General features: G+C 41.5%; 3 protein-coding genes and 1 long non-coding RNA gene across 7 annotated transcripts; 2 read left to right on the top strand and 2 right to left on the bottom strand.

Moving 5' to 3' along the window:
* Positions 1–7,428: 7,428 nt before the first annotated feature.
* On the bottom strand, positions 7,429–10,691 carry LOC110978919 (uncharacterized). The gene is made up of 3 exons (XM_022234256.2): positions 10,538–10,691; positions 9,583–9,984; positions 7,429–9,243 (listed from the first exon to the last, which is right to left on the bottom strand). Exons 2-3 carry the CDS (start codon positions 9,968–9,970, stop codon positions 8,645–8,647), a joined length of 987 nt encoding a protein of 328 aa, XP_022089948.2. The 5' UTR covers positions 9,971–9,984; positions 10,538–10,691; the 3' UTR covers positions 7,429–8,644.
* A 232-nt stretch (positions 10,692–10,923) lies between these two features.
* Positions 10,924–37,813, top strand: LOC110978866 (uncharacterized). 4 transcript variants are annotated; one of them, XM_022234181.2, is made up of 38 exons: positions 10,924–11,135; positions 11,738–11,964; positions 12,403–12,533; positions 13,131–13,257; positions 13,611–13,736; positions 14,165–14,260; positions 19,899–20,035; positions 20,428–20,632; positions 21,036–21,147; positions 21,358–21,512; positions 22,596–22,873; positions 23,213–23,363; positions 23,626–23,760; positions 24,199–24,359; positions 24,476–24,797; positions 24,922–25,032; positions 25,162–25,359; positions 25,619–25,791; positions 26,250–26,463; positions 26,952–27,152; positions 27,615–27,795; positions 27,887–28,020; positions 28,371–28,655; positions 28,780–28,904; positions 29,282–29,420; positions 30,078–30,263; positions 30,417–30,532; positions 30,804–30,981; positions 31,188–31,453; positions 31,546–31,668; positions 31,822–31,999; positions 32,395–32,670; positions 33,067–33,226; positions 33,781–33,944; positions 34,456–34,623; positions 34,732–35,002; positions 35,507–35,706; positions 36,032–37,813. In XM_022234181.2, exons 2-37 carry the CDS (start codon positions 11,824–11,826, stop codon positions 35,701–35,703), a joined length of 6,321 nt encoding a protein of 2,106 aa, XP_022089873.2. In that variant the 5' UTR covers positions 10,924–11,135; positions 11,738–11,823; the 3' UTR covers positions 35,704–35,706; positions 36,032–37,813. The 4 variants fall into 4 exon arrangements, with proteins under 4 accessions (XP_022089873.2, XP_022089871.2, XP_022089869.2 ...); XM_022234179.2 differs by having other exon boundaries at positions 35,507–35,719; XM_022234177.2 differs by having other exon boundaries at positions 35,507–37,813.
* Positions 37,814–41,340: 3,527 nt separating this feature from the next.
* LOC110978885 (uncharacterized) lies at positions 41,341–44,130 on the bottom strand. The gene is made up of 5 exons (XR_015427895.1): positions 43,967–44,130; positions 43,438–43,721; positions 42,945–43,040; positions 42,685–42,736; positions 41,341–42,240 (listed from the first exon to the last, which is right to left on the bottom strand). It is a non-coding gene; the product is annotated as an uncharacterized LOC110978885 (long non-coding RNA).
* A 14,416-nt stretch (positions 44,131–58,546) lies between these two features.
* Positions 58,547–62,642, top strand: LOC147796716 (uncharacterized). Its single transcript, XM_087146687.1, has 6 exons — positions 58,547–59,042; positions 59,362–59,407; positions 59,751–60,044; positions 60,257–60,382; positions 60,952–61,139; positions 61,607–62,642. Exons 1-6 carry the CDS (start codon positions 58,665–58,667, stop codon positions 61,769–61,771), a joined length of 1,197 nt encoding a protein of 398 aa, XP_087002813.1. The 5' UTR covers positions 58,547–58,664; the 3' UTR covers positions 61,772–62,642.
* The last annotated feature ends 1,375 nt before the right edge of the window (positions 62,643–64,017 follow it).

The following is a 64,017-nucleotide window of genomic DNA, read 5'->3' as shown; positions in this document are numbered from 1 at the left end:
ATGCCTTTCCTGACACCAGTCAAGACCTTCTAACACCCAATGGAGACTTCAACACTGGCCTGAATTCAAGCCCAGAGGCCTTCATGGTGCAGCAAGAGTTTGAAAACATGAGTGTAAGTACCAGTGTCATTTTGTCTTGACAACCTGAAACTTTTTTAATGCAAGGATAATTCCACAGGGAGTGCCCCTCGTCTTTTTAAGGAATACAAGCTCGAGATAGCTTGGGGGCACCACGTGAGAATACTTACCTATGCACATGTGGATTCTCACCCAGAAACATCCAGTCCAGCATGGAATGCACAATCGACATTTTTGGTCAAGTTACATTAGCACTACGTGGACTCCACTCTTGTTTATTTTCATAAGTACCAGCACCTTTCTGGTCAAAGAGGAATTAGATATGCATGCACTTCCTTGGTGTGAGCGTTGTACCACCACAGTAATGGCTTCAAATTCTGAATCGTAGCTTTGTTGGAGATATCTCCTTCATGCATTGGTGAAGTTCTGAAATGAATCGTTGAATGCAACATTGCAGGCAGTATGCCACTCCCCAAATGTAAAGTTCACCAGTTCTTTTCAGAGGACCAATGGACGAAACAGATAATTCCTACACGATGTTATGGCAAGATTACCCCAACTACCACACAAAACATGCAAAATTCACAGTGGACACTGTTTGTTCCTTCTGTGGATGTGCCAAGACTCATGAAAAGAAACACTCTGTCGTGGTAAATCCACTGTCCCTGTGGAACCTCTCATACATGCATGAAGGTAAATGAGTTGCTCTCTGTGACATTTGGCTGTGTGAGACAGCAAACCTGTCAAGCTTAAATGCCATGCACCACCAAGAGGTTGCAGTGGAGAGGTCTTTTTTGCAGTGCATTGTGGGATAGTGTCAAAAGTTCCTTGTGTCCGATGCGCTGCACAGGATGCAATTGAATTGTGCTACTGTTTTTTGTCTGGGGTAAAGATTTGGAAGTGTATGATGTATGGGCTAAATAACATAAAATGGTGGAGTTTGGTGAGGAACGGAAAATCCCGATCAATCACTTATTTCCTTGATGACATTAGCTCAAATGCAAATCACGGCAAGTAGGCCATTTTTTGAGGTGGGGTGGTGTCCGTAAACTTGAAAAAGGGCCGGTCCATAGCAACCTCTTGGTGGCGCACTGTTATTGTGAATTGCCTGTATCGTGGGACTGACCAGCGTGGCACCTCTTGTTTACCTGCAGGGGAACTATCCAGACCCTTCACTGGCCTTCCAACAACAGGCAACCCAACCTGCAGCAGCTGCAACAACAGCAGCGCCAGCAGCAACAACAGCAGCGACAACTGCTGCAGCGGCAACAGCAGCGACAACTGCTGCAGCGACAACAGCAGCGACAATTGCTGCAGCGACAACAACAGCGACAATTGCTGCAGCGACAACAACAGCGACAATTGCTGCAGCGACAACAACAGCAACAATTGCTGCAGCGGCAACAGCAGTATCAACTGTTGCAGCAACAGCAGCCGCTGAACTACGTGCCAGACTGCCTCGACGTGACAACCACCCCAGAGCAGCTGTACCTGAACGGTGTGCCCTGATCAAAATATCTTTAGGACATTTGTTTTTTAATCCCCTCTTTCGGATGCAATAAAAAAGACTGACAAACCTGAACCACTTAAAAAGTGATATGCAGCTCTCACCAAGCCTCTTTGTATATGGCCCGGAGAATCCTTGGGACTCCTTGAGTGTTTGAAGGATTGAGGGGTGGATTTTTAAATCAAACTCTCTGAACCTTGCTCACACTCAAGCTGGTTAAGCCTGGAGTGAGACATTCAGTGCTATAAAAAATGGTTACGGACCTGTGGTTTCAGTTTAAAGAGCAGAGAGAATGAGAAATGAAGGATTTGGAATTTGAATCAATTTGTAATTTTCGAATTGTTTGTTGGATGCTTTCGAGTGGGTGAAAGGCATACAAAAAGTGGAGTGAGTTTTTCCCTCTTTTCCCTGATCCCTCCTGTCACTGAAACTTTAGAATTGACTCTCTGTTTGTAAACTGGAAGAGATCCGTTCTTGTCCTATCATCAGCGTGGCTCCATCAAATACGGAACGATCCATGTTCTCACACCAGAGAATGGGGCTTGCTTGTTCTATTTGATGAGAAAGTATGTGAAATTTTCTTGCAGTGGGCCCCGTCATAAACCCATCAAATTCAAGATGGAACTAAAATTTGATTATATTCAGCCCTTTAAATAAACTGATCACCTGCCTTGGTTTCCTAGGTTCAATTTTACAGTGCCCTTTGCTCTTTTTTTGGGGGGGGGTTGTATTAATTCCCTTGGGGAAAATTTCTGCCGAGGAACCTCTCTTTTGTCCGGGCAGAAATTAGAATGGTCAGAAATTTAAATTTCATCGGGCTTGGGACATATTTGTTCTGTTGTTAAGACCAAATTCTCCTGTAGGTGTTAACCGTGACAGTATTATACACAGAAATATTTTTGGTGTCCAATATTCGAAAATGCGATGAGGAAAGAAAGAAAAAAGAAAGGACATTGTCAAAACGTACGCTTTGCGATTTGACCATTATCAAGTGTTTCAAGCTTCAGCGTTATACCAGACCATCGCTGTTCACGGCAGCCAAAGGTTTCATAGATTATTTCTGCAAAAAAGTTTGAATGAGGCCATCCACTGGTGACTATGATAAAGGCTTTAAAAAATGCGAGAACTGTGAAGTGGATTATTGAAATGAAAATATAAATATATCAGACTTTTTTGAAAGCCCCATCCCTTAAAGTGGACGGGCTATAATTTTGATGCATTTGTATCATAAATTTATTTTCGTGTACAATTTAAGAATTGTACCCCTAAAAATATTATAAATGATGTTAGCAGCTGCACACAGAAAAATCTGTGGGTTTTAACTACATTGTGAATTAAAAAGGAAAAATTAAGTTATGAACTAATCTTGTTTATAGGTCAGGAGACATCTTATATTTGAACAGGATGCAAGTTTTAAAGTGTAGGTCTTGTCTCTTCTTTTAAAACTTCTCATTTTATGCACTGGCTGGTAAGGGAAAATTGTTTCTTCCAATTTCGTGACAGCATTGGCTCCAGAAATTTTTATGTGCTCCTCTTGTTTCGATTTCTGATATGGATTTTAAAAAGGTCCCCTTTTTTTGAAGTTTTAAGACGGAGTCTTTCAAATCAATTTTGACTTTTTTTTCCCAGACGTTGTTGCTCTATAAGTAATTATGCTGGGTCTGCTTGATTGGATCCTAGAGGGCACACTTCATGCGTCGCAACTTTGACCCAGACGTTGCCTCGGTGTATTTTTATTGCATGTATTAATGGAGGTTTCATTTTTCCCTTTAGATATTTTACTGTACATACTTCCAAGTAAGTAAACAAGTTTTGAGTATTAACATAAATATGTAGAACATTGTTGAATGCCATTTCCGCCCAATCATTGCTTACGTTGCATGACATGATAAAAGTAAACGGTTCTCAATTTAATGTACATATTGATTGTAATTAACACATTAAACATGATTAACCAAGATTGTTCTGTTTTTTGTACATTGTGTTTATTAATGGGAAAAGTTTTAAGTTACTTAAAACTATTTCCCGATTTATCGGCCGAGTTAAATTTTCAAGAAGAAGAGTTCTTGCATGTCTCCATGTACCTAGCTACCTTGTTATTTTCCAACATAATATTGGACTATTCAATGAGATTTACAGGCTACGTTTTATCACAAGTGTATCAAAATATTGCAACCCATTTTGACGTTCAATTTTTCTATTATGCAGTTTGACAACTTCATTGTCTTTTTCAGCGAAGATGTAAAGCATCAGATGTAAAAGAAGAATCTTGATGGGTTGAAATAATGGTTTCCAATCCAATTTTGACGGAAAATAGGAAAGTAGTTCCGAAAGAATTTACAGGGACAACTTATCTGTAGAAACAATGTGTGCGCCTTGATTTGAATCTCATTAAATTGTGTATTTTTTTTAAATTACCTCATAACTGGTAAAATGGCCGACAAGTTTTGAAACAATTCTTCCCATTCACCCTGAAGATCGAACTGGAAAGATATCTTTTTTTTCTTTAAAATTGCCGTTCGTTGCTCAGTCGGTTTTTTTGTTTAAAGTGTGGATCATATTTGTTTGCATTGTTGTTGCTCATGGATTACAATTCATCATCGTTGGTGCTTTTTCGTCACACTTAAATTTGTTTCACTCGACCAACTTCTTCTTCGTATATTTTTAATTTTGTTTCGCTTGTGCCTGTTACTCTGTCCAAAATCGCGCCAACGCTTGCATCAAATATATGGGCATGTACTGTGACGGAATTTTTGAAAGCTTAGTTCTCACAATGCATGCGTGTGCCCACTTCGCACGCAAATGGAAGTTTGCGCCCTGGTCACCGGTGGAACAAAATTCTCCCCGGAGAGAAATTAACCCTAACACTCCTCAGTCCTCCAACAGGTGAAGGATTGAGGAGGGTTAGGGTTAATGATTGCCTCAGGACAGGGCGATGGACGCAGGCAAAATTGTTGGTGTTTACTAATACCGTTTCAGTGTTTTCTTTATTACGTACAAAGTCTCGTTTTCTGCGAGATTCCTTTGTCTCCTGTGTGTTCTCATGTTTGTGTACCAGATACATTTTTGTATGTAAGCCGTTGCACTTTGCTTTCAAAAAAGAGAGGAGAAAAAGAGTGGATTTTGATATCTTTAGATTTTGTTCAGCGATGGCAGCATATTTTCGTAAGGGGGTGTAAAAGTATGTCCACTATATCGACGAATGTCAGAGATCCACAGAGGCAGTTAAGCATGAGCATTTCCCTCTTTCCAGTCCTTTCCCTGCTACTGTCGTCTGCTTTTTAATTTTCTTTCGATTCCATGACCGATAATCTCATTGGCTGCCTTGACAAAATCAGCGTTAGCGTGCAGCGCATGCGTCCCTCGCGCGCAACGTCGTTGGCTCTTAAACAGCACTGTTTAACATGCCGTGCTTCTCATTGGTTTGTAGTTGTCGACACCAACCAATCAACATCGACATTTGTAACTACGTGTGTGGTCTGCGCGCTCTCATTTTGTTTGTAGTCACCTAGCTTTACACGCTGAAAGTTGGTTGTCACTTATTTTAAGGTAATATCTGAACTCAAATCACGGTTTTGGAGTGTATTTGGACTTCATTTCACAAACGCATTGAGTAATCTTGTCCTTACTGTACATTTAGTTTGGAAATTAATGTTATATTGAATGACGTCTGAAAAGATATTAACAAGAGTGTATTATAATTGTATTAATAAAAAAAATCTTGAAATGATTCATTTGAAGTTGGGCTTAATGTATTTTCATACAACAGTCTCCGACTTTGATGCAGAAGTTCTATTTATTAAGCTTTTACAAAGTGTTCGTCAACAAAGCAGCGACACCACCACAATCGGAAACCAGCAATTTTCGGAGAGCCCTTGGTAACCAATGCTACGTAAATTGTAGACTGGTTTCCATTCATCCCAATATATTGGGGCCAGTAGCTTGTGTCGTTCAATCTTGGACAGATGTCGTTGGAACATGCTTCCCCTCGCCCCCTGTCAATGTTGTTTCTCATTGGGTAAGCTGGGTCGAACTTTGGTCCGATAAATGACCGCAACATTGAATGGGGGAGAGGGGGATTTTTTCAACGTGCTTCCCACAAGGTGTTCCAACCATTTTGTTATTTTTATTTTTATTACGATTTATTCATGCCAGAAATAAAAACATACCCCCAGCGAGACAGGCATAGGGGAGACAAGCAAGGAGACTCACTATGGCCAGAAGGACCTGTCACCCCGCGTCTCACTGGGAATTAAAAATAAATAAGATATTCTTTAAAAATATTAAGCTAATTTGAAATAAAATGAAAGATATAAAGAAATATATTGAAAAAAGAAATTAAAATATTCAAGGATTGTAGTAATTTCCGGAGAGCCCTTGATAACCGTAACTACGTAAATTGTAGAGTGGTTTCCATCCATCCAAATATATTGGGGCCAGAAACTTGTGTCGTTCCGAAAGTACACGCTCAATTTCAAAAGGGGTGCACGAATGCAATTTCTAAGTAGCGCCCTCAACTGTCTCCACTACTCGCTGTGTTGAGCTTTTATAAATAAAAATATTGACTGCTTTTTACTACTGTATACCAAGAGATTACTTCCAGAACTCGTAGTCACTAACTCCTCCAGGGCAAGCAGATTCAGTTTTTTTGGTACTTGCCGCGCAGGTGCGCGTTTATAATGGCGCGTTTGACGCGGAGCACGCTGAGTACGCGTAACGAATTTATTCTTACAGGTTGCACTACACCAAATACGCGCCCATAGAAAACTGTGCAAAATTGGACCGAAATAGCGCCGTCTGTTGACTCTCGGGATCGTAAAACGGTTGGCCTCCGTTTTTTCACTGGAGGTTCAAGATTATGTCCAGAAGATCATTTTTTTTGGGTTTAAATTTCATGAGAATTAGCCACGAAACTTTTTAAAATTCGCCTTTCAGGGAAGATACCCCAAAAATAGCAGTAAAACTAAGCGTTCATTTCTGAATGTAGCCGCCCTCCTTTTTCCAAATAAGGCCCGCAATTTGGGGCTTTTTGTGAAAGAAAAAATCTGAACTGCAAACTATATATCAGTCCCAAATTCATTATTTATAGAAATAGTTCTATGATCCTTGCTGATTATGGCATGTCTTATCGTAAAAATCCCCCTGGGATCACAAAATATTAATGAGCGCGCGCAGAAATACAACGATTTGGTGGAATGCACTCTTATTATGGTCTCTGTGTACACGCAGAACGCGTGACTTTGTCAGAAAGGCGGACGCGCCACCATTCGCAGGCTCCTCGCAGAAGTTGCACTTTAACTTCCGGTTCCCCATAAATGGTAACCCTATGCGCAATGAACGTGTAGAGTAGGCGTGGTTTAAACTGAAGTGACGTCACACTTACGAACCGGATGCAGTTAGTACCAAAAACACGCCCTCTTTTGTTCCGCTGGGAGCGGATAGACAACCAAAATTAGAAGCCATTACTTCGGGCCCATCCTGTTCGCTCGCAGGCGGTGCGCGCGCGTGCAATTCCTCCTTGACCAATAGGCAGTAGTCAATTGCTGAAGTGCCTCCGCGCGCGCACTCAGGTTGAAACAGCTGCGTCAGCGCAGATGGCCCCTTAGAATGGCGTCTCGTCAGATTTGTCTAATGCGCACCGCGGCCGTTAAAATACCGTGCGTACTCTTCCATACTAACCTGTGCACCCATGTCATTTGAACGCAGACCCTTCCTCCCTGTCGAAAAGTTCGTCAGAATAAACTTGGTATTGCAAAGCGATAACTATTAGGCCTACGATCGGAAAAAAAATCCGTTACAAAATACTCTTGACTAAACAATCAAGTAAACGAACCATCAGCAAATTCCTGACAAATACCTGCATCATTTTTATTCCACAGAAGTTACGTTCAGGCAAATCACACACATAAAAACCGATACAACTCCGATATTAACATTATGCCTCATTAATTTATTTGTGCGAGAGAGACGGGCAGAGAAATCTAAAAACAATGCATATACATATAATTATGCTCATTTAGATGGTAATAACATTAAAACCCAGGTTTTGGGAAAAATGCAAGTGGACCATTTAAGAAGTTCATACTTTGATAAAACTTTAACCCAAATAACTCTGAAAAGCAGCAAAATGAACGATTATTACAATGGAACCAAAACCATTTCAACTTTATACAAGTACATGCTTTACATTTCGTTTCGCTCGGATGTCACTTCGGTACACACGGTGAAAAACTACAACTGCCGTTCATGTTGCGGCCAATAGCCACTCCACAGTTTGTGAACCTGCCGTGCCATTTTCCATCATTGCACGCACCCTGGGGAGTTACGGATTTTTAGGGCGTCAAGAACGATAAATTCTTGAACAACGTTTGTTCTTTATTTGCGGGCACGTTTCCGTACAAGTCTTTCTGGTTTTCCAATTATTTCTTAACATTCCCAGCTACGATGTCCAATATGAGCGTGAAAACCAAGGAATGTACTCTCTCAGATGCACCCTTTTTTAAAAGGTTAGCCCGGCTTTCAAATCAATGCTGTCTTACCGGTAAGATGGTAAGTTATGTAATATTAAATTCGAAGCGCGAATACAATACAAAATGTACCTGTACGAGTACTTCATTTGAATGACTTTGGATCTGCTTGGGATGTTTTGGAGAGGTTTTGTTTTGGATTAAAATGGCTAGCTTTAACAGACACAACGCCAACGCGTACAAGCGCAACAAAAACACTTCATTTAAGTGACTTTGCATCTGGGTGATGAACTCGTCTTGGAGGGGGCTCGCTGCAGTATAGCAAGCTTACAACACTTGAATTTTTGTGAGACCAGACAAAACACATCGGAGTGACATTCCAGCGGCCGACAGGTGCGTGGTTAACCTCAGGCAAGTTTAGAAATCATTTACATGCAGATGGTAATAAAACCTCTTTATCGAACAAACAAATGAACAGGCAGCATGTGGAAGGTTGGAAAAGGATCTTTGGATTGTAGATGCAAGGAGTAACGTACATACACAGCTGCTTTTTGGTTAAACTTTATTACTGTTCATCTGTACTGTTGCGGCGCTAGCGCAAGTAGAGTAGACATTCTCCTAGATGTGGAAGTTCCAATTCCTCGATACACTTGGTGTAAGCCTTGTTATGTCCTGCCTGCTTGATGACCCTGGCCACTCCACGGACTATCACCGTCTCATCCGCTCGGATCGACCGTATCCCGTGCCTCTCGCAGGTGTACCGCAGCCGCACTTTCATGATCACCGAGACTCTCTTGACAATAGTCTCTCGGTTTCTGGCGGCGTCCTGGTCGACTAAGGTCTCGGTGCCGAGTTCGACTTGACAGGGGCTGGCCTCCTCCACCGTTCCGTTGCCGATGGGCCGCCGGGCCAGATCGGTCATCACCAATTCATCCCCAGCGTGCACGGCGACGATGGCGAAGCCGTAGCCAGTTGGAATACTGTCTGACCAGAAGTAGTTGGTGTTCTCGTTCAGGCTGTCCGCCGTGAAGGTAAGCCGCTTGCCGTAGCCTTGTCCAACGCGGAGAAGGTGGAGCGCTTCACCGCGGAACTGGTAGCGGGGAGCTGCTGGGGTCACCTCGGTAGCCTCATTGCCGAGGATACGGACTCGATACTTGAAGCCTGGCATGATGCGAGGATCTATGTGTGTACCTGTCAACAAAACGAAACACATTTTCAATTTAAATCTGAATCACATTCACAGCCCAAAAAAAGTCTTAATCCATCCAAGGTTTTACAAACAAGTTGAACAAAGTCAACCCTTTTCTCGAAATAAAAATACAAAGTAAAATGCACATGGAATTAAGTTATAAGTCTACTTTTCTCAACGTTTAGCCCCCCCCATAATGTGACTTTTTCATTTGACACAGGCCCTACGTATCGTATACATATATATTATGGCAACATATTACACTTCGGGGCTGTGAGAAAACGATGTATATTTTTAAAAACAAAAACAAAATTTGCAGACTCAGCGATAATCATTCGTACCGATCACGGGCATTTCGTGCTGTTGTAGGCCACGAACTTCGTAGGAAACTGGGACACCATTGCCTTGAACGTGCACAACTTCTTGCGTAGACTCCGCCTTTCCACTCAAAGAGCAATCCGGAAACGATGCTTCGTCAGCTTTAAGTCCGTCATTTTTGGCGTAAAAAGCATCGGGTATCTTGGGGATGGTCCCGCCGAATAGTCCCTCAAGATCCAGGCCCTGACAGCGGGCAATCTCGCCCTCCAAGTCCGCATCATCATCATTAGGGCCGGTGATGAAGGGACCGGCGATGCTCCGGACTTCATCCTCGTCAGGCATGTTGTCGAATTGGTGGAGATGCTGAACCTTAAGATGAGAGCCGTAAAATGGAACGTCCACCTCTGTCATCTCAAAAATAGGGTCTGTAGAGAAAAATGCATTCGACTGTGTCAGACAGACCAGTTAATTTATCCAAATCACGTCTGGAAAATTACCGGGAAATATTCATCAGAATACTCGAAGCATTTCTCTCTGATGAGAAGTCCTTTCGTACATGTGCACACATTTTCCCCAAATAAAACACGCACACATAATGCATGGACTCCATCCACCCCAACACGTCGTGAGTGCGTGATCAGGCCAGGCAGGATAGGACTAGTGTGTCCATGGCCATGGTCACAACTCAACTGGCAATGAACATTTAGCTCCCGTCTTCCAATCGCGACCTATCTGTTTATTATGCTATTTTTTATTGGATTTTGTCAAAGAGAAGTGAAACAACAAGTTTTGCCAAAAGTATCAAAATATTTCGAGGGGCATCTCGAAAGCCAAAGCCTCGATCGACCTCTTTATCATCAAGTCCTCGATGAAAACTAGAGGAACACTTAAACCATGTGATTCTACCTCCATGCTTAAATAGATTATTTTCGTTCGAACAGTTTCCAATAATAATTAGTTTCTTTGCACCGTCCTTACCTTTGTACAATGTCTGTGAAGAGCTTCGAGCTTGCAAAATTAGAAGAACTGTCAGTCCAAAAATGCTTGGCCAAGTCGTCCGGTCGCTGCCGGAAAAATAAAAACAGTTCCTAGTGCCGATATTCCCGCGTCGAGCTCCCACTTTCTCCGCGCATGACACTATTACGTTCATTCATAAATTCTCCGTACCTCTGCGCCTTATTTGGAATTGCTTTTTCCAAATATAGACCACATTGCTTAGCCTGCGCAGTGTACGATATGATGATTGGTAAAGATTTTCAGGGTTCATTATGCGAAGCGTTTTGATTGGTTCATATTAGATGAGGCCCCTGCATGCACCGTGCATGGCACGCGTGAAGAGAGCGCGTGCATTTGTTTTGGTTATGTAGTCCAAAGCACGTGTTTATAATTTCTGTCGCGCTCACCGTCAGTAGTAGCCTAGTAATGGCAGCGGCGTACCGTTGAAGCGTGATGCGGCCACAAGAGTTCAATAAAAGCATGCCCCTAATGTTTTATCAGCCATACTGTGCTGTCGCAAATATTTGGAAGAGGGAAAATTTTATCATCGACGTTGCATGAACACTCGCCTGTGATGTGGGTAAGTTCTTGGTGGGATTTTGGACCTTGCGCGGTCGAAATTGTTGACAGAGAACGAGTGCTACGCGGGCCCTGAACCGAGATAGCGAATGACAATGAATATACTTTCTGCATTCTGTTGACCCGTGAATAACACATTGTTCTTTGTCGCCACATCCTTGACACAGTCAAGTATGAAGTAAGGGATAATTGCCCAGACAGCAAAGAAACTAGAGCAACAGCTTCGTGTTGAACTGTTCACACCATGTCGAATTCCAAGGGACTTGAACTTCGCCACTCATGGCTGTATCCCTCAGATCACGCATAGAAATCGTGTTCCCTAATGACATCACCGTATGGAGTGCACAATTTTGTCTAGACAAGCTGGAAACCCTGGGTAGTAGGCCCTATATCATGCCGTGAAAGACTTAACTGGGTAGGAGTAGGCATGGTAGGCGATTCTGGTAAGGATTTTGCTTCTCTGAATCATTTGCATGGGCCTTTTTTCTGTCTAAGGTATTCAAAGATGTTGCCACACGATGGCAAGCTTTACAGTAGGCCTGCCTGATTATATTGTGAAATTGTGCATGCTTGATCGTAACATTTACTTTTTGTCTTGAAAAGGATTAAATGCTTAGAGTGGAGTCTCAGCAGCCATAGCTATTCCATCGCCAGCTACCGTATTAAGCACTTTGACTTCCATCGTCAACATGGCAGGCAGTCCGCCCTTACCGGAGCTAGACCTTCAGACAGGCCTTCCCCGGGCCCAGGGGCTGTACGACCCACTGCTGGAGAAAGACGCCTGCGGGGTGGGGTTCATTGTCAACATACACGGCATCAAGTCTAAAAAAGTAAGAATGGATGTTTATTTTTGATATTTTATATTTTTTTCTTAGCGATTGGGTCCCTAGTTGGGGCTAGACTTCACAGCTGAATGCATTTAGCTTGCATTTGTGATTCCTGTTTATGGTTCTTGTTAGAAAATGAGAACTTGAGAAAAGGAGTTGACTTTTTATTGGAGATGTTAAAGAGAGAATATGTTTGTTGTATTTTCTTTATATAGTTTTATTATTTACAATGCGAAAAAATGAAAAATGACATGTTTTTCGTATCTGTTAACAGTTAATAGATAACGAACAATTTTTTTATTTGAGTAACGTCACTTTGGAACAGGGCTTACAGTATAACTTGTGATGACTTGCATCTGACTGCTTGTATAATGAATTCAAAGTAGAAATGCAATTCTGGTCCTGTGTTGATTGATCCCGGTGCTGGATTTCATATGATAGATTCTTGAGGATGCTATGACCATGTTGTGTCGAATGAAGCATCGCGGGGCATGCAGCGGTGACAATGACACGGGTGACGGCGCTGGTGTCATGACTGCCATCCCCCACAAGTTATACGCCCGTGTTCTCAGGTTGGCACCATTGCAGATTTTGACTTTTTCATTATTTTAATCTAGAGCTGGTCTCTTTGAACCAAGAATATGAGAACCACAAATAACCTTCATGTTGACAATTGTAGCATTAGTTGTGCAGTAGTGAATAGAGGGGTGCGGGAAGAGTGCCTCTCTACCCTCAGTCAGTTGCTGAATGATTGAATAACCCTAACAGCCCTGAATCCTCCAATTTTAAAATGATTTTGCACACACCCTAGGGAGTTAGGGATAATGATGTTATTTCCCAGCTATAGCAACTATAGTTGGGACGTAACAATATTCATAAAATAGGACTAAAATTAATGACCGGAATGTTGAAAATGGAACGTTTATTTTGGTAAAACCTGAGAATTGAGGGGAGTATGGTAGATTTCAATAGTTGGGGGAAGGGATATTCCAACATGCCTTACACCGTCCCTATTATGGCTCCCCATTTCCTGAAAGCTAGGTTTGCCCCTGTTTTTTTTGTCAGTCAGTTGCTTTTGTCAGCAGTTTAAGGATGCAAGGTTAAACAGAGGACACGGGCCAATTTGTTTCCTTCTTTTTCGTCCAAATTTTTATTTTTTGCCACCGCAGAGAGGAGCAGGGTGTTAATCTCCCTGGGCTAAACCATTACGCCACGGGGATGATCTTTTTGGACAAGGACACCTCCCATCAGTGCGAAAAGCTCTTTAGCGAAATAGCATCAGAGTGCAAATTGAAGGTATCTTTTTTGTACCTTTTACTCCATTCTTTCTTTCTCTCTAAAACAAAATTAATTGATTGCGTATGTCATGTTTTTTTCATCTTGCAAAACGTCAAAATACAGCCTGCATTGCTTACAGATTTGAATGACCTCATAAGCCCTTTTAACCAAAATCCAAAAATCACAAAAATTGCTGTGAAAAAGAGAAAATGCTCAAAATTCGTATCTATTTGAATTTTCATGGGGGTTTACCTTCACAGTAGCCTCAAGTTCTTTGGTTCAGTTAATGTCATGAAAAATAAAGGGACATTCAAGGATTTTTCATATTTTAGAAGAAATTAGAAATGATGGAAGTAATTTCTTTTTCCAAGGTTCTTTGCTGGCGCACGGTTCCCCATAACAGCTGTGTGATTGGTCCCATAGCAAAGTCAAGAGAGCCTTACATTCGTCAGGTGTTTGTTACTGGAGAAACAGATGGCAACGAGTTTCGGAGACAGGTAAAAAACAATTTAGAAAACACCAGCAAACTGTGCATGTGTTTATAAAAGCAATCTATTTTGTCGTCGGTACTTGGGAATCAAACATGACCTATGTTAGTGCGTTGTTATCATCATTCCAATTTCAAATTCCCTGCTTGTTTTATCATTTAAATGACCATTTTGATAACAGTGTGAAACTTTTCTTTTTGTTCAAGTCATTTTGTCTACTGAATATATTCCTAAGAAAAGCATTTTTTCCCACTATGCATATATGCGTTGAGATAATATGTATATATCAATATGATTGAATGTTATCAAATAGATTTGCAGATACATCAAGTTCCCCTTTTATCTGAAAAGGCAGTTAGGGTACTCGGTGACAAGTTGCTGAAAGCGATAATGTATCAGGACTGTTGTTTACTTTTGTTGTTTGTCTGGTTTCACAGGTTTTTGCTTTGCGTAAGCAAGCTACCCATACTGTTCCAAAGCAGGGGTACCGTTTTTACATCTGTAACCTGTCCGTGGACACTATCATTTACAAGGTAAAAAAATTCCCCTTTCATAGTATAAATGCACATGTGGGTAATTCCAGAAATGAGGGGTCCAAAAGTGTGACATTTTCCTGTCCCTGTTACATCTGACCTTTGTTATTTGACACTTAAATATCACTGGAATTGATTTCAAAACTATTACTATTTGTTAGGCAGGTAATTTGCATTAATTCATCACTCTTGGAAATTAGAAAATGTGTTCTGAACTTACAAAATCTTATGACAGGGACGTGCAAGAAACGGACCCCTGATTCCTGGAATTACCCATGTATGAATGAACTTAGAAAGTTCCCTCCTCCCCCTTCCGCACTGTTAAGAAGGTTGAGTAACAATTCCTCAAAAGGTTTGTAACATCTGCAGACTGACACATTTTTTACTCCAAAGTATATAGGCTGTGGTAATTCCAAAAATGCTTGTTGGTTTCTGAAAATGGTTTTATTTGTTTGAGAACCATGCTCAAAGTGACCTTTCTGTGCCTTGGTACCTGCACAAATTTTGAGGTAAAAACAAGAAGAGATAAATACTGGTCTGGCAATCATCAGCTCACAAAATAAAGAACGTTTTCCTCATTTGTTAATTTTTCCAGTAATTTTTAAAATGTCCGTTTTCAGAACTGCACTCAAAGTCAGATCAAATCCATTTGATTTGTGTGGCAGCATTGAGAAGAATATATTTCACCTGTCCCCTTTAAAGAAATGTCGTAAGAATGTAAAGTCCAGTAAGTTAATGCAAATAGGATGCCAGCAACTTCAAGTTGGCTGCAGGGACGCATTGATAAGGGAATCAGCTCAGTGGCTGTGTCAATAAGATTTATCTCTCCAGAATGAATCCTCCCCAGTTGTTTAGAATTTAAACAGGTGTCAGTGGATGGAACTGTTGTGGTATTTTTTATAGGACAAAGAATAAGTATTGAAAATTGTCGTCTGCTTTTCTGTAGTAAAAAAAATAAAGTTTATGTTGAAAGTGTGTTCTGTACCTGTCATTGAAGTTTTTTGAATGTTAGACCACCATATGAAACCACTTGTGCAATCATGGAAAACGGTACCGCCATTTGTGTTGTTGAATGGACGTTTCTTATCGTTACTTTTCCATTAGCATGCCTGCCTGTAAAGACATCGTTCATCGTTCAAAGTTGAAATTTTTCCAGGGGCCCTTAAGCAGGCCCCGGATCCCATCCCATCACAAATTTCAGCTTTTTTTTCATTTTCTGAGAATCTCGTCCCTGAACGGGGCAAGTAGTATTGTTCTTCTCTTCAATCTGGCTTAGTCGTGACTGGAGTGAGAAGCTGTTTATAGTACAGTTGAATTGGAGGTCGAATATTCGAAAAGTGAATTATTCAAATTGACTCAGCCCTACTCGAATTAGGCAGCAGTCTGCAAATTTGGCCATCTCTTTCATTTTGTGCTGATCTTACGTGTGCACATTTTCAATTCATTGAATCACTCTACAAATAGTTATTTTAATTCTTTCATTTCTGTCTATAGGCCTTTAATTGGGTGCTGTTAGTTTTTAAAAACCAACTTACACATGCAAGTAATATTCTAAATAAGTATATGCATAGTCTTGGGCAGAGAAGTGTAGATAGTGATTTCAATTTGGACATTCACATTATTTTGCAAAACCTCAAGTTCTAACAGTGCAAACACCATTTGTAGTCATAGCCTTGTTCAAGCAAACTGTAATCAGATTCATTCATTCTGAAATTGTCTCATGGCAATGAGGGCCGGAGCGTTTAGCAGTGGCCTTCTTATGTCAACATGGGGAGGGAGACAAGTCTCTTGGGGGGGGGGTTCTATGAATGCCATTAGAGTGTGGCTATTCATACAACGAGGTATTTACTACATGTACATCATTTGGTTATGACAGGGAGTTGGATAGTGTTGTGTATTCATAGGAGTACAGTATCACTTGGAGTTCATCAAATTTTCAATCTCTTGTGCTGCTTTGTAAAGTGAATTTCATTTCTCATTTTCAGTGTTTTCACTGTGGCTTTTATAAATTCAGGAGTGAGATTTGTCAGGATTTTTCCTTCTTTGAGGATTTTTTTCAAACAGTTTCTTACAAAATCTGGAGTTAACCATTAACCACTTACTGCCGGTTGACCCCATATGGGCCACATTGTTCTGATCCACACAGCCGGGCGGCCTCATGTGGGGACCAGACTGACTGCTATGAGTCACCATAGGCTGTAATCCTCCTATTGTGAAGTACAATGGCATGAAGTACCGCAAGGTTCGAGGCCAGCCTGGCCGACAAACGCGTCGCCCAGACTGCTCACTGTTTGTCGTTCCTGGCAGGGCTGAGGGCAAACAAAGAAACCGTTATGTAACACCATAATAAATATAACAATGGCGGTTGTTTTTAAAGCGCCCGGCCACATTTCACTGTCTTCTGACTCCCATTACATGGCATGCATTTCTTGGGTGATTTTTTTCCTATAAAAGTATGGTGACTACGAATGTCAAAATCAAAATCATTAAAAAGCACCCGGCAGCATGTAATTCAAGGGAATTTTTCCCGGCGTGAAGTGGTTAAGGTGTTTTTCCGCATGAAGTTGATAGAGAACACAAGAAATGGCAATTTTTCAGGAATATCTTGATTAGGCAAGCCTGGATATTTTATTCTCAGTCTCACCCCGTATATTTTATCCAGTCTCATCACCCCTGATAATTGGAAATCAGTTTCCAAGTATTTTTGCAGGCATACTCTTCAGCTCGCAGGATCTATAAACGCACTAGTTTCTTATCTCTGCTTACTTGTTTAAGCCAGATGACAACTTAACTGTGGGAATCTCTGTTTACAGTAAAATAGAACCATTGGGGCTATACTGCAGCATGTCTTTGAAGCTATAAAAAGGAGACATAGTCAACATTGTACATTGACAGTAGAGGGGATTTTGTAACGATCATAAATGTTGATATCATTGTATCAGAGAGCATCCCAGAATTAAGAACCAAATAGAATTACTGAGACAGCAACTTCCTCACGCATGCTGGCAAGTCACTTCAAGAATTTTCCAGTCCGTCTTGAGCATTGCAAGAAATCTCGAACTTGGAAATAAAACATAACTTTGAAAACCGACAGCCTCATCTCTTAGGGTTGAATTCATATCGACCTGCTTGTCACTGTAATGCTGCAAGCTACGTACCCAAGCACTGTACAGTTTCCCAGATCCATCAGTGAATAATATTACAATAATAGATAATATGGTTCAGATGGAAGAAGGTTAATTGATGCAATTTGAATCATTTTTTTCCCATTTATGAAAAATCTGGCTTGATTAAGTGGAACATTGATACTCAATGATTCAATGGCATGAATTTAGACTTGTGTGCTCAGCGGTGCACGGTATAACACCTGTAACAGTGTGCTCAGCGGTGCACGGTATAACACCTGTAACAATCTCCAGTGCACAAACATGTTAATCTACTTTGCTGATATTTAAGTTTTGGCTTATTTTCAACACAAGAACTCTTTGCTTGTTAGCTGAGTAACTACCCCTGTGTATAAACTAAAAACCTCAGGGGAACAGTGGCACTGAGTGCAGTGTAATTCCCCTAGGATTTTTGCACAGTTTGGCCCCAGACACCTCAGCATCATTTGGGTATTCGTACTGTAAAAGTAATTTAAAAAAATTCAACTTTGATTTTTAGATCACGATATGTTCCAAGAATTGAGTCAACACCACCAGAAAACACTTGCAAATTTTGGTTTGTAAAAAGTGGAATCATGGTAACTTCACTTTAAAATATTGAGAAAAATTCATGCTTGGTTAAGAGTTTATCTTTCCTCTCATCTAAAATAATAGAAATAGATAACAACACAGAGCCATCTTGTGCACTGCTTCCTCAAGGTGTTTTCAACTTGGCATTAAAAAATGGCCCTATCACTATGCAGTATCAAAGATGTATGTACCTCACACTGCCATCAATGAAATACAATCTCTGCTCATTGATCTGATAGCATTAAAACCTGTAATCAGTTACGCATTATTCCTTAAGGACCTACTTGAGCCCCCCTATTCCCATGCCAGATCTGACATTAACGTCATTCCGTAGTATAAATGAGATTCCTCTCTTGCTGATGGTGTTGTTGTAAGTGTTCTTAAGGAAACGCTGCAGGCCACGCGTGACGTCAAATCGCCCACGATGGATCGATGCAACCCTGTCTTGAGCGAAGCGTCGTTAGTGTCGTGCTGAAGCTGGGCATTCATGTATTAATAAAGCCCCTCAAGGGAAAGCTAAGCTTAGGCCGTGGCGCAGAGTGTGGACTAGCTGTTTGAAAACCCTGTTAAAGATCACTCACGAAACAAACAGTTTACAAGAATGGCCATTTTCAGGGAAATGTTGATATTTTCTTATGAGATCCCCAACTTCGGTGTCTTGTTTGTGGAGCAGCAAAATCTTGTTTCCTTTCAAAAGCAAAATATGGACCAATTTTACCCTTATTATGCGTGACTTCCTCGAAACATTCTTAAAGTGCAATTCTACGGTAGGTGAAACTGCCCAATGTTACCAAATGATTCTACAATAACACGTGGCACACTATGCTCCTAGCCAACTTCAGTTTGCTTCAAAACATCACTATCTTTTGATGTTTATACAGCGTTCATTGGGAATGGCTTCCTAGTTTCCCACAAGCACCAGAATAGAGCTGGTGTAGCCCTTGAATTTTTATTGCTTGGTGAAGAAAGCCATTATGTGATCCAGTCTTAAACAAGTTAAGGTGTAATTAGTCAGGATTATTTTCTTTGGACTTTCCAAGTACTTTCCATTTGTAGCTAATGCTATTTCACGCACTGGGTTTCCTTCTCTTTGATTAAAAAGAAAGGAGATTTGTTGTGACGTCAGCTACTTTATTTTAAAATTTTATACATCATCAATGTACGTCATTACATTCTTTCAGTCCTTCCAAGTTGTCTCCAAATTAATTTGTCATTGAAGAAGAATGGAACCGAACGGAAGTCCATTTATGGTCCATTAGCACACCTTGCTAATCAAATTCCAAATGTTCCCCAGCTGCAGTGTTGTCAGACGGTAATTTAATCATGCATTGTAATTTATTCATTGCATTCAAAGCTTCTGACATTATGTGGGTTGGAAAATTCACAGCATGTGGGCAGGAATTTTGAGGGCCCCCCCCGGTGTATGTAAAAGCTGTCTGATTATCTGGTTGTAATGTTTAAAGTTACCATTATTACTGGATGTTATGGTGTAGTTGGTATTTTGTTTACATTTGAGTAACAAACGTAAGAAATAAAACGACTCTGTCAGCAGAAAGTTAGTTGAAAGGCATATTCAATATTCAATCTATATCTTTAATATTTGTAATGTTTTGTTATTGTTTCATTTTTTCTGTTATAGCATTATTATATATTTGTTTTAACCCTAACAGTCCCAAATCCTCCAATATCAATACGAGTTTACATGCACCCTTAGGGGTTAGGGTTACCATTTGGTTGATTTTGTATTATAGTTTGGGCAAGCATCTGGATTACAGAACCTCCAGGGAAGATGAGGCAACATTATTCAGAGTAATCTGTCAATGAAACAAATTGTGCAAAGGTTAAATGAGATGCGCTTGATCTTTAAAAAATTCTTTGGGGGGGTGCTTTTTTTTATTTTTCAGGGAATGTTTACACCTCAGCAGCTTTTTGAGTACTTCACTGACTTCAAGGAGGCAGATTATGAGACTCACTTGGCTCATGTCCACAGCCGCTTCTCCACAAACACGTTTCCAAGTTGGGAGAGGGCCCATCCCATGAGGTTGGTTTGTCAGTCAGTGTCCCTGTCTGGCTGTCTGCTCTGTTTCTTTTGTTGTCTTGTTTGTCTCGCAATGAACTTTGTATCTGCAAATGATACTCCATTCATCACTTTGGTGGACTCATTGGCATTGGTTTACAATGGCAGTGCAGCCAGTGGCTATGGGTGAATGTGTCCATGAGCAGGATACTTTACATCAACGGCTTTCCCCTACTCGGTGTACTTACACCTGCATGTGAAGGTGGAAAATGTTTTGTTTAGTTCTGCTTGATATTGGAAATAACATTGCTTTTGGTAAGATACACGGTATACAATTTGTGATCAGATGTGACCTTTGACTTTTAACCTTTCCAAAAGTATAAAAAGCTTTGTTTTTTGTTATTAAATGAAAACAGATACATATCTCACAATGGAGAGATCAACTCGTTGCGAGGTAACAGCAACCTGATGAACGCTCGCGAGGGTGTCATGTGCAGCACGGTCTACGGTGACCAGCTCAAAAAACTTTACCCTGTGGTGGAGAGTGGCATGTCAGACTCGGGACAGTTTGATAACGTGCTGGAGTTCTTGATCATGGCCGGTGGGAGGAGCCTTCCGGAGGTGAGCAAGAGAGGGTTAGATTGTCCAACGTAAGGGTTGGACGTGGAGATTAGATGGGCAAAGCCAGAGCCAACCTGGTTTCAGAATTCTTGGGCAGTCATTCTTTCAACCTTCCATCGCATGTAGGCCAGTTCTTGATATGGCTCTGTTCAGTTAGACATTCTCTCAAGGATCTCAAGGCATTCTCTCAAGGATCTTAAGGACTGTAATGATAATAAAGTTTTGTCCTTAAGATGTACATTGTACAGTATGGAGCTTAATCGGTTGACTTTTATCCGAAGCAAGATCTTTCTCCAGCTAAAGTAATCCATCTTGTTAATTGTCTTTGATTGGATGCGATCATTTCCAAAGTACTGTGTAGATTCTGTTCATGGTCATTTTTGATTTCATCTCTCCGTTTCAGGCCATCATGACTATGGTTCCTGAGGCATGGCATAAAGATCATCTGATGCATCCGGACAAGAGAGACTTCTATCAGTGGGCTGCCTTTGCCATGGAACCCTGGGATGGACCAGGTAATTCTCTCTCCCCCGCCCCGCCCCCCAGAAAAAGTCTCATTGTTATCAATTTGGTACCAAGAAAGCTTCTTTTTACCTTTTGGAAAGAAGTCAAGAAATCTGATTGGACATTCATAGAAATTCCTGTAGAATCTGCTTTAGTTCACCATGTTTTGTTTTAATCCATTGTTTTCTTTCCATTATTTTGGTATCCATTTTGGTTTGTAGCCTTGTTCACATTCTCTGACGGTCGTTACATCGGCGCCATTCTTGACCGGAATGGCCTGCGTCCATCGCGTTACTATATCACTAAGTCAGGCTTCATGATCATGGGCAGCGAGGTGGGAGTCGTGGACGTACCTCACGCTGACGTAGCTCAGAAGGTAAACCGGGGCCATTCCAAATCTGACTTTTGGAGAAAGAGAATTTTGGAATTTAGGGAATAGGATTCAACTTTTAGGATTCTTTATTGAGACAGGGTTTGCACTGCACCTGGAATTCCTTGAACAAACTTTAAAAAAAAAGTTGATCCTCGAAAATTGTTGAATGTCCTGAAATTTAATAAAGGTCCTCTTGTTTTATCTTCATTTCAGTCTGTGAGTCAATTATTTACCATTATCACACCCAGGTTGTCACGTATCGCAAGTCCAAAATGCCGTCATCTGCACCCCAGTAGTAGCTTTAGAAACCAGTGAGGTTGAATGGCCAGCTTGCTCTGTTTAATGCTATGAAATGGGGGGGGGGAATAACGTGAAGGTACACTCATTCAGCTTTATACATGCCCCCCAAAGGTGTCACTGGTATTCCGCACTGCAGTCTGTGCGTACTATAACTAGTGAGTCAGCAGCACTGGAAAACCGGTGAGGCCAAACAACCTGCTTGCCCCATTGGCAACGTGATTGTATGTTCGTGTGCTAGTACTGCACATTAGCCTTGGTATTGTGCTGCAGGATTACGTGGGATGACATTTTGAAAAGTTGGTTTTCTCTGCAATTGAAGCGGTCATTTCTTTTCCATCTTTTCTGATGGAATGATGCCGAAGAAGGGACAATGTTCTTTCCGGGACAGTTGGCTCGAGCAGGATTCGTCACACTGCCCGATGCAGAGTGTGTAGTTAATGCATGCAAGCGAAGTCCATAATCATAGTGGGACCAAATGTGGCATGAAAGTCCTGGAAATTACGGGTTAACGACACCTGGAATGTCCTGGGAAAAAAATTCTCTGTGAGGTGTAGCAGATGATGTTGAAGTGTTACCCCTGAAATTTTTCCAACTGAAGGAGTTCTACAAGGGATATCCACCATTATTTACAAAAATTTAACGGGATGTAATAGACACCCTCATGAATAGTTTGGTTTATGTCCAAGCAGTTTTTCTGTATTGGTACAGTGATTGTTATTTCTTTGATAGCTTGCATCATCGGTGTTGACTTTTTTTGTCAAATTATTTTGGACATGTTCATTTAAGGGTCGTCTTAAGCCAGGTCGAATGCTATTGGTTGACACGGTTGTCGGGGAGGTTACCAAGGACGAGGAGCTGAAGTTGAGAATTGCCAAGCAACGGCCCGTTGGCACCTGGCTGCGAGAGCAGGTCTTTACCTTATCCGACCTGTACAAGGCTCACAAGCCATCACCCTTGGCAACCAATCGGGAACATCCAACCGTTCAGACTGATCACCGCCTGCCCATGTTTGGCTACAGCGTGGAGCATCTAAATATGTTGATCGTCCCAATCATCAAAAATAAGTAAGCGACAGTGTTGAAAATATTCAGGGATTTTTTCTTTCTTCTTTGTGAATTTATTCAGACGTATTGCAGAAAAAAACCCTGTTGCTCTGAACGACTCCCTTTTCCATCTTTTGTACCTCTCTTGTGTGCAGTGACACATTCCAAGCATCTGATAAACTTGCAAGCCTTGTGCAGTTTGAAGAGTCCTCTTTATGTCTCGTCTTTAATTCAGAGTTGCGTTCTCGTCAGTTCCACACCAAATTGCCTTTTGTCCATAATATTTGCTCTCATTTGTTTGGGGTTTGACTATTGACTTTTGAGAAACAATCTTCGTTATCACTTTCTGCTTTATTGCAGGAAAGAGCCCCTGGGCTCCATGGGTAATGACATCCCCCTGGCCTGTCTGTCCGAGCGCAACCCTCTGGTGTTTGAGTACTTCAAGCAACTGTTTGCCCAGGTTACTAACCCACCCATTGACCCCATCAGAGAGCACATCGTCATGTCCCTGGTAGGTTGTTGCAAAAACTTGCCCTTACTTAGAAAGGAAGGTCTAATGGGAAAAATAGGGGCGACCTTTAAATTGTCTACCAGTTTGAATTGTTTACCTTAGCAAGCATATTTCATGCTTTTATGATAAACTCTGGTGACCACTTCATTCACAGACTTGTGAAGCACCATTTTTGCTACACTGTCCTTGTCTTAACGACATCACTGTCAAAGAGGGCTTCTGGCATTTTTGAACGAATCAGTTGTTTGTTGTGTCGGCCTAGGCGTGCCCCATCGGACCGGAGAGCAACATTCTGGAACCCAGTGAGCTCCAATGTAAGAGACTGTTCTTGGACACACCCATCCTGTCTCTGAGCGACCTGGAGGTGATCAAGGCAACCACATTCAGAGGTTGGAAGGTGGGTGTCTGATCTTTCTTGTTTTTATCACCCTGGATTTACCATTGTAACCTCCACCCCACCAGTATGACATCACTGCCTTGGAGATGCACCTAGCTAATTGAAGGCGAGGTGGAGGAACGTTGTTGAACGAGCTGTCATTGACACATTTTCTTTTTCAGGCCTTTTTGTGAATCAAGATTAAGTCATCAATTTTAGCTGTCACTTGTGACTTTTGCTAGTTAGGCACATTGAAAAAGCAGAAGCTGAATGTTTTCTTTAAGGTTTGTTAGAAATTTCCTGCTGAATGGGTATTTATTTCTAGCTCATTGCATTTGTCTCAACAAATTCATTTTTTATCAACAAACAATTGAAGCCAGTTTAGATTGGTTTTTGTTCCGTTCGTGCTTTCGGTCAGTCTCTAGTTTTATTCAACTTACTATTGTTTGCTTTTTTCAGACCAAGACAATTGACATCACTTTCCCGATTGAGTCGGGCTCCTCTGGTCTTGTACCTGCACTGGACAGAGTCTGTAGTGAATGTTCCGCTGCTGTGGATGAGGGTTACACACTGCTAGTTCTGTCCGATAGGAATGCTGGACACAAGCGGATACCCGTCAGGTAACATTGCCGTTGGATTAAATGTTCTCCCAAATTTTCAGTGGTCACCATGAGAAGGCATGTCGGGCAGCTTTGTCAGTGTTTTTGAGTGTTTTTTTTGTTGTTGTCTCGTACAGTTCCCTGTTGGCTCTTGGCGCAACCCACCATCATCTCATCAAGACCCGCCAGCGGCTCCGTGTCGGCCTGGTTGTCGAGACGGGTGAGGCCCGTGAGATGCATCACATGTGTCTCCTCCTGGGCTATGGGGCTGATGCCATCTGCCCCTACCTGGTCTACGAGAGTGTACATAGCCTGCGAGACCAGCACCTCCTCGGGGAGCAAGGGGAAGCAGGCGACTACACGGACAAGGAGATCGCAGAGAGGTTCATGGTTGCCACCGGGAAGGGTATCGCCAAGGTGATGGCCAAGATGGGTATCTCCACTCTACACAGCTACAAGGTATGAAACAACCATTATAACTTGTGAAGACATTTGTACATCTTTTGACCTTAAGGGGTCAACCATGTGTCCCATATTGGCCAATCAGATCACCTGAGGCAGATTTTGTCTTTGATATTTGCAGGGAGCTCAGATCTTTGAGGCCGTGGGGCTGGGCCAGGAAGTGATTGACAAGTGTTTCCTCGGCACGGCCTCCAGACTGGGTGGAGCTACGTTTGAAGTTCTTGCGGAAGAGGTAATTCCTTGAGTTGGACAAGTTTGCTTTGTGTTTATACACAGGTGATAATTATTCAATGTTACCTTTTGCATGGCAACGATTGGGTATCGACATTTGCATCAATATGGGATTGCTTTCACTACTCAGGCTATCCAGCGCCACTTCATCGCGTATGCAGATCGTGATGGTGACATCATCACCAGTCTAGAGCCGGGACAGTACCACTGGCGCAGCGGGGGAGAAAAACACATCAATGACCCACTGAGCGTGGCCAATCTGCAAGACGCTGCACGCAACAAGAATCAGACGGCTTACGAGAAATACCGCGAGTCTCAAGAAGCAGTAGTGAGTTCCTTCAGTTGGTTACAGGTTTCTTGCGGTCACCGAAACAGTGAAATTCAAGGCCCAAACTCTGAGAAACACACAGTGTGCCGTGTTGTGTATTTACAGTTTGTCGTCACAAAAAGTTGCAAAGCTTCATCAGATCTAGCAGTTCCTCTCATTCAGTATTTTCTTCATTCCTTTCATTTTGCATCATCTTTTGGCTTATCTTGAATCCATTAAAAATGTTAAAACTCAATAAAAATTTCTTTTCTTTCATCAGATCAAAGCTTGCACCCTAAGAGGTCAGCTGGTGTTCAAGAAATGCCCCACTCCTCTCGAACTGTCTCTAGTTGAGGAGGCGGCGAGCATCGTCAAGCGATTTGTGACAGGGGCTATGAGTTTTGGCAGTCTGTCCATTGAGACACACACAACACTCGCACGAGCCATGAACAAGTGAGTATTCAAGATTCAATGTATCAGAGAAATCAGATTTTAATCACGAAAGTTTAGGACTGAAACATGGTATCTGTAAAAGGAGTAATCCTCCATCAAAATCTTCAATTGTAGGATTGTCATTCTGGAGAATATTGTTCCTTACGCATTTTGAAGGAGGTGACCCTTCTCATTTTGTGCGACAAAGCCCCCAACTCGTTCCATGAAAGTGGGCAAACTTTTTCCCAGACTTCAAGCAAAAGCCAAAGAGGCAAGTTTGTGATATCCCCAAGGTGTTGGTGCTTTAGCTGGTGAGAACATTTCAACTTCAGTAAATTTTTTCTGCAGGTGATACATGATGATAATTTCGCATTCATCTGCGGCATAAAACCTTCATGCCGTTGGAGACGTGATAGACTGGTCGAAATGAAATGGCCGATATTATAAATATCGGACTCGTTTGTGTGTGTGTGTTACAGAATTGGAGGTAAAAGCAACACGGGGGAGGGCGGGGAACGTGAAGATCGCTACGTCTGCGATGACCCCAGCAACAGCACGCGCTCCGCCATCAAACAGGTCGCATCGGGACGGTTTGGAGTCACAACCTCCTACCTGGCTCATGCTGATGAGCTGCAGATCAAGATGGCACAGGGAGCCAAGCCCGGGGAAGGAGGTGAACTACCAGGCCATAAGGTATACAGAACTTTTAGCTAACCCTTAAGCAACAAAGTTTTTATATCACACGTAATTTCTTTTGTAAAAATAAGGTATCTGGAAATGAGTTAATAGTTGATTTGTCTTCCATTTCTAATTTTTACCCCTTCACATTTCCCCATCACTTTTCTTTGAACACTTTTGTTTGTCTCCTGTCTTCAATCAAAAATTACAGAAATAGTTCTAACAGTACATGGATTCAATGATGGGATTTCTTCCTTGAGGAATCTGTTATAGAAAATCTTAGATAAAAGATTTGGAAAAGGTATTTTTAATCAGATGTTTGAAATTTGAAAAGGTTATTTTTGAATTCATGAATGATACTAAAGTTTGCTGAAAATTTTCCTCCTGAATTTGAAAAGGTTTTCTCTTATTTGAATGACGGTGATCGTTTTCAGAAGCTTGATTTCATGGAGACGTTTTATGTTTAAACCCATTTTATTGTGATGTCTCCTACTTTTATCCAGGTGTCTGATGACATTGCCAAGACCCGCTCCTCGATTCCAGGGGTGGGGCTAGTCTCCCCGCCCCCTCACCACGACATCTACTCGATCGAGGACTTGGCAGAGTTGATCTACAACTTGAAGTGTGCCAATCCAGAGGCTCGGATCAGTGTCAAGCTGGTGTCAGAGGTCGGAGTTGGGGTGGTGGCTGCCGGAGTGGCAAAGGTAACAAATCCCAAATCAAAATCAGAATTAATTTCATCATTTAAAAAATCCCTGAAGAAAACAATTTGTAGAAATCCAGTATGATTTCTCTTTCAAATTTGAGCAAACTAGAAGTGATGAAACTTTTAGTATTATTTCTTTAATGACGAGAGTTAGTGCGGAAGTTTTGTGGAAACCAAGTGCTCAAAAGTCTCTTGCGTTTTTGTGTTGATCTGGAGAAAGTGAAGAGCCACCAAAACATTTGATAACAACATCAAATTGTTAGATGTTGCTGCCTGTATTGCAGATTTCAGGTTGAATTCAAGTCAGGCTTAGTAATGAAACAATTTTTATAAACAGTTCTTTTTGCTCAGATTTGCTCAATATTTATGTGTTTCTTTAACGTGATCAGTATTTTATATTTTCTAATTGATGATGTCTTTTACAAGCAAATTCAAAATTTCTGTTCCTATTGTATCAAAGGGCCTTGCTGAACACATCACCATCTCAGGCCACGATGGCGGAACGGGAGCCAGCACATGGACAGGCATCAAGCATGCAGGGTTGCCATGGGAACTAGGCCTGGCCGAGACCCATCAGACACTAGTGATGAGTGACCTGAGGTCGAGGGTCAAGGTGCAGACAGATGGACAGCTCCGAACAGGTAAACTGAAAAATGAATGCCGAAGAGATCAAGAAGAGAAACGGAATGGTGTTCTTGGATAGTTGACCAATTTCATAGCGTCTGCCTGCAGGTCGTGATGTCGTGGTAGCGGCTCTCCTGGGAGCGGATGAGTTTGCATTCTCCACGGCTCCGCTCATCACTCTGGGTTGCATCATGATGAGGAAGTGTCATCTCAACACCTGCCCCGTTGGTGTGGCGACACAGGTAAGAATAATCCACTGCTGATTTGGTTGTTGATGGGGGCGCTTTTAAAGAAACTGATCAATTTCTTGTAGTCAATTCTGCTTGAACTCTGAAGATAAGAACTTGAAGATGATAACTGGATGATTTCTTGAGTTGAATCATTTTTGGATATTCCTCTTCAAATCTTATTTCCCACGCTGTCTGCCTGTTTCATTGTGACTGCTAATTTTGGAACTGTTTTAGATAAATTTTTATAGCTTTCCTGAATTGTTTTCATGTAAAAGGAAAGAAGAAACAAGTGTCTGGCTTAGTTTTGCTTGTATTTGATCTCATACTTTGGTCAGTAAAACTTTAACTTTGACTGTTTTTAGGATCCTGAGCTTCGTAAGAAGTTTGATGGCCAACCGGAACATGTCATTAACTACTTCTTCATGCTCGCCGAGGAAGTCCGCCAGCACATGGCACAGCTGGGCTTCCGTACATTCCAGGAAATGATCGGGCGCTCAGATAGGCTCGCAGTCGCTGAGCAGCTGGCCAATGACAAGAGCCGTCTCCTAGACTTTGAGAAGATCCTTCAGAGGGCAGATGAGATGAGGCAGGGTGTCAACATCACTGGGGGCAGCGTCGCCCAGAATTTTGAATTGGAAACCCGACTGGTAAGTAAACTGTTTGTAAAGTGGATTTTTGAATCAAGCAATTATGACAACACGAAGCAACACTTGGCCTTTGCTGACCTAATAGACAATGAACTTTCGCACATGATGGGTCTCTGCTTTTCAGGACGGTGAGTTAATTGAGGCAGCACAGGACGTTATCGATGGCAAGAAAGATCACGTTTCATTGGACATGGAGATCACCAGTCAGAGCAGAGCATTTGCCACCACACTGAGTTTCCGCATCGCCAAGTAAGTCAGGATGCGGTTACGTAAATTGTTTTGTTTTGTTTAAAAATCTGGTGTGGTTGTATTTGATAAAACGGAAATTATCATTTGCATGGAAATTACTCTCAAAAAAGATCACTTTGGGAATTGTCCCCGTGGTTACTGAAAACTGAAACTAAACTGGAAGTTTAATTTAAAATTTAGCAGGTGTTTCCACTGACCGGGAAGTACTCATAATTTCTAAGTGATATCTTAGTCTTATTAATTTCAATCATTCTGCTCACACACAGTTCCATTTTTGCCTTGCTGTGTCCAACAGGTAAATTCATTTTGCTTCAGTGGGGTGTCTTTTTCTTGACCTTGTTTTTTAATCATGTAACTAATGTTTCTTTGGTCTGCAGAAAGTTTTGTGACCAGGGTTTGCCGGACAAGTCCATTGAGATCAGGCTGCGTGGGTCGGCTGGCCAGAGCTTCTGTGCATTCCTGGCCCATGGCGTGTATGTGGAACTGGAGGGCGACGCCAATGACTACGTTGGCAAGGTAACCAACACCCCTCCCCCAACTTTTGGACGCTTATTTTTGTCATTATTTGCATTTCTGTTTATATTCTGACCGAGACAAATCCAGTGATTTATGCTTACAACCTTCATAGAAAACACTCCGTGCATTGACTGTACGTCATTTTCGCTGCTTGCTTGGCCCTGAATTTACACGTCCTGTCAAAGAATTTATCCCAAGATGCTGTTGTATGTGTTACACCCAAATCTCATGTACTTGTGTCTTTTTGCCGATTAATAACAGAAATTTTCTACTCTCACAAGAAAAGACCACTTCTTTTGAATACCTTTGTAAGTGTACACTCGCCTTCAGCTGTGCAAAGAATAATTTTTATTCAGTGCTGTCACAAGTCTGTCAGGCAGTTTTCAGAGTGAACCCTGAGCTGGACCAAGAGAGGGTGCAATTTTCCTAGCAACGCTGGCTCCTTTGGTCAGAACTGCACTCTGTTGATTCATGGGCGACTGCGAAATATACACATTATGGGCAAGTCGCTACCAGCAAAATGAACACTCCCGACCAACATGGCTATTTTTCAACCAATGACAGAGAGCTTCTGCTCGAGGCGTCCTCTAGCATTCAGGTCGAAAAGTACAAACCACGTTCGCGGTCATTTACGTCTTTTGTCTATCTTTCTTGTAGGGTTTGTCAGGAGGCACTGTGGTCGTTTTTCCACCCAAGGACATGCCAGCCGACTTCAAAACGGAAGAAAACATCATCGTGGGCAACGTGTGCCTGTACGGAGCAACGAGAGGAACTGCTTACTTCAGGGGCGTGGCAGCAGAGAGATTCTGTGTCCGAAACTCTGGTGCAACTGCTGTGTGTGAGGTACCTAATCAGGAAATAGCAAAATCCTGAAGATGTGTGTTAAATAGAATTTTATTGTTTTTTTACTTGTAACCTGTCTTTGTACACAAATGAAGTCATCACAAAACAATCTAGGCTTGAATTTTAAGGAGTTTCTTTTTCCTTTTTTTCCAGGGTGTAGGAAATCATGGTTGTGAGTACATGACTGGTGGACGGACTATCATTCTGGGCCCAACTGGTTGTAACTTTGCGGCTGGAATGTCAGGAGGAATCGCCTATGTTCTTGATAGGTAAAATTCTATTCATTAAACCGGGCTTATGCAGTTTGAATTTCCTCCATTCTCAATGGACTCCACCTCCCAACTATGTCTTATTTTTCTTCCTTCGATTTGATTGGACTTGTTTACATTTGGAAGTAATGTGACTTGAACTGACCAAGGTGTCATTTTAGCACTTTGATGAAGTTTCCAGTTCTTATTTTTATCAATTTTTTATAGTACTTGAAAAAAGGTTTCATTTTTCAAACGTTGCTTTTTATTGTAACCTCATCTTTTCCTCCAGGTTGGGACAGTTTCCTGTCCTCTGTAACAAGGAGTCAGTCACCCTTCGTCCAGTTACCAAGGCGATAGATGTTACTTTCATCCAGGAACATCTCCAGAAGTTTGTTGAGCTGACCGGGTCAAAGGTCGCTGCTAAGGTCCTCGACAACTGGGATGAGGAAGTTCAGTATTTCGTCAAGGTAAACTTTTTGGAATTCATGTAAATTCTGGAAAAGAATTTTTCCAGCAGAGACGAGATTTTGTTGCATTATGGAGCAGCCTGATAATGGATATTTAAAAAATATTCAGCCAGTTGTAAGTAAGATGGAGCAGTTGTTTCATTTACTTCATATTTTTCCCAAGAAAGTTACCCTAAATTGACTGTAATCTCTTAAAACTTTTTTAGGTCTTCCCTGATCAGTACAGAGATGCCCTTCTCAAATTGAAAGCCACAAACCTTGCCAGGCAAAGGGAGGTGGAGCCAGCCAGTCAGCCGCTGACCAATGGAGTCACAAATATGAATGGTCCAACCAATCAGAATGGACCTCTGGAAATCAATGGGGAGAGACCAACCAATAAGAAAACAGAACCCAAAGTGATTGACATCGAGGAGGCCGTACCCGATGCCGAGATGGGAAAAAAGAACCTGGAGCGAGTTCTGGACAAAACAAGGTACTTGAACATCCTCGGCTGTCAAGATGATTCTTGAGTGGTTGTAATTTGTGTTACAGAGTTTATAAGCTTCAAACTGAATTCTTTTCCAGGGGTTTTGTGAAATATAAGAGGAACAACCAACCTTATCGGAAAGTAGCAATGCGAATGAAGGACTGGGGTGAAATCTATGACCACAAAGCCGTAAAGAAGGAACTACGCACCCAAGCAGCAAGGTAGTTATTTTCAGTTATTTCAATCTCAACCTTCCTGTTTTGTCTAGCCAGAGCTTGTATTTTGCCGTAATTTTTTTCGAAAGAAGAGCGTCAAGATACGGGGACAAAGATTAATTTGCTTTTTTTTTCTTCCTTTTTTACTTTGTCCCATAGATGTATGGACTGTGGTACCCCTTTCTGTCAAGGTCACACCGGCTGCCCCCTTGGCAACATCATCCCCTCCTGGAATGACCTCGTCTTCAGAGGTCAGTGGCAGGATGCCCTCGAGAGGCTGGAGGTCACCAACAACTTCCCAGAATTCACCGGAAGATGCTGCCCTGCTCCCTGCGAGGTGAGACTCCAAGCAAAATAAGATATCTTCTTCCTTGCTGTATTTTTGTTTGTGGCTATTTAAAAAGGTCATGAAGGCATCGCCAATTTGTCATGACCTGTTGTAAACTTGTGAAAACTTTGGGAATGTACCACTATGTTGAAAGGAATTTCAGGAGGATATGTGGAAAAAAACATAGGAATGTACAAAAACTAAGTAGAAGTTGCATTGAAATGATGCAGTCAATTATAAGGACTCCAGAAAACCTGATTTTGTTTCTGTTTGTGACTGTGCCATTTCAGGTTAGCATAAAATATATTCTTATCAATATCTTCGTGATTTTTTTTTCATCCATTCCCTTGATATGAAATCAGTCAAGAGACTAATGCAGTAAGCATTTTTCGTGAATGTTCCAGGGAGCTTGTGTCCTGGGCATCAATGCACCAGCAGTCACCATCAAGAACATCGAGAATGCCATCATCGACCATGCCTTTGAGCAAGGCTGGATGGAGCCCCGCCCCCCAACCTTCCGCACCGGTAAAACCGTGGCAATTGTCGGGAGCGGGCCATCAGGTCTAGCAGCCGCGGCCCAGCTGAATAAAGCCGGTCACCAAGTGACGGTGTACGAGAGGAATAACAGGATTGGTGGTCTGTTGATGTACGGGATACCAACGATGAAGCTCAGCAAGGCAGTAAGTATAACAATCCTCACCCTCTCTTAGCCATGTGTGCCTCTCTACGTCACTTGAATTTTGGGGGGAGGAACTCCACTTTAAGACAAGTAGGAGTGTTGTGAACTTATCTTACAAGAAATCCAAATTCAAGATTTTAATTGGACAACCAAGTTATGCAAAAATAAGTTGACTTCAATTTTTTTAATTATAGAAATGAGCCCTTGACTGGAAGCATTACAAACTTTCTTCTTACCTCTGTCTATCCTTTGACTGCGTGTTTCTAGCTTGGTGATATCAGCCTGGAAGTTTCAGATCTTGTAGACTGAATAATTGCATTCCTGTAGGAATGAACAATAAAGTTCTTGGACACAGTTGTGTAGTGTGGTTAGTGTTTATGTTCCATTTCTTGACCAGGTCGTTCAGCGTCGTGTCAACCTGATGCAAGATGAAGGGATTCGGTTTGTGACCGATGCCAACGTGGGCGACACTGTCAGCCCCAAACAGCTCCTACAAGACCATGATGCATTGCTTCTCTGCCTGGGGTCCACACGCCCCCGCGACTTGCCCATACCTGGTAAGAATGTGATAGTAGGAACCAGTCTTAACTATAAATACAGTTCAGCCATTCTGTTGGTCAAGAGCCCATCTTGTGGCTGGTTATAAAACAATTGATGAAGCACTGGCTGGCTTTGTGCCACCTTGGGCAGTATGCATCCTTTGCAAGCCAATCTCCTTATTAGGAGATTGTCTATGACTACTCACGAGAGGAACATACCACAACATGGCTAGAGGGGTGTATGAAGGACTGAAGGGAATTCGTAATTTTTGAAACTTGTTTCTACTTTGAGTCAAAGGAATTTATAGATGGAATAAATTGATGCTTGACCGGTTCGTTTAAGACCGGCTCAGGAGAATGGACACCAAGAAAGTCCTTCCAGCCTTTTACAAATACGGGCCAGGCATATATTTACTTCCTAAAAGGTGACCATTATTTACAACTCTTGCTCGTCTCACTTCACGATTCCGTATGGCGCCCTCAACTGAGGTGCACAGACTGGATGAAAGATTTCCATTCATTTCAAAAGATTGCCAAAATGTAATGGTGATTTGCCTTAAAACATTAATCAGGCCGTGACCTCGAGGGCATCCATTTTGCGATGGATTTCCTGGGACGATGGCAAAAGCGGCAAATGGGTGACGACAGTGATTACATCAATGCGAAGGGCAAGGACGTCATCATCATCGGTGGAGGCGACACTGGGGTGGATTGTATTGGAACGTCACTGCGTATGGTAGGTGGAAAAGCCAAACATCATGTGAATAGTTCTAACCAGTCTAAGTGGTTACCCGCTAAAAGGCAGTGTAATTATTACCATGAGTAGCTGGTGCTCAATGGAACTGCTAGCTTTAAAACTTAACTTTGTATTTACCATGTTTGGCCTTTTTTAACAATAACTTCAAAGGTTACAAGTTGATATTGATGAAATTCTTGATAAGATTTTGTGATGCCAGAAAAGGAGTTGTCTAAACTGTTTTCCAATCATCATTATTGGTTGGATTTCAAATAGTGTTTGTTATATGCTTGTCGTCTTTGAAAGGGATTCATTAGGCTCTTGCTTTATTGAAATTCTTCAATGAAATATGGATGCTTTGAAAAATGCATTTCCAAATTGTAATTTTTTGAGTTCTTGTAGAAGAAATCACAACACGTGCTCCCTTGTTAGTGTGAGTGTATCCTTCAAAGTTTCAAATCTTTCAAATGACATATACTGACCACTAGAATTCAACCTCCATCCCACCCAGGATGCCAAGAGTATTACCACCTTTGAAATCCTCTCACAACCTCCACCCGCGAGGGCCAGGAACAACCCTTGGCCCACCTGGCCTCGGGTCCTGAGGTTTGATTACGGCCACGATGAGGTCAAGCTGAAGCATGGACATGACCCCAGGAACTTTGATATCCTGAGCGAGGTGAGACAGTCAACACGTTTTTTTTTAATTTCAAATTTCTGATCCAAACTCTTAAATCTTGTACATGTTTTGAAGAATGGGACAATAATTCTTTGCCTCTGTTTGCAGGAGTTTCTGGATGATGGTAAGGGGCGGGTGGCGGGCATCCGCACCATCAAGGTAGAGTGGAAACGTGAACCGACAGGTCGCTTTGCCATGGAGAAGATCCCAGGCACAGAGAAGACCTTCCAGGCTGATTTGGTCTTCCTGGCGATGGGGTTCCTAGGGCCCGAGAACAGCATCATTAACCAGCTAGCGTTGGATCAAGATCCTAGAGCTAATATTGAGACGTCCGCCGGCAAATATAGGACCAGCCTTCCTAGGGTTTATGCAGCTGGAGGTAAGATCTTGCTTTCTGGAGTATTTGTCTTTGTAGATGGGTTGTTAAAATTATACCACCAGTGATTTGCCTTTGCTTAAGGACTGCAAGTTGACCGATTTTATAACGCTGCCAGTTTTTAGGATTTGAGATTTGGCGTAGTCATGCTGTATCTCTGGGTAATTCACAAAGAGGGAGAAATGAAAGCAATTGTGTTGTGGAAAGTATGAGTTAAATTTGCTTTGTATTAACGTTTGCTTAATCTATGAATTGTACGTTAGAGACTGGCAAATATTTTCCCAGGAATTGTCCTCTAACCTGACACATTTTGCAAACTTGACATGCACTTTTGGAATTGTGGGTCCAACAAGTTGTGTCGAATTGGATACTCTCTCAGTTTGTTTTCAACCCATGAAAAACTGAATTGCTTTAAAATGTGCATTATTTGTTTGTGGGCTCTTCTCTGTTTTAATGAAGTCCTGACAAATGGGTTATGAAAGCATTCTTTGTTTTTTGTGTCCTTAGATTGTCACCGCGGTCAGTCGCTCGTGGTCCACGCCATCAATGAGGGACGGCAGGCAGCACGGGAGATTGACCTAGACCTGATGGGTCACACATCCCTGGCTGGCCCTGGTGGTGTGGTCTTCACCCCTGGCGTCAAAGTGGACAAGACCAAGATGGCAGCTATCAAGAACCAACCCATGGTGGAATGTGTGGCTTGAAGGGTCAGTGGAGAATGTAAGGGGGGGTGGGGCAAGAGGAATGAATATTCATGAGATGAAGTCATTGTTGCACGTGATTGGATCGAGCCAGGTGTGGACAATGTCATTTACATTACTTTTCCCTTTCCATTGTATATAGCGCCCTCAGGCAGCAGTGCACGAAGGTGATGGGCCAAACTCAACTTGCTCGTTGTGAATTTTTTCTTTCCTTCACTGAAATCATCTTAGCTGGATCAGAGATCAAATTCACCATAAGTACAATAACGCACAAAATTTCCTAGTGATTTTCTGTTGTACCTGACCAAGTTGTGGTGATATTTTACCCTAGAAATGACGGTGCTGATTACACATTGTTGACGTGGCGCCCTCCTGTGGTGACAACTGAAAAACTGATAAGGTCTACAATGCATGAGGAAGAAAATTCTGGTTTATTCCCGCAGTCTGAAGGTCTGCTGTCCATTATTGTGTGGTCATGTGTACATAAAGAAAGAGGTGACAGAATTCTTCTTAATATTTCTGCAGCAATAGTCTATTTTTAAGTGTTATGAGTTTAAATTCCGAGGTGAAACCTTCTTTTGCGTTTTAATGTTTTCAGCATATTTCTCTGCTTGAAATAACTGTCAGCAAATTTTGTAGTTGATTCTTGTTCATTTTAAAAATAGAACATATTTCTTGTTTCCCAAGTATTTCAGATTGATGAGAGACAGTGAGATGCATGATGGTCTAGAAGGGATGGGCGGTGCCTCACTCAGAAAGGGGGGGAGGTGAAATATTGTCTGGAAGATCGCAATGTTTGTTAAGCAGACTTGTGATGACATGTTGGAGCTAGAATTGCATATCGAGAGTCTTGCGTCAGCTTCAGGTTTTGGAAACAAAATAGCTGTTCATTATGCCTACAGTAGAGCATGCGGCTACTGCATACCAGTTGTCTATGTGCGCCTGTGCATACACCTGTCAGCTTGTTTCCAACCACTGTGAAACTCGTGTCACAACTCTCTCTTCACACAGCTCTGATTGGAGCTGCCTCTAATCTTTGGTTCGCTGTGTTTATCAAATGTTTGTTGTACTTGGGTTCTATGCTCAATCAATGCAATGCTGAGGAAAAACTTGAAGTAATTTGTTTCTAATCTTTAAATACCTGGAACTATACTGACAGATGAGAAGACACAGACCATGAATATCTAGATGTGTCTTCCAAGTATTCTCTTTTTTCAATGAATCAATCAATCAATCTTATTTCTGCCTTCACTTCCATGAAATTTCTTTTACTTCTTCAATACTTGCAATACTTTCAAACATTTGAAGTACTGTGGCATTTGTTTTAATGCTGTTTCTCTGATTTAATTTTGATGTGGATGTGTCTGAGTACGAATAACTTGGACACTTCATTGGTGATGAAAACGCTGAATTTTAAAGAACGTTTATTGACCTTCCTTTATGAATGTATTTAGAATTTATACATTTCAATTTATCATGTGATCCTGCTTTCTCTTAATCATTACATAGAATTTTAAATGGTTTTTCAAGTTTATTCACACTGGTGTTGTCAAACATCCATTGAACAGTAACGTTTGCTTGACTTATACTATGAGAAGTCTTCAATTCAAAAGGGTATCAAGAGGCTGAAGTGAGAAAATGTAGGTAAACATACATTATCTAACCATTGATGTTTGATCTCAGAATTTCTCGATAAACATCGACTTCATTAGATATGCCTTTTCAAATGTAGATTTTCAACTATATATTTCCTTGAAAAAGCAGTCTTGCATACGAATCTGTACCTTGCCAAATGGCTCAAACATTTTAAATTCCTAATGCATGTAATAGAGTGGTTGATGGGATTCACATTCTATGAAAGATGAATTGTATGTGATATTCTTTACGTACTTCATTTATGAAAATTGCTCATATTGTCTTATGTTTGTCTTGTAACAATCGTTAGATACATGTAGCTGTCTTCATCACTTATATTAGTATATCTTACAGGGACTGAATGCAGGGAAACCTTTTCCCAATGACTCAAAACAGACAATACGGTAATTAGAGTTTAACATACTGCTTGTTCAATATTTCAGTGTGCCTCATTAAAACAATCTGGGCACCTTCAAAATGTACAATAGCCCTGTTTCCATTTATCAAGTTCCCTAGTGTGTCTCATGTCATCCTGTTGAAACCCAATACTCCACATTTTTGGCCTTGTATTACTCTTGCAGGTGTCATAATGAAGTACCCAAAATGGACTAGTGGTTATAGCCTGAAGCCCAAAAGAAACATGTTTTCATTATCTGTGAGGCCTCTAGATCTCAATTTCGATAAAAAGTCCAGGGTCAAAATTTTGAAAAAATTCTGCAAGGGGTTAGCCTTGCAAAATATTGAAATATTGGCCAAAATTTGACTTTTCTCCAAATCACTTGGAAATCATTTTCAAAGAAAAAGAAACATATTTCGATCATCTATGGGGCACCTAGATTGCAATTTTAATAAAAATTCAGGACTCAAAATTTTTGAAAAATCGGCAAGGGGTTAGCCTTGTAAAATATTGAAATTTTGGCCAAAATTTGACTTTTCTCCAAATCATTCAGAAGTCATTTTGGAATGCAAAGAAACATGTTTTCATTATCTATGAGGCGTCTAGATCTCAATTTCGATAAAAAGTCCAGGGTCAAAATTTTGAAAAAATCTGCAAGGGGTTAGCCTTGCAAAATATTGAAATTTTGGCCAAAATTTGACTTTTCTCCAAATCATTCAGAAGCCATTTTGGAATGAAAAGCAACATGTTTTCATCATCTATGAGGCCTCTAGATCTCAATTTCGATAAAAAGTCCAGGGTCAAAATTTCGAAAAATTCTGCAAGGGGTTAGCCTTGCAAAATATTGAAATTTTGGCCAAAATTTGACTTTTCTCCAAATCACTTAGAAATCATTTTGGAATGCAAAGAAACATGTTTTCATTATCTATGAGGCACCAGATCTCAATTTCGATAAAAAGTCCAGGGTCACAATTTTGAAAAAATTCTGCAAGGGGTTAGCCTTGCAAAATATTGAAATATTGGCCAAAATTTGACTTTTCTCCAAATCACTTGGAAATCATTTTCAAAGAAAAAGAAACATATTTCGATCATATATGGGGCACCTAGATTGCAATTTTAATAAAAATTCAGGACTCAAAATTTTTGAAAAATCGGCAAGGGGTTAGCCTTGCAAAATAATGAAATTTTGGCCAAAATTTGACTTTTCTCCAAATCATTCAGAAGTCATTTTGGAATGCAAAGAAACATGTTTTCATTATCTATGAGGCGTCTAGATCTCAATTTCGATAAAAAGTCCAGGGTCAAAATTTTGAAAAAATCTGCAAGGGGTTAGCCTTGCAAAATATTGAAATTTTGGCCAAAATTTGACTTTTCTCCAAATCATTCAGAAATCATTTTGGAATGCAAAGAAACATGTTTTCATTATCTATGAGGCCTCTAGATCTCAATTTCGATAAAAAGTCCAGGGTCAAAATTTCGAAAAATTCTGCAAGGGGTTAGCCTTGCAAAATATTGAAATTTTGGCCAAAATTTGACTTTTCTCCAAATTATTCAGAAGTCATTTTGGAATGCAAAGAAACATGTTTTCATTATCTATGAGGCGTCTAGATCTCAATTTCGATAAAAAGTCCAGGGTCAAAATTTTGAAAAATTCTGCAAGGGGTTAGCCTTGCAAAATATTGAAATTTTGGCCAAAATTTGACTTTTCTCCAAATCACTTAGAAATCATTTTGGAATGCAAAGAAACATGTTTTCATTATCTATGAGGCCTCTAGATCTCAATTTCGATAAAAAGTCCAGGGTCAAAATTTTGAAAAAATCTGCAAGGGGTTAGCCTTGCAAAATATTGAAATTTTGGCCAAAATTTGACTTTTCTCCAAATCACTTAGAAATCATTTTGGAATGCAAAGAAACATGTTTTCATTATCTATGAGGCCTCTAGATCTCAATTTCGATAAAAAGTCCAGGGTCAAAATTTTGAAAAAATCTGCAAGGGGTTAGCCTTGCAAAATAATGAAATTTTGGCCAAAATTTGACTTTTCTCCAAATCATTCAGAAGTAATTTTGGAATGCAAAGAAACATGTTTTCATTATCTATGAGGCGTCTAGATCTCAATTTCGATAAAAAGTCCAGGGTCAAAATTTTGAAAAATTCTGCAAGGGGTTAGCCTTGCAAAATATTGAAATTTTGGCCAAAATTTGACTTTTCTCCAAATCATTCAGAAGTAATTTTGGAATGCAAAGAAACATGTTTTCATTATCTATGAGGCCTCTAGATTTCAATTTCGATAAAAAGTCCAGGGTCAAAATTTTGAAAAAATCTGCAAGGGGTTAGCCTTGCAAAATATTGAAATTTTGGCCAAAATTTGACTTTTCTCCAAATCACTTAGAAATCATTTTGGAATGCAAAGAAACATGTTTTCATTATCTATGAGGCCTCTAGATCTCAATTTCGATAAAAAGTCCAGGGTCAAAATTTTGAAAAAATCTGCAAGGGGTTAGCCTTGCAAAATATTGAAATTTTGGCCAAAATTTGACTTTTCTCCAAATTATTCATAAGTCATTTTGGAATGCAAAGAAACATGTTTTCATTATCTATGAGGCCTCTAGATCTCAATTTCGATAAAAAGTCCAGGGTCAAAATTTTGAAAAATTCTGCAAGGGGTTAGCCTTGCAAATTATTGAAATTTTGGCCAAAATTTGACTTTTCTCCAAATCATTCAGAAGTCATTTTGAAATGCAAAGAAACATGTTTTCATTATCTATGAGGCGTCTAGATCTCAATTTCGATAAAAAGTCCAGGGTCAAAATTTTGAAAAAATCTGCAAGGGGTTAGCCTTGCAAAATATTGAAATTTTGGCCAAAATTTGACTTTTCTCCAAATCATTCAGAAGTCATTTTGGAATGCAAAGAAACATGTTTTCATTATCTATGAGGCCTCTAGATCTTAATTTCGATAAAAAGTCCAGGGTCAAAATTTTGAAAAAATCTGCAAGGGGTTAGCCTTGCAAAATAATGAAATTTTGGCCAAAATTTGACTTTTCTCCAAATCATTCAGAAGTCATTTTGGAATGCAAAGAAACATGTTTTCATTATCTATGAGGCGTCTAGATCTCAATTTCGATAAAAAGTCCAGGGTCAAAATTTTGAAAAATTCTGCAAGGGGTTAGCCTTGCAAAATATTGAAATTTTGGCCAAAATTTGACTTTTCTCCAAATCACTTAGAAATCATTTTGGAATGCAAAGAAACATGTTTTCATTATCTATGAGGCGTCTAGATCTCAATTTCGATAAAAAGTCCAGGGTCAAAATTTTGAAAAAATCTGCAAGGGGTTAGCCTTGCAAAATATTGAAATTTTGGCCAAAATTTGACTTTTCTCCAAATCATTCAGAAGTCATTTTGGAATGCAAAGAAACATGTTTTCATTATCTATGAGGCCTCTAGATCTTAATTTCGATAAAAAGTCCAGGGTCAAAATTTTGAAAAAATCTGCAAGGGGTTAGCCTTGCAAAATAATGAAATTTTGGCCAAAATTTGACTTTTCTCGCAATTAATCGTAAGTACTTGAGAAAAATAAGAAACGCATTTAGAAGGGTATCAGAAGAAATTTAGTTTCTAATGGTTTATTTCAATTGACACTGAATTCCAAATTACAGTTGACTCTGAACACTGTTACAAGAAAATCTTTTATGAGCAGAGTTTGAAGAATCTCATTTTCTTGAATGTGTGGTTTTTTATTTCCACTTTAAGAACAACGTAAATTCTCTGGTCATTTCGAATATATTTATTTCGAGTTGAATCCTGTGAGTGCAAAACACAGCAATTCAGAATATTGATATACGTCTCTGCAACTCCATGTGAAACGGTCAATATTTGTCTAAAATTGTTTCCATCAAATACAGTCGATATAATTTGGTTCCTGTAAATGCAATTTTTTCCTAATAAATCATTTATTTTAACCAAAATTAAGCACTGGCACGTGAAGAATAGCTATTCATCTTTTGCAAAATTCACTTTCTTCTAACATCCATGTTGTACAACAGTTTGGAATTTGAGCCAAAGAACAATCAGCCTCCTCATGGATTCAGAGAAATACAGAATAACAAGAACATTTCATCTACAGAAAGACCAGTAAAATAACACAAACAGTTCATTCGCTTTTAACGTTTTAAAGAGTGCAAAAAAAAATATCAGTGACCACACAAAATTAAAATGTTATTTCATAAATCAAATAGAACAAAGTAAACTGTAGCACAGTTGCCCACGTTTCCTGCATGGACAGGACAGTCACTCCAGAACACTTTCAAACAACTTCTTGTTAAACTTTACACTGACAATATACATCGACATGCCAAACTGCAAAGTTCTAGCCCAATAGTGGCTGGGATACTGTTTTGAGGCTGTAAAAGTGGTAACATTGCATCAGCCTGCTCATCACCTAGTGTGTTCACTCATCACAGATCCTCTCTCACCGCCAGCGTCCTTGGAAGTCAACATCAGCAGCTTTCTGGAAAGGAAAAGGCAAAATTTGTTACTGCACTCAAGAGATATTTGTATCAAATTTCAAGTTTCTTTGAAAAAAATGACAATTTCGGTGATTCAGAATCCTTATGTCAGCACCCTCTCAGAAACATACAAATTGTCCAGGAGTTTCTAAGCATCTGTTATTTTGTTCATTCAAGCAGATTTTTATGTATTAACACTGGAACAGAGAGAGAGTAGGTATTGACAAGTTCTTCAAGAATCATTCTTTCAAGGAGCAAGCACAAATATATATCCAGGTGTTTAAGTTGGTGGGGCAATATGGAAATTTTCTGGTAACTGATTGTCCAAATTTTCACCTGTAAATTCTAACTCTAGGAAAGGTAATATTACTACTTGGAGGAGGAACTAACGGTGCTCTACCATGACAATCAGATTATGTCAATGTAAACTTTCGGAAATAAGTTACCTGGCTCAGTATGAATGACATGCATGTTTTCTGGCCTCTGCCCATTCAGCCTCTAAAGAAACAAAGATACGAGCAAAGTTAGCACCATATCAAGTGATGTTTCTAGCTGGTTTTCAAAATTATCGGTCAGTTTTATGAGCCATAATCAGGCAGGATTAACTCTTCAGAATATCTGCTTTTCAACTTCTGTGAAGATCTTACAAATAAATGTGCTGCGCTGTGTTGGATACCCCTTTGAGTGATGACCAAACACTGCTTACCTTGTATAGGATTATTGGGTTTGCCATGGTAGCACTCGTGTCCCCATTCCAGTAACATCTGCTGTCAAGATGGAAGGTGTTAAAACCAGGACTGACCTGAATGAATACAAAAAAGGGTCACATAATTTGGTAACGTTAAAATCCTGATAAGATATTGCACTTTTTGTCGACTTCTGAAATGCAGAAGTCGTGTTGAAGCAGTTTTTTCTTTACTGTTCCCTTTACATTTTAGAACACTATCAAAAATGATCTTGCAATTTTCAGTTCCACCTTATTGAAAATCACATTGAAAGCACATTTCCATTCTGAATCTGAATGTTATCGCACATTTTGAGGTTTTGAGCATTCACAATGAGGTTTAGACTTTCTCAGAGCAAGCTGTCAAGTTTGTATAAATTCATACATTACTGACACCAAGACTCAGTTTCTTAAATAATTACTCCCTGAATACAAAGAACATGACATGACACTTGTGACATAAAAGTTCACTTACCATGTACCAGGTCATATATCCTGATGTGGTTATCGAGAACTGGGCCACCACATCATGAACGTCCCAGGATACCAGCCACGCACGATCTCAGCATCAGGTCCATCGTTGAGGTAGACGGCAGTAATACGGAACATCACACTGCCACTCTCTGGTCTGGCCTCCTGAAGGAGAGTACCTAGCATCCAATTCCCTCCTGACATTCCACCCCTCCGATGCAAGGATGTCCCACCATTTTATTAGCACTGCCTTAGCTATGCCACTTCCTAACCTGTTCTTCATATAAACTGGTAAAGGAAACAAAAAGGAAAACAGAAGTAATTAAAATGAAACACGTTTTTACTTCATCAAATTTTCTTTTTAATAGCTACATTCTGATAATCAGTGACAATCTTAGGGTCTTTTCTAGTGAAGTGCATAGCTTCAGAACATTGCTGTAAAGTACAAAACTTTTAGTTGGTGTTATCATGCAATGTGAGAAACAGGAAATTGTACTAAAGGGTAACAGCTATGTTGGTTATTAAATTCTTACTTTGGAGTGCTTTTTTTCAAGAAGTGGATTTTGTACTTTTGTCTTGGAAATGACTCTTTGGAGGTCAGTATTAAATTGCTCAACTTTGATCTGACGCTGAAAAAAGAAGACATCCTGGTAAGGTTAGTGAAAACAGGGCCACCACGTGAAGGTCCCAGGATACCAGCCCCGCACGCTTTCGGCAATTAACGGGCCCATCGCTGGACAGACTGGAGTTGCCCTGTGGCCACAGGGGCACCATCTGCCACTGTCCGGTCCGCCCTCCCGAAGGAGAGTGCCCTTGCCTACTTACGCGCGCCCTCCCACCCCCGGGAAGGTGAGAGGACGTACCAGCGCCTTGCTAACCATCAGTGATAACAGGGCCATGCCCCTATGGAAGAGGTCCGCGGCCCTCGACGCGAGGGACACAACTACCTGCATCTTTTTCGGCTAACGGAGACGTTGGTAGGGATAGACGGCCCACAGTGAGCTCACGCCTAGCCCCTTCAAGGGTTTCGCACATCTCGCATTGGAACCCCCAGGACTCCAACGATCGCCGCACTTCTCGCCATTGGAGCAAGTTCCAATTTAACATTGGTATCCCCGCACTGCATCTAAGCCCTAACGACGTAGGGATATAGGAGATCCCATAGTCTTTGCACTTCTCAGAGGGATATAACAGATCCCACTGAACTAAAGAAAAAAACCCTACAAGTGAAACGTTTCATTTCACTGCTAACCAAAAAGTCCCTGATGAGGAAGTATACCTATGCCCTAAATATGATCCTCGCTGGTGGAGCCTTGCAGCAGGGGCAGATCCAGGGGCAAGTTCCCTAACCTTACTCTATTTACATTGTCTTTCAATGGACCAATGTTGTTTCGATGTCCCTGTAAGAATTTCAAAGCTGTTACCATGACGATCATGGTATATCTTTTCTCTGCCAAGGATTAATTGATGGCCCGCGATATTTTAGATGATTAACATGCATGCTCCCCAGGGAGCAGAGTTTCCCCCTTTCACTGCCACCCAAGATCCGCCCCTGGATGGACGTAGGGATATAGCAGATCCCATGGTCCTGCCGGTCTTGCGTTGGGGATATAGGGATATAGCAGATCCCATAATCCCATCTTGAGGACATCAGGATATAGACGATCCCTAAGTCCTTTTTTGTAGTCTTGTAAAATGCTCAGTTTGAGCCGATGACATGCTCTATTTGAGCCGATGATCTGTGGGAAAAACCAGCACAAATACCAAACATCGACCCAGACAATCACAACATGTACCACCACCACCAACAAAAACACAGACAAAAGATTATCTGAACCACCCTGGGAATCAATCAAACTTGGAAAACATGAATTGGAACCAACTCATGCTTGAGCAGAAATCAAATTCTTCATGTGGACATAGTTGAAGCTTTTTAGTAATTGTTATAAATGGTTTGAGAAATTTCTTCCAGGAACTTCTTGAAATTATGCAAAGTTTCTACCGCGTAAACAAATTGGTGTGTAATTGCTTTGAAATTTGCATTGCCGATTCACCAACCATGAACACTGCTGAATAATCCCAAGGTGGTTTCAGTGACACACACGAACAGGAGGGCATAACGGTAAAATCAAAGAGTTTGACTCACTCTGACCAATCCATCGATCGTTTCCATTCGCAAACTGTACTCCAAGTTTTCAGTTCTTGGGTCTTGTGGTCACTGGCTCAATTTGAGCGCTCACGGCTGAAAGAGAGGGTTAGTTTACCTTGAGTGACCAAAGCCTTGCTTGCTGGCTTGGTTGACTCCTTGCCTGCTTCCTTCTCTTTGAACGATAAATCAACTGTAGAAACAGAAACGGGAGAACCAAGTTAGTGGCTACAATCACAGGGAACGACAGACTATTCAAGGACAGTTCCAGAAATCTACTGGGGGGCGGCGTTAGATTGAACATTTTGAAGTAATCCTTTGAGAGTCTTTCTGAGGGGAGAGGCTTCATTTGGAGGCTTTTACAGGCTTTTGGAAGACAAATGAATCAGACCAAATAAATGGCGTTCATTACTTCTCTAATTACTTCTCCAAGCAAAAGTTGGCACTCGGGGCACAACTGGCCCCTCTGGAAAAAAAAATGAAGTTCAATGGTGGAAAACGACAAGACCAGAGTTAAGAACTGCAAAAGGCACTTCATTATTTGATTTTTCCACAAGAAAAGTGAGAAATTCAAGCAAAAACTGAATACTGCAACCACTTGGTGAGTTTTACAAGGATTTGAAGACAGGAAAGTCTAAATGCTATTTCAGGGTGAAATGGTGTGAACTTCAAAAGACACTTACTTTTTCTAAACCAAGCTCCTTCTTTAGATGCCGCATCTGTGCTAAAGACCCTTGCAATCTGGCCTGGAGATCTTGTACATGCTCACAGCTGCAAGAAAGGTTACCTCACCTTAGTGAACATGTAATCTTGTTCCTGGCCTTACTTGCCGATTTTCCAGACATCCAACATCCATTTTTCCTTGCAGTGGTTTATGAGCCATCCGAAATTGACAACATACATACCCTAAAAAATTCAAATTTACCTGTTTATAGGAAAAAAAAGAAAGAGAGTTGAATGAAATGAACAGCATTTCAATTCAGCAAATCTTGAAAGTTTAAAGCTGCATGCTGACAATCGGGAGCAATCTTCAGGCTTTTCCAATTTGAGGAACTGGCTTCAATTTTTGTTTTGAAGTAAAGAACTTTCTTTCAGCGATACCTTGCGACCTGGAAACAGCAAGTGGTGCAGAAAGGTAATGACGGCTAAATAGGTTGACAAAATTTATATGCAAGTTGGAATGCTACTTTAAAAAGATCGATTTTGTACTCTTTCTTTGGACAAAAACAATTCTTGACATGCATCCAAATTATCAAAGTTGTCTGCATTCTATTGTTGAGTTCAGGCATGCACACCTTTGGTATAATGCTAAAAAAACATATGTCCTGGTAAGGTTAGTGAAAACAGGGCCACCACGTGAAGGTCCCAGGATACCAGCCCCGCACGCTTTCGGCAATTAACGGGCCCATCGCTGGACAGACTGGTGTTACCCTGTGGCCACAGGGGCACCATCTGCCACTGTCCGGTCCGCCCTCCCGAAGGAGAGTGCCCTTGCCTACTTACGCGCGCCCTCCCACCCCCGGGAAGGTGAGAGGACGTACCAGCGCCTCGCTAACCATCAATGATAACAGGGCCATGCCCCTATGGAAGAGGTCCGCGGCCCTCAACGCGAGGGACACAACTACCTGCATCTTTTTCGGCTAACGGAGACGTTGGTAGGGATAGACGGCCCACAGTGAGCTCACGCCTAGCCCCTTCAAGGGTTTCGCACATCTCGCATTGGAACCCCCCAGGACTCCAATGATCGCCGCACTTCTCGCCATTGGAGCAAGTTCCAATTTAACATTGGTATCCCGCACCGCATCTAAGCCCTAACGACATAGGGATATAGGAGATCCCATAGTCTTTGCACTTCTCAGAGGGATATAACAGATCCCACTGAACTAAAGAAAAAAACCTACAAGTGAAACGTTTCATTTCACTGCTAACCAAAAAGTCCCTGATGAGGAAGTATACCTATGCCCTAAATATGATCCTCGCTGGTGGAGCCTTGCAGCAGGGGCAGATCCAGGGGCAAGTTCCCTAACCTTACTCTATTTACATTGTCTTTCAATGGACCACTGTTGTTTTGATGTCCCCTTAAGAATTTCAAGGCTGTTACCATGACGATCACGGTATATCTTTTCTCTGCCTAGGATTAATTGATGGCCTGCGATATTCAAATGACTAACATGCATGCTCCCCAGGGAGCAGAGTTTCCCCCTTCATTGCCACTCAAGATCCGCCCCTGGATGGACATAGGGATATAGCAGATCCCATGGTCCTGCCGATCATGCGTTGGGGATATAGGGATATAGTAGATCCCTTAATCCCATCTTGAGGACATCAGGATATAGACGATCCCTAAGTCCTTTTTTGTAGTCTTGTAAAATGCTCAGTTTGAGCCGATGACGCGCTCTATTTGAGCCGATGATCTGTGGGAAAAATCAGCACAAATACCAAACATCGACCCAGACAATCACAACATGTACCACCACCACTAACAAAAACACTGACAAAAGATTATCTGAAATACCCTGGAAATCAATTAAACTTGGAAAACATGAAATGGAACCAACTCATGCTTGAGCAGAAATCAAATTCTTCATGTGGACATAGTTGAAGCTTTATGGTAATTGTTATAAATGGTTTGAGAAATTTCTTCCAGGGGCTTCTTGAAGTTGTCCAAAGTTTCTACTGCGTAAACAAATCGGTGTGAAATTGCTTTGAAAAGTTGCATTGCCGATTCACCAACCATGAACACTGCTGAATAATCCCAAGGTGGTTTCAGTGACACACACTAACAGGAGGGCATAACGGTAAAATCAAAGAGTTTGACTCACTCTGACCAATCCATCGATCGTTTCCATTCGCAAACTGTACTTCAAGTCTTCAGTTCCTGGGTCTTGTGGTCACTGGCTCAATTTGAGCGCTCACGGCTGAAAGAGAGAGTTAGTTTACCTTGAGTGACCAAAGCCTTGCTTGCTGGCTTGGTTGACTCCTTGCCTGCTTCCTTCTCTTTGAACGATAAATCAACTGTAGAAACAGAAACGGGAGAACAACGTTAGTGGCTACAATCACAGGGAACGACAGACTATTCAAGGACAGTTCCAGAAATCTACTGGGGGGCGGCGTTAGATTGAACATTTTGAAGTAATCCTTTGAGAGTCTTTCTGAGGGGAGAGGCTTCATTTGGAGGCTTTTACAGGCTTTTGGAAGACAAATGAATCAGACAAAATAAACGGCGTTCATTACTTCTCTAATTACTTCTCCAAGCAAAAGTTGGCACTTAGGGCACAACTGGCCCCTCTGGAAAAAAATGAAGTTCAATGGTGGAAAACGACAAGACCAGAGTTAAGAACTGCAAAAGGCACTTCATTATTTGATTTTTCCACAAGAAAAGTGAGAAATTCAAGCAAAAACTGAATACTGCAACCACTTGGTGAGTTTTACAAGTATTTGAAGACAGGAAAGTCTAAATGCTATTTCAGGGTGAAATGGTGTGAACTTCAAAAGACACTTACTTTTTCTAAACCAAGCTCCTTCTTTAGATGCCTCATCTGTGCTAAAGACCCTTGCAATCTGGCCTGGAGATCTTGTACATGCTCACAGCTGCAAGAAAGGTTACCTCACCTTAGTGAACATGTAATCTTGTTCCTGGCCTTACTTGCCGATTTTCCAGACATCCAACATCCATTTTTCCTTGCAGTGGTTTATGAGCCATCCGAAAGTGACAACATACATACCCTAAAAAATTCAAATTTACCTGTTTATAGGAAAAAGAAAAGAGAATTGAATGAAATGAACAGCATTTCAATTCAGCACATCTTGAAAGTTTAAAGCTGCATGCTGACAATCGGGAGCAATCTTCAGGCTTTTCCAATTTGAGGAACTGGCTTCAATTTTTGTTTTGAAATAAAGAACTTTCTTTCAGCGATACCTTGCGACCTGGAAACAGCAAGTGGTGCAGAAAGGTAATGACGGCTAAATAGGCTGTCAAAATTTATATGCAAGTTGGAATGCTACTTTAAAAAGATCGATTTTGTACTCTTTCTTTGGACAAAAACAATTCTTGACATGCATCCAAATTATCAAAGTTGTCTGCATTCTATTGTTGAGTTCTGGCATGCACACCTTTGGTATAATGCTAAAAAAACATACATCCTGGTAAGGTTAGTGAAAACAGGGCCACCACGTGAAGGTCCCAGGATACCAGCCCCGCACGCTTTCGGCAATTAACGGGCCCATCGCTGGACAGACTGGAGTTGCCCTGTGGCCACAGGGGCACCATCTGCCACTGTCCGGTCCGCCCTCCCGAAGGAGAGTGCCCTTGCCTACTTACGCGCGCCCTCCCACCCCCGGGAAGGTGAGAGGACGTACCAGCGCCTTGCTAACCATCAGTGATAACAGGGCCATGCCCCTATGGAAGAGGTCCGCGGCCCTCGACGCGAGGGACACAACTACCTGCATCTTTTTCGGCTAACGGAGACGTTGGTAGGGATAGACGGCCCACAGTGAGCTCACGCCTAGCCCCTTCAAGGGTTTCGCACATCTCGCATTGGAACCCCCCAGGACTCCAATTATCGCCGCACTTCTCGCCATTGGAGCAAGTTCCAATTTAACATCGGTATCCCCGCACCGCATCTAAGCCCTAACGACATAGGGATATAGGAGATCCCATAGTCTTTGCACTTCTCAGAGGGATATAACAGATCCCACTGAACTAAAGAAAAAAACCCTACAAGTGAAACGTTTCATTTCACTGCTAACCAAAAAGTCCCTGATGAGGAAGTATACCTAAGCCCTAAATATGATCCTCGCTGGTGGAGCCTTGCAGCAGGGGCAGATCCAGGGGCAAGTTCCCTAACCTTACTCTATTTACATTTTTTTTCAATGGAGCACTGTTGTTTCGATGTCCCTGTAAGAATTTCAAAGCTGTTACCATGACGATCATGGTATATCTTTTCTCTGCCAAGGATTAATTGATGGCCCGCGATATTTTAGATGACTAACATGCATGCTCCCCAGGGAGCAGAGTTTCCCCCTTCATTGCCACCCAAGATCCGCCCCTGGATGGACGTAGGGATATAGCAGATCCCATGGTCCTGCCGGTCTTGCGTTGGGGATATAGGGATATAGCAGATCCCATAATCCCATCTTGAGGACATCAGGATATAGACGATCCCTAAGTCCTTTTTTGTAGTCTTGTAAAATGCTCAGTTTGAGCCGATGACATGCTCTATTTGAGCCGATGATCTGTGGGAAAAACCAGCACAAATACCAAACATCGACCCAGACAATCACAACATGTACCACCACCACCAACAAAAACACAGACAAAAGATTATCTGAACCACCCTGGAAATCAATCAAACTTGGAAAACATGAATTGGAACCAACTCATGCTTGAGCAGAAATCAAATTCTTCATGTGGACATAGTTGAAGCTTTTTAGTAATTGTTATAAATGGTTTGAGAAATTTCTTCCAGGAACTTCTTGAAATTATGCAAAGTTTCTACCGCGTAAACAAATCGGTGTGTAATTGCTTTGAAATTTGCATTGCCGATTCACCAACCATGAACACTGCTGAATAATCCCAAGGTGGTTTCAGTGACACACACTAACAGGAGGGCATAACGGTAAAATCAAAAAGTTTGACTCACTCTGACCAATCCATCGATCGTTTCCATTCGCAAACTGTACTCCAAGTTTTCAGTTCTTGGGTCTTGTGGTCACTGGCTCAATTTGAGCGCTCACGGCTGAAAGAGAGGGTTAGTTTACCTTGAGTGACCAAAGCCTTGCTTGCTGGCTTGGTTGACTCCTTGCCTGCTTCCTTCTCTTTGAACGATAAATCAACTGTAGAAACAGAAACGGGAGAACCAAGTTAGTGGCTACAATCACAGGGAACGACAGACTATTCAAGGACAGTTCCAGAAATCTACTGGGGGGCGGCGTTAGATTGAACATTTTGAAGTAATCCTTTGAGAGTCTTTCTGAGGGGAGAGGCTTCATTTGGAGGCTTTTACAGGCTTTTGGAAGACAAACGAATCAGACCAAATAAATGGCGTTCATTACTTCTCTAATTACTTCTCCAAGCAAAAGTTGGCACTCGGGGAACAACTGGCCCCTCTGGAAAAAAAAATGAAGTTCAATGGTGGAAAACGACAAGACCAGAGTTAAGAACTGCAAAAGGCACTTCATTATTTGATTTTTCCACAAGAAAAGTGAGAAATTCAAGCAAAAACTGAATACTGCAACCACTTGGTGAGTTTTACAAGGATTTGAAGACAGGAAAGTCTAAATGCTATTTCAGGGTGAAATGTTTTGAACTTCAAAAGACACTTACTTTTTCTGCACCAAGCTCCTCCTTTAGATACCTCATCTATGCTGAAGACCCTTGCAATCTGGCCTGGAGATCTTGTACATGCTCACAGCTGCAAGAAAGGTTACCTCACCTTAGTGAACATGTAATCTTGTTCCTGGCCTTACTTGCCAATTTTCCAGACATCCAACATCCATTTTTCCTTGCAGTGGTTTATGAGCCATCCGAAAGTGACAACATACATACCCTAAAAAATTCAAATTTACCTGTTTATAGGAAAAAAAAGAAAGAGAGTTGAATGAAATGAACAGCATTTCAATTCAGCAAATCTTGAAAGTTTAAAGCTGCATGCTGACAATCGGGAGCAATCTTCAGGCTTTTCCAATTTGAGGAACTGGCTTCAATTTTTGTTTTGAAGTAAAGAACTTTCTTTCAGCGATACCTTGCGACCTGGACACAGCAAGTGGTGCAGAAAGGTAATGACGGCTAAATAGGTTGACAAAATTTATATGCAAGTTGGAATGCTACTTTAAAAAGATCGATTTTGTACTCTTTCTTTGGACAAAAACAATTCTTGACATGCATCCAAATTATCAAAGTTGTCTGCATTCTATTGTTGGGTTCAGGCATGCACACCTTTGGTATAATGCTAAAAAAACATATATCCTGGTAAGGTTAGTGAAAACAGGGCCACCACGTGAAGGTCCCAGGATACCAGCCCCGCACGCTTTCGGCAATTAACGGGCCCATCGCTGGACAGACTGGTGTTACCCTGTGGCCACAGGGGCACCATCTGCCACTGTCCGGTCCGCCCTCCCGAAGGAGAGTGCCCTTGCCTACTTACGCGCGCCCTCCCACCCCCGGGTAGGTGAGAGGACGTACCAGCGCCTTGCTAACCATCAGTGATAACAGGGCCATGCCCCTATGGAAGAGGTCCGCGGCCCTCGACGCGAGGGACACAACTACCTGCATCTTTTTCGGCTAACGGAGACGTTGGTAGGGATAGACGGCCCACAGTGAGCTCACGCCTAGCCCCTTCAAGGGTTTCGCACATCTCGCATTGGAACCCCCCAGGACTCCAATGATCGCCGCACTTCACGCCATTGGAGCAAGTTCCAATTTAACATTGGTATCCCGCACCGCATCTAAGCCCTAACGACATAGGGATATAGGAGATCCCATAGTCTTTGCACTTCTCAGAGGGATATAACAGATCCCACTGAACTAAAGAAAAAAACCTACAAGTGAAACGTTTCATTTCACTGCTAACCAAAAAATCCCTGATGAGGAAGTATACCTATGCCCTAAATATGATCCTCGCTGGTGGAGCCTTGCAGCAGGGGCAGATCCAGGGGCAAGTTCCCTAACCTTACTCTATTTACATTGTCTTTCAATGGACCACTGTTGTTTTGATGTCCCCTTAAGAATTTCAAGGCTGTTACCATGACGATCATGGTATATCTTTTCTCTGCCTAGGATTAATTGATGGCCTGCGATATTCAAATGACTAACATGCATGCTCCCCAGGGAGCAGAGTTTCCCCCTTCATTGCCACTCAAGATCCGCCCCTGGATGGACATAGGGATATAGCAGATCCCATGGTCCTGCCGATCATGCGTTGGGGATATAGGGATATAGTAGATCCCTTAATCCCATCTTGAGGACATCAGGATATAGACGATCCCTAAGTCCTTTTTTGTAGTCTTGTAAAATGCTCAGTTTGAGCCGATGACGCGCTCTATTTGAGCCGATGATCTGTGGGAAAAATCAGCACAAATACCAAACATCGACCCAGACAATCACAACATGTACCACCACCACTAACAAAAACACTGACAAAAGATTATCTGAAATACCCTGGAAATCAATTAAACTTGGAAAACATGAAATGGAACCAACTCATGCTTGAGCAGAAATCAAATTCTTCATGTGGACATAGTTGAAGCTTTATAGTGATTGTTATAAATGGTTTGTGAAATTTTCTTCCAGGGGCTTTCTGAAGTTGTCCAAAGTTTCTACCGCGTAAACAAATCGGTGTGAAATTGCTTTGAAAAGTTGCATTGCCGATTCACCAACCATGAACACTGCTGAATAATCCCAAGGTGATTTCAGTGACACACACTAACAGGAGGGCATAACGGTAAAATCAAAGAGTTTGACTCACTCTGACCAATCCATCGATCGTTTCCATTCGCAAACTGTACTCCAAGTTTTCAGTCCCTGGGTCTTGTGGTCACTGGCTCAATTTGAGCGCTCACGGCTGAAAGAGAGGGTTAGTTTACCTTGAGTGACCAAAGCCTTGCTTGCTGGCTTGGTTGACTCCTTGCCTGCTTCCTTCTCTTTGAATGATGTATCACCTGTAGAAAAAGAAAAGCAAAGTTCAATTCCAAAAAATGAAGAGCTTTTGAAAGAAAAATGAAACAGACCAAATTTAACTGCGTTTCATGACCTCTCTCTCTTCCAAGAAAAAAATACCACCTGGGGCACACCCGCAATGAAAACAGTAAAACAGGGTTGGCAACAGAAAATGAAAAGGCGCGATTTAAGCACTGCTAGAGGCACTGTAAGTTTTGATTTCTCTATAAAAATTCTAAGATCCAGACGAAGCGCAAAAACTAAGCAATAAATGCCTCAATGGTATAACTGGCTGAGTTTTGGAGCAAGAAAAATCTAATATTTCGTGGTGAAATGCCAAAAACTTTTTCCGGACATTGCTCCTCCTGGAGATGCCTCATCTGCCCTGAAGACCTTCACAATCTGGCCTGGAGATCTTGTACATGCTCACAGCTGCAAAAAAGGTTACCTCACCTTAGTGAACATGTCATCTTGTTCTTAGCTCGTACTTGTTGATTTAATAGCCAGACCTGTACTAGCCAGAGTTTATTGGTTTATAAAGAGGAGAAAAACTACGAAGTGCATGCCAAACATGTTTACTGGAACTCAAAACTGATTATTTTTTTCTCAAAACCAGAGTGCTATGAAGCAAGATATCCAAACTGTTAATACCCCAAACTGAAGGTTTCCCTGGACATTTCTTACATTTTTTGGCCTCTTTAAAAAATTAGCAAAATTGACGACAAAATCAGTGGCACAACTCTACTTTTTTCTATATGACTGAAAAACATTACAAGCTCTCTCCATACATATCACTGTCCATAACCAAGGCAGGCAACTTGGACATCGACAAGAAATGCAGAGCTTCAAATCTTTATGACTTTGTCCAGTAATTTCAATTTTCAATGGCACGGGTGTGAAGTGAGAAATAAGGAAATCAGCTGATCTGAGGAAAAGTTGCATGCCTGACAACTAAGAAAAGGGGCAAGAAAGAAGTCCATAATGGACGGAATGTAACCGCACTTGCACAAACCCTCTGAGACTGGTCTGAAGACTTGTAATTGCATTCAAAGTGAATGTCACGGCAACAGTGTCTTTAGTATGGAGAATTCAAATTATGCTCAGGTGAATCTAAAGAATTCAGTGTACCAGATTTTATTCAAATTTAACTTGCCCAAAAAATGGGGTTCATTACCATTAGCATACTGTTCCTATAATGAGGAAACAAAGTCGACCTTCTCAAACTAACTAACATTTTGACCTTAAGGAACTATTACTCAATCCTGACAGGCCTAGTTTAGGTAAATGTTGACAATATTTAAGCAAGAAAACTTCAAATTTCTAACCCGAGTTTGGAAAAAGACAACCACTTTGTAGAATCACGCCCTTTCATTTTTCGTCTGGTTACCTAACTCAGGTATTTTGGATTCATCAAAACACTGCTCTATCCAGGTCAATGAACCAGGCTACATTCGCTTATTTGTCATTCACAGCTCTTAGGGGCAGTCATGTACGCTGTCATGTACGCTGCCGCTTTACCCAAATTTCCCTCAATTTCCCTTTCTTTCTGATATGAAAGAGGACATCACCAACAATTTATTTGGATAAGTTGTTTCCCAAAACGTAGAATTTGTTAGCTTATAATAGGAACAGGTTGCGAAAGGTAATGAACCCCCCCCAAAAAATGAGCGTATTTGGTTCAAGCTCCTCCAAATCAAATTTGTGCAAACTTCAAGCTTTTCCCTCAACATCTGATACTGTAGACCCTTGCCTACCGTACTTCCAAATAAGAAAATCTCATGCTTCAGTTCCCATTTCTTTACCCAAACTTGCTAAACCCCCCCCAAAAAAAAATTTCATGGACGGGAGGGTGCACATGATGAGGGGTTTTGGGAGGGTAAAAATATTAAGCAATTTTTCCTCCAGAGTTAAACTTTCTACGGCATTTCAGACGGGGAGGCTACGATTCTTTTTTCAAAAAAAGAAAACAAAACTAACAAACAAATCGCAATCTTTTCCTTATTACGAAAATATCACCTTTTACAGGGGTCCGCCCTAGAAGATCCGCTCAACTTGAACCTTTGAACTACGGAACCATGCACGCGCACCTGTGACTCGGGTTTCATATTTCTCAGCTACATTTCCTTGAAATCTCTTTAAAAGTACCTACAATGAGGACTGAAGTTTCTGTTTTAACAGTGAAGGCAAAACAGCCACATTTTTTAATCCAGAAAATAGAAAATTTACCTTGAGGTTGGACAGCGACGAACACATTTTGCAATCCCGCGAAGAAACGAATGTCGCAACAAACCACGTGTAGAAGTCGTTTCTGCGCGCGCAGCCGCACTATGTAAATTTCCCAAGGATGCCCTATATTAGCATAAATTTTGTAAAGGCTGTAGATGATCTCGCCTCGGAGTGGTCAATAATGATTATGCAAATCTTGGCACAACCTTTTCCCGTGGTCTACTCGGGGAAATAGGATATTTGAAGGTACAGGAACCGTACTGCTTGATGTCGTGCGAACGAGGCGGACATGCTATCCACCTGCTATCTGCAGCGCAAGCGAGACAGGTGAAAAAAATAAGGTACTTTCTGTCTTCCTCAAAGCAGAACTTATATGAAAGTATTAAATTTCTTTTTAAAAAAGTTGCCTTGAATTTCAATGCTCAGTTGCAGCTGGCTGTTATAAAGATGCAAACTCCCAAGGGCGGATGCAGGGGGTCCCGCCAACGAGGGCCATGTGCGCCCACTCGTGACCCCTCAAGCTATCTTTTAAATAATGAATGAAAGATTTTCTGGTCTATTTAGTTTCCCCAAAATGTAGGAAATAAATATGCCAGCGAAACTGCATCACATAGACCACCATATCACCAGTCCTTCGCGTAAAACTGTGATTCTGAAAAGTATGGGCGACTTGCAATTAAACTGTAGATAACAGGGCATTCAATGCGCATTACGCGCAACGCACTTACATCGCCTGCATTTGCTTACACGTGTTCCTAAATTATGTTTGTTTTTTGGCTTTTCGATATGAATAGGCCTGTCTCTTTTTTCAAGTGAATTGCAACCGCATTGCTTTTAACCAACATAGGCCTAGGCCAGATTAAGTAAATAGAGATTTATTTATTTTTTTTACAATCTAAAAATGGCTTCACAGAAATTTGAGGCTGCGATTCCTCAACTGTGCGTAAATTCCCTATACCTGTGCCTGGGGGTCACCTGGTGAAAATGCCCCATTCGTCCCTAGTTTTGATTTTAAGTCGGGCGCCGCGCAGATCGCGAAACGGTCATGTAGGTTTGGCTGCGATCTGGTGGTCTATGCGTTTATAATGTATGTGATTTTTACAGAATGGAATCCGCATCAAGCGCCATTCACGTACCCATTTCTAACAACTGGTGGCGCCCTTCATTTGGGAAAAAATGTTACCAAAAAGTTTCTCGTGAATTTTGCGACTTTTCATGCTAGAGAAGTATTTTCCCAGTTAGGAGCTTGGAACTTCAAAGAAGAGTGAATTTGTTTATAGTTTTCCAAATCTAATGTGATGATTTTTGATGTCAACATTTAAATAAAGCAACCGCCATTATAACCGTCCTTGAAGATTCAAAAATAATAATGCATGATTCAAAAGATGTTATTTTAATAATTTCTCTCTCTCAAAAAAGGAACCAGTGTTACAATTTTGTTAAAATACTGCTTCCAAGTCATCAAAACTGGACACGTCACCCCAAAAAGTCATCGAATAGTGGTAAGCAAACAATTTCATGCTTGGCATAATTCCAGTCTCCAAGCAATCACTGATCAGCAGCGGTACAATGCCACGAGCTGTTATCACCTGGTGACATATCGATCGACATAAAACCTCTGTAGCGTGGAGAATCAAAACGATCAAGTGAAATTTTATTCAAGTACTCTAGTCAAGCTGCATTAAGAGCAGTATTACAGAAAACTTCGTATCTATGGAAACAAACTGTTATGAAATACAGGCCAGCCGTTTAATTGCTTGCACGGCACAGTTCGGGTTTTGATCCATTTAATCTTATTGGCGTCCTGACTTTTCTTGTACAGCGGACACGTATTATGATTTGGACTTTAAACGAGGGGCAAAGCGAGGTCGTACAAGATTGATCCGTTTCGTATTTTAAGTAATTATAGCAATGCAATAGATTCATTCCTCATACCAAACGACAATTGGAGGAGCGAGGCGGGATGTCCCCATGGTAACGAAGAATGACAATCTGAGCAAAGTCGGTCATTGATCGAAGGCGACAGAATTAATTGCAAATATCTCGAGCAACAGCTTGGTGACTTGAGTCGATGCGCCAGCGAGACGAGAGCTAAACAGTGATTAGAAACATTGTAAGTGTCGCATGAAGTAAAGGCACGTGTCGGTCTAGTATCTCAGACACTGCATGGACCAAAGGCTGCTAAAATTTCTTAGAAGAAAAAATGTCTGCTTCCTGCCTGGGATTACTTGCTGTGGCGTTAAATGTTACTTTAACTTCGGCAGGAGTTTCATGCCATGCATCTCACCACGCCAATATTTACTCCGTTATAAACCACGCCACTCTCGCCGGCCATTCCTTTGAAGCTGCCTCGGGCCTTAAACCGATCCAGTGCGGCTTTATGTGCCTGAGACGTAACGGGTGTCGTTCCTTCAACTATGGCGACGCTACCGGCCTGTGTCAGTTGAACGACGGCACGAAGGAGCAGTTCCCCTCGGATTTCCGCAAGGACAAAGAATTTTCGTTCTATGACAAAGGTGATATCGACGCGTCGACGACTTGCAGAGTGACAACCGAAAATAGCCAAACGAAAACGGGTCAGGTACGATTATCCGCCAAAATACACTCGCACGTATTGAGAAATGGACGTTCCAGTGCAGCTCTCTTCCAAAATTTCAAGAGAAAGATGAGAGGGAACATTTAGGTGGTCAAAACTACTTTTCGGTAAAACAAGAGCATGCGCTGGCGCTGCAAACGTTAGCCAGGGGCATGTGTGAGCTGCATAATCGTTCCCGATCTGAATGAGTATAGCAGCGATAGGGACAAACATTAGCTATAATTTCTCAAAAGTGCATATGTCAATATGACAGCTTATAATTAAAGGCACGTCAACATGCAAATTATTTTCGTTCATTCAACAGCTTTCTACCATTGCAGACCACACCCTACCGCTAAAAACAGAAGCAGGTAAAAAAAAAGTAAAACGACAATGCTTGTCCGCAAGGCAACAGGAAAAAGCTTATAAATTTTGTGTATCCGTGCATCAATTGAATTCGATTTCATGATGTTTTCTTCTTTGTAACATTGAACCTTTTCCCTCACTTGAAAGATTTTAAAGAAGCATTTCGAAGTTACTTTTCGAGTAAATCGTGTGCAGGGTGTGTTTCATATACATGTACACGGCTGTATATACGTTCATGATATTTTGAAAACAATAGCGGTAAAATATTTTGACGTTTTGTGATTCAAAAATCAATTTCCTGAAATAAAATATTGGCAGCTGACTCCTTAATTATCTGCAATTTACCAGACCCAGCACCGACACCATCAAGCAATTCACCTGTCCTTGCCTGTCCTAATAGCGGTGGCAGCTATACTTATAACGGCATGGTGGAAGCCACCGTGTTCTGGGATTCCTTGCCGTCGGCTTACGACGCCGAAGACGGTTCATTAAGCTACAAGGTGCGATGCAAAGACGAGACCGGAAGATCAGTTTATCACAGGCATACCTCACTACCGATAGGCACAAACACTACGGTGACGTGCTCGGTTACCGACTCCGATGGCAATGTAGGATCCTGTCAGTTCGGGTTCGTCGTAGTAGGTAAGAGACAACTTGTTAATGGACGATTTAACCCGGATGGGCACGACATGGCATGAGGTTAAGTTTACCTCCAGCGAAAACAGATCAAACAATTATTATGAGACATTTACACAATACCTTGGAAGTTACCATGCTGAAAGCTTTTAAACGCTTAATCAGAAAACATTGACGCTTTTTGATTTGATATACAAACTTTCAAAATTATCTAACAGACTGCCCGTGCTGTCAGCCTCTTGGTATGGAGAGCGGGGAGATCGGTGATGAGCAAATCACTGCAGGAAGCGTCTTGAACAGAGACTACAACCGATACGGGCCGCAGCTGGCTCGACTGAATAGCGGTAATGATAATAATACTTGTATTTACAACGGGCCAAATTACCAGTGGATACAAGGCGCTTGCAAGAAAAGAAAGAAAACATAAGAGAGATGATCTGTGGAAGAGACGTTTCTTTGGGGCAGATTTTAATGATGATACACTGCCTGAGTTCCCAATGTGATAGAGTAAATTGTTCCACAGGCTCGGGGCAGCAATAGATACGCCCTCCCCAGCCTTCTTTCGAGACTAAGGGATGACAAGAGTGAGACTGTCGGAGGAACGAAGGGAATAAAAATAGGTCTGTATACTCAGGAGAGAAATGAGATAGTATGGTGCAGAGTTCTCAAGTGATTTGAAGGTATGGGCTATAATTGTATAGAACTGGATACGTTGATAGACTGGAAGCCAGTGAAGTTCTTCGTGCAGAGGGAAGTATTTTACCAGTAGGCTATGTGGCACTTCCTGGAAAATTTACGATGAATGGCTTGGCCACTCGGGCCCACAATAATGTAAACCTCGCATTGACAAAGGTACTGGTGTTGCTAGAGTTTGTCTTGTATCTAATATGGCACAATACTGTTGCAATTTCAGCCGGATGGTGCGCCGACATGAACCAGCCTAAATGGATACAGGTAGACTATACTAAAACCGTGGACATCTACGGCACACTCGTCCAAAAGCACAATATCAGTGGAAGCATATCTAAGTTTGATATCATGTACAGCGATGACGGGGAGTCGTGGAATTATCTGTCGAATGACGATGGCACAAAGCGAGCGGTAAGTTACCAACCCTTAATTGGGACAAACCGTCCTTTCAAACTGGTCAAGTGGAATTTAATACCAAGTTGACGCCAATAATGATGTAGGCCTAGGCAGTGTCTTTACATTCACGTAACACAGGCCCTGATTGGCTATATGTACATCAACCAACTGGCGAATGATCTTGCCACAAACCTGCTTAGGCAATTAATTAATGATATTGGCCAACCACGCTTTTGAAATCCGATAGAACATCTCTATGTCATATTGACAGACTATCCGACCTTTGGTACGTCAACAAGAAGCCATCTTGGAAGTTAGAATTGCATGATATACCAACTAAGTGATGACCCACATTGCAAATGAAACCGACAAGACTGAAAAAGGATCTACTTTCCACTTACGATTTTAGTCTACGGACGGCAGTCTGCTTACTGCGGAATTTGTTCCTATTTCGGCACTACTTTCTTTCTTCTTTCACGCAGCTCTTTGCCTGGGATATTAACTTGGCTCCCAGCGGAGCGTCAATCGCGTTCCAGTCCCCGTCACTCAAAGCAATCCGCACCAGATTCCTCCGCCTGAGCGCCGTGCAGTTCAGCATACCGAGTTGTCTGCGTTTGGAACTCATTGGATGTAAGCTGGATCAATAAATGAGCAACAAAACATGATCACTAAGTCTGTTCGACATTGAAAAATGATAGCTGAACTACATTCTCCCCACAAGAAACCATTATTATAAAAAAAATCTTTTTAAACGCACATGTACACTCCACTGATCAATGTTGGATTCTAACGGCTAACAATATTCTTTTTTTTTTAAATTCGCATCCACATCCAGGCAGCTGCTTTTCAGACCCAGTGACCTTAATTCTGAAGTGTCAGATTTAGATATAACACATTTTGGAACTTTTTAATCTTGCTTCGAAATTCGAGTTTTTGAACCTTCCCTTTACAATTATTACAGATGTACACGTAGCATTGATGAGTGTACAGTACCTATTGTTTAGAGTGTATTGTTGAACACTGCTTGATCAGCAACTGGATTTAGCTAGTAAACCTGCCCTCGATAACCCGCTCAGTTAATTTTAGCCTTATTCAAGAGCTATTACAGGCCTGGGGCGGTTTTCACACTATTCTATTCATCTGATAAAACATTTATTTGCCAAGAAGTCTGTTTGTGCCATTAATGTGATGCAACTTATATTTTAAGCACAATGCCAAAATAAACAGCGAGCTGGTTAAAGAGAGGGCGCTATTTACTGGAAAACGGAAGCTCCTTTGATCAGAACTGAACTTCCGACTGAGTGGTTCACGAATGACTACAGGAAATGTACGCGTCATGGTCGCATTGCGACCAACGAAATGAACACTCCCGACCAACACCGCTCTTTTAAACCGATGAGGGGGCGCTTCTGCTCGAGGTAGATACATATAATTGTAGCAGCATCGTTTTTCTGGAATATTCTGCATTAATACCCCCGCGTAAAAGAATGTAAAAAGGGAGAAGTAAAGTGGAACCTATTCCGGTTTTCAGTTATTAAAGCTACTTCAATGTATTCTTGTGTAGTAGATTGTACAAATAGTATTAAATTATGAAATTTTAAAGGTTATATTCACATCCCCCATTCAAAGAACCTTTAACGAATGATACAGTATAAAAACGCTATATAGCTGTGTTATATAAATGACATTTTCCTGGTTTAATGATATTAGAGTCAAAGCGTGCTGTGGCGCACTTCAACTTTCCTCATATGCAGTGTTTGCTAGACCTCTTCGTTGAAAAACTTTAAATGCATTAGTTAAAAACTGGTACAACCACCGTTATAATGAATGTTGTTGAATCTTGGTGAACAATTTGTCACGAAACTTAGTCCAAAATTCAAAAACGGTGGCGTCCGGAAATTGGGCACAAATCCAGCCGAGTGCCCCCATATCACATTGGAAAATAAGACTTTCTTTGAAATGATACATAATGATAAAGGCGTTTAATACCATTAGCATTTTAAAAGATTCCATTGTGCACTTCAGAAAAAGTCAGCTTAGGCCAAACCAGAATTTCACGGAACATTGCAGTGGGTACGGAAACCGTCGGGATATCAAAACGAAAATTTGAGAGCTTGCAGAAAATACTGTAAAACTTGAGGTAAAATACTGCTCTACCAAGGCACGTGAGGCAAAAAAATAAAGCTCACCACGTTAGCCAGTTAATGGTAGGCCCGCGCCTCGTTTTGTACTTCAACAGTAGGCTGAGCCGGGTGTAATCACTTGGGACTGTCCCACAAACACCTCGTTAACTTGTCTCGCTTAGGGGCTAAAAGCATGCATTATTACATGCACTGAGGCAAGACCATTTCAGAATGGAATGACTTTTAGGCCTACAGAAATTTGACTTGCCCGTTTCAGTCACAGCTAGCCACAACCTGCATCATTTTCGCCGAAAGCATGTTCTACCAAAATAATTAGGCCTATGTCGCTTCGCGCGTCAGTAAAATATTTGTCTTGTACCCAACGGCATCGAAGTAGGAATTTTGGTTTCCATGCTGGGGGCGCCAGGCTACGGCCACCTCGCCTTGTTTCCCTAATGCGGCATGCATTGACCTCGTCCCCACGACATCGTGCACTACGCTACCACATGTTGCATCACAGACGAACACGTAGACCTACACCTTAGACCTTTCCCTGTGATGTCACGATCGTGCTGGACTTTTGTGATATGTTGTGATCAGTGGCGTAGCTAGGATTTTACGGGGGGGGGGCACCAGCTTTCAGTGGTGTGTTTTTTTGGGGGCAAGCTTTTGTTAGCCTTGTTTAATATCCATTCATCCGGTTATTTTCAGGGGGGGGGAACTAGGAGCACCGGGAATTTGTGCCCCCCAGGCCCCCGTGGCTACGCCAC

The sequence above is a fragment of the Acanthaster planci genome, linkage group LG15, assembly GCF_054643075.1.
Source record: "Acanthaster planci isolate LZ-2023a linkage group LG15, COTS_SCS, whole genome shotgun sequence".
NCBI lineage: Eukaryota > Metazoa > Echinodermata > Asteroidea > Valvatida > Acanthasteridae > Acanthaster > Acanthaster planci.
The sequence above is the reverse complement of the archived record's forward strand: the minus strand, read 5'-3'. Positions and strand labels throughout refer to the sequence as shown.

Coding starts and splice junctions, on each gene's coding strand:
- LOC110978919 (XM_022234256.2), bottom strand. CDS start 9,970: ATGACAGAGGTGGACGTTCCATTTTACGGCTCTCATCTTAAGGTTCAG. Junction 9,244..9,582: donor GCACGAAATGCCCGTGATCG/GTACGAATGATT, acceptor TTTTGTTGACAG/GTACACACATAGATCCTCGC.
- LOC110978866 (XM_022234181.2), top strand. CDS start 11,824: ATGGCAGGCAGTCCGCCCTTACCGGAGCTAGACCTTCAGACAGGCCTT. Junction 25,033..25,161: donor TTGAAGTTCTTGCGGAAGAG/GTAATTCCTTGA, acceptor TTCACTACTCAG/GCTATCCAGCGCCACTTCAT. Junction 31,669..31,821: donor CTACGCACCCAAGCAGCAAG/GTAGTTATTTTC, acceptor TTTGTCCCATAG/ATGTATGGACTGTGGTACCC.
- LOC147796716 (XM_087146687.1), top strand. CDS start 58,665: ATGTCTGCTTCCTGCCTGGGATTACTTGCTGTGGCGTTAAATGTTACT. Junction 60,383..60,951: donor GCTGGCTCGACTGAATAGCG/GTAATGATAATA, acceptor TTGCAATTTCAG/CCGGATGGTGCGCCGACATG. Junction 61,140..61,606: donor ACGATGGCACAAAGCGAGCG/GTAAGTTACCAA, acceptor TCTTTCACGCAG/CTCTTTGCCTGGGATATTAA.